Below are 55,417 nucleotides of genomic sequence, written 5' to 3' on the forward strand. Positions count from 1 at the left end.
TTTTCTATGATTTTCAGACAGTCTTTGTGCGTCAGCAATATCTGGAATGGCGGTACGACGAATCACCCTTACATAAAGGTAATTGACAACAAAATTTGTAAACAAATAGTGCAAATTTTTATATTTACAGAACAACCAGCTACACAATATATTTGCAGTGTGTATATAATGACTACGATCTGCTTATCCCTTCAACTGGCTACATGATTTCTCACCGAACGATGGACGACACACGTTATAGGTTGCACGAAAACACATCACGAGTTCGAAGGGTTCGTAAACTGCTTGACCTTTCAGGACTTTTTTTAAGACGCATGTGTGTAATTTATTATAATTACTTTTACATAATAAACACTATTATTATTATTTAGGATGTTGACGCTGCCTACACACATAAAAAGATGTGTTTAATATAATTAGATAACGTTTCAATTAAACATATCATTGTTTCCCATATCCACAAAGAAATGATTAATTTATTTTAAATATATTAAATATTTATGTTAGTATGCTGGATTCAAGCATATTACTCTTGATTTAAGGTAATTTATTTCTTATTTAAAAGAAATGACATCGTTATGGGAAATCCCTGTATATTTAGTTGAAGTGTATTCTTGGTTGTTATAAGAATATTATATTCTTAATTCAAACATACATACTTTTAACGCAAAATCAAAAATAAATTACATTTAACAAATGTAATTTTTGTTTAAGAGAAATGAATTATTTAATTGGATACAAGTAATTGATCAATTTAAAGTAACTTTTAATTTTAATGCAAGTAAATGATCTTATTGGACTGAACGTACATCTAAAAGTAATTGTTAAATTTAAAGTCACTTTTAATTTTGATGCAAGTATATAATTTTTTTAAGCTGAACGTATACGGAATGGTATGCGGTAGAAAATAAAATACTTTATCCCCAAATTAGATGATTTATTTTACATAAAATAAACGTACATTTTTCCATGTGTATCAGTGTGGAGTGCAGACGTATCTACATTCTTTAATTCATTAAAAGTTATTAATTCAAATTTATCTAAAACTTCGACTTCATAAGCCCTAAGATGTTCGTGGAAGCTGCCGGTTTTTAAGCAATTACAGTAAAAAGAAAAGTTATTAAATTCGTCAATTAAAATATGTTTTATTAATCCAAATTGTGGAAAATCTTCATAGCTATCTATCAAAATGACTGAACTTTGTTTGTATGAAATTCCGTTAAATGTCAGCCACGGTACTAAAAAATAGTTTGAATTTACGATAAATTGGCAATCTATGTCATTGTTGGATATTTCCAACAAAGGCCCATAATCTAAATCATCTAGTAAGTTATTTTGTGCCATAATTCTATAGCAAAATTTTAGTTGCAGCCTTAAGCTTAGCGAGTAAGGTAAGTTTTTTTTACATTTTATAATATTTGAAACTGATTTTAGTTCTTTGTGCTTAGCTTCAAATCTCATACAACTCAGATGCACAAGGGGTCCCATTTTTCTAATAAGACCTGGATAATGTGTTAACATGTGAAATTTTGGTTTTAAAGTTTCAGAAAACAGACTCATGTATAAGGAGTGGTGTTCTTTAATTAACAATTCCAACAAAGCAATGCACTCGTCATTAATTTCCGGCAAAAGAAGAATTTCTGTTATTTCTAAAAGCATCAAGTATAACGACCAAATGTCATTATTAACTGGCACCAAATCACCAACAATTAGTCTAAAATGTTTAACCAAGCACAACATTTCAGATGACGAATTGATAATGCAGCCATTCTTCAAATGTTCATCTTTGATAGGGGGCGGAATGTTTTTGTCAGAAGTATCGTAAGTGAAATATCTTATTCTAGAGTTCAGTAGAGTTAAGGTAAAGAAATTTTGAGAAACTAAAGTATTTATAATTTTTGCCATAGTATATCTATGTACACCTTCAAACAAATCGTGCATTATATCACATACACTATGACTATAAACATGAAAATCGTGAACATCGTTAAAAATGCATTTTTCTTTTAGACCAAAATGAAGACCATCCACGTGATTTAAATATTCTATTTTATTTCTCAAAAAATTTTTATCTTCAACCGTTTGGGTTTGTGCCACATTTTTCTTACAATAACAAATTCTGCAATAGTAGTGTGCAGTGAAGCTTTCAACAAAACCAAAAATTGAATTCATGCCTAAATTATTACCTACAACCGCTACCAATTTAAAGAAAACCTTGTATTCTCTATCTTCAAGACTTAAGTTTATACCTTCAGTTGCTAAGTAATTTACTTCGTGTACTAATGTAGTAAATAATGCTTTATTACCATAATGGAATCTGTCTGTACTGTAAAATATCATTGTTAAAAATATGTTTTCTAACCGGCTAGAATACTGTGGAGGTGTAGTAGCAACGGAACAATATATAACTCCCAATTTATGAACACCGGCGTGACTTCCTAAAGGATTTGAGGTCTCAAAGTCATCGTAGTAGAGTATCAAAGGTAAGACTATCTTATTGTCTACATTATTGAAAAAATCTTTGTGCAAAGAACCATTGAGTATATTACAATAAGCACTACGTTTACAAATGTTGCCTTGATATGTAACAATTTCGTCAAAGACTTTGGGGAGTTCCAAAAAAAGTTTAAGTGTTTTTTTTAACGGTATGTAACAAAAACTGCGATCTTTTAAGACCAATGAAACTATATCTTTTTTCGCAGATCGAGTACCGCTGAGCCCAAGTACTTGTTCAAAAGGTTCTATTAAGTAATTACTTTGAAGAAAGTATTTAAATCTTTTGTGTTCTGTGTCTAAATGGAGAAATGGATTTTTTAATAATTTAAACATATTTGAAATTTGTGACGGTAAAGTGTTTCCATTAGCTACCTCACAACATTTTTGTAACAGGTCTAAAACACCCGATGATAAAAACGCATTTACAAATTGAATAATATTTTGAATGCAACTTTTTGTTATTGTTAGTTTGTCATAAAGCTGTGAAATGAATTTTCTTATTTCAGAATCTATTAAACTACAAAATTTTGATACAAGTGTGTCTAGACTATCAGAACTTACTGTGCGTTCATCTTCAATGTTATTAAAGTTATCTTGATGTGCAGCTTGTGCATTCTGAGGTAATACCGATGCAGTAGGTATTGTATGAGTGTCACGAACATGGGGCTTTACTGATGAAGTTGAAGGAAATTTATTAATATGTTTTGATGTTAAATGTTTAACGAATGCATCCCTTCTTGAAAATAATCGCCTACAATTTTTTTCTGGACACATAAAATTAGTCTTTTGGTGAAAGATTTCTAGATGCAATGCAAATTTTTTTGGATTAACAAAAGTACGTCGGCACTCTCCACACTTCATTTTACAATTTTATATATAAACTTTGTATTATGTAAACAAAACGTTAAATTTGAAAAAAAAATTCTGTAAGTAGTAATTGCTAAATAAAAAACAAGTTACAATATTCTTAAACTCAAGTATTTCTCTTGTAGACCTAATTAATAAATAATATGGCACCAAGTAAGTAACAATAGTATTTAAGAGATCTTGTGCTATCGACACAGAGTTAATCTTTTTTTAAAAGTTCCAGTATGTCCATAATATATGGAATGATATTATCTTGACGAGTATTTATATGATAAATGCCCTTCTGAATAATTAGGTAAATATGTTCTGCGGGGGCAGGATATTTCGCGTTTGTTACAAAAAATAATTTGAAAACATTATCAAAGGCTTGTTTCGCAGATTTTGTCTGGTACCTTAATTCGTCCACAACTATATAAAAATTGTTAAGTTGTTTTAATGAAGGCCCTTCCACTATCATGTAAGGTTGGACGGTCTGTTTTTTAATGGCCGCGGTTTCCTTGTTTTTCCTGATAATCTCATCTACGTCACCGGGAATCTGCACATTAAAGCAACATATTAAAGAACGTACTACATAAAATGAGAAATATTTACCTTAGCATGGCATATAATAGAATTGACTGCTTCTGCAGATGAAAATTTCCACAAATTCTTGCTACCCAAATTAATTTTGCCTTTAGGAGGTACTAAATACGCTAATATACTGATTTGTGCGGCAAATGTACTATCTAAAAACCAGAATTATTTGTATTTACACAACAATTCAACTAATTATACTAGTACCTTCCGTAATGCCCTCGCTGTTTAAAAGTGTAATTAGTTCCTCACAAAATTTATCTTTTATTGTAAGACTTTTATATTCAAAAATTTTTTGAAACGCGCTCTCCCAGTCCAAAATGAGCTTCAGAGTTGATTGTGGATACTCTCTTTCAAAATCCAAGTTAATCTGCAATAATCAAACAACTAAGTAAGTGTCACTACATTTAAAAGATATAATAGTATTGTAAACAATTTCATTATTTAATTTGGAAATGCCTTAGGAGGGTGGCTCAAAACAAAACATTTGGAAACTAAATGATTAAATATAAAAAAAATAAGATTTCATATTTAAAAGGGAAGGCCTTTCCAATTATATGTTGGATGCTCAATTAGGCATAATTAACATTTTTGGAGTTGTGCCTCCAGCGCCAAAGGATAGTGAGCGTGTTTTATTGTAAACGTTTTATACGTTAGAATAAAAAAATTGACGTGTCCGAGCGTTTTTCGAAAATTCACGTTAAATTACCGTTTGAAAATCTGCTTGAACTAAAAAAATTGATAAAACCTACCAAAACCTCTGAATTGTCTTTTTTTAAAATTGGCCATTCTTCAAAGAACTCTCTGACAGTCGCTGCAGTCGATAATTTCCGAAGCCCGTACGTATTCTTCCACTTTGTCAGAACTTCATCCCAGGGCTCATGCCTATTTTGCAGCCATATCATATCATTTTTTAGCTCATCTGTAAGTTATATTTTTATAAACATTTTATAAGCAATCGATATTTATTTACTAACCACTTTCTAACACTATTTGCCTTTCTTTAGTGTGACCATAACTGTCATCTTCATCCAAATAACTACTTTTCCTTTTCCTAATAATGACACTCGGTCCACAGTCATGTAAAAGGTTTCGACATTTGTCTACCAATTTACCGCGTGCCAGTATAGGTTTGCGAGTTATAGAGTCTCTCTTGCGAATGGCTGGAACATAGTAAGTACTAGCAGTTTCCTTTGGGAAAAGCGTTATTATTTTTGATGCTAGGACATTGTAATCCTCTGGTGTTAGTCGACTAAAAATTTGGTAGGTATTGGTAAAGGTACGACTTCATATGATGTAAACTCACTATTTTGCAACATAATCAAAAACGTGCTTAATAATTATTTCTGTTAATTTGTTTCTCCGTTTCATATCCAAAAATTTATTTTTATTGTAATATTCCAAAATTTCTGATCCAAATACGCTGGTACATAAAAGAGTTTTTAGATCAAATTCCGGTAGTTGAATTTTTTTAAGCATGTTTTCGAGTCCGATTTCAGCAGCCGGCCGATGTTGTTGGGGTATGATAAAGTATTGCTCGTTTCTCTCCTTTAAATAAGTATTAAAATTCAGATTCAATTAAACTTACGGCATGCATGATGCATTTTACCCTATTTTCTGAGTTTGACTCAAACTCCATGTTCGCCTGGATAAGATTTGATGTTTCGTCGTCAACCGCCTTAAATTTGTACAATTAAGAAAATCTGGAAGGTGTAGTATGTATACAGCATACCTGGACTACTTCGTGGACTACAATACTAGAATTCTCCAGTTCTTTTGCTCTTTTAAATAGAGATAAAAACTTTGCCCTGATCCCAATGCTGGGAATAAGTTCCTTTATTAAAGATTCTTCTAATAAAAAGAAGTTTGAGAGATCTATGTCGTTGTCTAAAAATTATAATAATTTTAGAAATATAGTTACCTAGTGATCTAAATTCTAATTAAAAAAATAAACACAAAATTGTAACTCGGATTGTAAGCAACATGAAATGAGAAATTAGATTACGGAATGAAAAATCTGCTATACACTCAGTTTCTCGCGGATTAACAATAATCTCTATATGTATATAGAGCATAAGTTATGAAGAAATGCTGGTAGGAAATAATTTAATAATGTATTAAATTTCATGTCGGTGACCTACAGAATCACACAAATTGTTGATTTATACCTACACCAAGTAAAACCATTAAGAAATACCATAATCGAAATTTGAAATGCTTGCCATGTATGCGTGCAAATCTCAAAATTCACCCAACTTATTTTTCCAAATAAAGCAAAAAGTAACAGGTGACCTAATCACATAATCCGATGTAATTCAATTACACCAATAATAATTATAATTAAAATAAAAGTAACAAGTACCTACCACTACTTGATTTGACTTTAGGTAGGTACATAAAAGGTAGGTACATAAGTAACTATATACTAAATACTTACTTTTAAAGGTTTCAATTAATTGAGGCAGTCCCCAATCCTCGAGTAAACTTTCAACATCAGCATACATTTTCACTTCATCCAGTAGCACTATTAAAGAAACTAAAAACTGCAAATTCACGGGATATACTGAACTGATACCGCTATACGAACATGACAAGACACTGGACAGTTATGGCGTATTCCTGTATATTCAGTGGGTTTGCAACTGCAATTTGCACGTTTAATATTCTGCTTATAAAGAAGCACGCATTAAATGAAAAATATAAGCATAAGTTCAAATAAAGAAATGCTTGTCTTAAGTATTTAATACATTTAAATGTAGCCAAATAATGAACAAAGAAAACGAGTGTTTCTTTAGTTTTAGACTCTCCCTTTCGGATTAAACATAATGTATCTTTAAAACAAATCCACTATTATTTTTCCACAAATAAAAGCTTCAAGCCGAACATAGGATTATTTTGACGTTATCATTCAAAAAGGTTCTCTTTAAATTTTTCCTACATTTCAACTAACGACATGTATGTTTACTTTTACGATATTGCTTTACATTAAAAAAATTTAACTAAAGAAATAATACTTTACTGTTAAATAAACTAGATCTCTTAAAATAAAAAATAATCTTTGAATTAAATGTTATTATGGTCAAATTAAAGAAACGAAATTAAAGCAATACAAAATTTTATATCAAGAAAAGGTTTTTTACCGTGTAGAACTAATTGGCAAAAAGTTGCCTGCAGGCAGGTAAATCTGCACTAATGCTTTTTTTATGTGTGGAACCGGAATGACCGGAGTCAACAACTTGTATTGCGCACACTACAGAGCAAATGCCTATCTAGTAGGGACAGTGGACACCTACTTTGAATCGGATTTACTAAGTACCACATTTGGGTAATTTAATTGGCAACCTTCAATTTTCATTGCTGCAACAGAAGTTCAAGCGAGAGTCACCGATTGGGATTTTCGGAAATATACGTCTTTTTTCTGACGTCAAGCAAAATTCTCCGAGCGCCCCTAACGGTAAACCAAACTTTGTTTTGTTAAGTTAGTTGTTGGCCTTTGGATGGTGAACTTCGACGCGATTATAAACTAAAACAGCACATAGTGGTGATTTTTTTCGTTTGAAATATAAGGTCAGCAATTACAAATTTAATTACTGTAACAATTTAACCTATCGTAATTTGTGTGTTTACAACGTGTACGCTACGTTTTTAGGATTCTCTGCATTTACCGACATGGGTAAAGATGCACCACCGCCGTACGAACAAGCCGCATCCCCAAACATCGGATTTAATGTCCCCGCGAACCCTCCGGCACCCGCCCACACATTCGTTCAAGGATCAGGACAGCCGATTTATGCGCCCTCGGGTAAGTATGTCGAAAGATATGCAATAAATTGTAATAAATTCGGACGGATAGGTGCATCAATCGTCGTGACCAACACACCCGTGGTACAAGTAGCTTTTGGGCCCCAACCCCAGCCGGTCACTTGCCCTTACTGCCACCAACAAACAACGAGTAAGATTATAACCGAGGCCAGCTCCAGAACCCACATAATCGCGGTAGTTTTGTGCCTGATAGGGTAAATGCAACCCTTGCTTTAATTAAACCGCATAAACTCACGATGTAATTGTAGGTGTATACCTTGCTGCCTCATTCCGTATTGCATGGATAGCTGCCAAAACAGGAATCATTACTGTTCCAGTTGTTCGGCATACCTAGGAATGTACAATGATGGCGGAAATCGCTGGTAACATGGTTCAAACTGAAATGCATTCTCAAACTGGACCATTTTATGCCTTTTATTTTTATATCTTTATTTGCGATGTTGCTTTAACTTTAACGAGTTTTGTTTATTATTTCATGCCTTCATCTTATGATATCACAAGATAAACGATTTAGTTTTACTGTTCGATTATTTTCACAACTGATATCGTTAATTAGTAATGGTAATTAATGATTTAATGAGTAATGGCTATGAGTAATACAGTGCATTACGTTTTTGAAGCAAAGCGCGATTAAGTTCACATTCCAAGACTGTAATCTATCCGGAAGTAATCAACTAGGTAGCTATGACCCAATCTGAGCAAGTAAGAAAAGAATGAAGTGGTGTCCGTGCAACCCATAGAAATTAAACAGCTAAGTATGGGGTGATTCTAAGCTTAATGTAACAAATCGATTTATGTGCTCATAAAAATGTCATTTCAGCCTACTAAAAAGTGCCACTTTTACAGAAAGAGCATCTGTAAACTCAACAAATTTGTGGCATAGTCAATCGTCTACAAAAATGATTGTACAACTTTAGGTGCAACCGTACTTGACATGTTTCAGTGTAAAACATCACTGTTTCACGTGAATCGTACGCGTTAAAAGTACAAGGTTTATCGGTACTATGGGAATAGAGAATTTGAACTTGCAAAATGAGAAGTAGTTCCAATTTTTCTTGCATGTCATAGAGAGCCATCTGGTGGTTACGAAACCAAGTTTTTGACCTCCCACCCCTTTTGCTTCCACCGTATCACCCCTAGAACCTTCGAAATTTGGTTGGTTTTTTAGTTTTTCAATCATATCTTTTTAAAGGTTCACTATCACTTTAGAAAAAAAACATTATTTACAGAAATTGTAGACCACGAAATATTACACAAATTTGATGTACAGGGTGTTCATTTTATTTTGACTACAACCTATTGCTATCTCGGTAACTATACGGCCTACGAGGTCTGTTCAATTAATTTTATTCTGTATCCAGTGATATAATATTTGTATACCCTTAAATAAGAATTTTATGGGAAAAATGCATGTTTAGATTTACATCAGTTTTATTTTGAAAAAGTTAAAATAAGTGCGCCATGGACGACACAAATGAATGTGAAAAACAATTACTTTGAAACAAAAACACGACAAATACATAAATTTACAAATACTGCTCAAATTGTGCTCCATTTTCATTAATACATACTTAACTGTATTCTTCGGAACAAATTACTTCTTACTGATCTTAACATTCGGCCTTCAATATTATTAAAATGCTCCTACTCTAAATGTGGACACACATTACTGTAATCTTTATCCATTAAATAGCCTTATCCAACAAATCTAATGGACTAAATCTGGCCACGAAATAGGGCCGTTAGTACCAATCCACTGATTCGAGAACTTAAATATTGCGTTACTTTTTGCCCATTGTGGGCAGGTGCACCGTCTTGTTGATAATATAAATTCTTACATAATTTAAGGGCAGATCATCTCACATATTTGCGTCTCTTAAAAATTGGAAATACCAATCACCCGTGAGAGTATCTTCATACATATCTTTCAAAATTGCTCATCTAAAGTTAACACTGAATTTTTTTTGGAATCTCACTCACAATATTATAGGGTTTTCCGTGGTCGGTACTCCAATAATGATTATTTCTTGCATTAAACATGCTATTATTTGAAAAATGTCATTCATCTGTCCAGATAATAAATTTTAAAAAGTCTCTTCCTTCACGAGATCACAAAATCATGAGTCAAAATCATGTCATTACACTAAATTTTATATTTCATGGATTTCAACAGATTTCACACAAACTTCAACGGATCTCATACATATTTCTCTGGATTTTACGAGATGTCACGGATTTCAAGCATACTTCTCAGATTTCATGTCAGACTTCAACAATAATGGACTACTATTTTTAATTATAATAAAATTCAACAAACCTAATTAATATTGGAATATTTGTTCATGATTTTATTTTAATAAAATGGCGACAAAAATCAGTTGTTTGGTATGTATCTCCTGTTCGGTTGCTTCCATCCAAAAAACTACCTATTACAAAAATGGTACTGGACTAAATCCTCTACAAGTTTTGTCTGAAACATTTTTTCCATTTTATATACAAATGGTTTCCATGATATTAAAGTGGGTCATATTTCTTAAAATTACAAATACAGCGCTCTTTCCTCAGGAAATTGCACTTATAATTTACGAATTATGTTGCAGATTTCTCCAAAAAGAGTTGGGAAGATGTCTTTTCTATAGATAACGCCTTTTTTCCTACTACTTTAATCTTCATTTTCCGCTTGTTATCGCAAACTGGAATCTTATTAATTCACTGAATGGTCGTAAAAAGCATACAAACATAAAGATTTTTAAGGATGAAGCTATGGTATCTGACTCACAAGCTATTGATATGTTCACCTTTTATTTTTCACGTTTTTATGGCAGTGCTGGCAAATTGACCTGTAATAATAAAAGTATACCTTTCTCTTCCTTTGAGGACGATATTTTAGTGGGATGGTTGAAATCATCCTTATCTTGTGGAAGTGATGAAATAAGTAATAGATTATTAAAATTAGTTAACCGTTTAATTGCCAAACCATTATATTACATAATTAATTTAAGTTATCAAACTTGTGTTTTCCCATGTCGTTTGGAAGTTGATGCGACTGTTGAAACAGGGAGTCCCAAATGACGTTGTCAACTATAGGCCGATTAGCTTGCTTTAAAATTTGTCCAAAGTTTTTGAATCAGTAATTAATAAACAATTAATGAACTATTTAAAAAAGTTCAATATCATTATTACCAATCAGCATGGTTTTGTCTGCATAAATTACAATCGATCGACTGACACTGCTTTATGTGAGTATACAGCTGAAGCTGCTTACAAAAGTTGTACTACACGGCATGTTTAGGAACGAACTCGTTCCATTTTCAAGTGTATAGTAAAAAAGGTTTTTTTCAGATCAATACACATTAATTAAGGCAGTGTATAGTACAGTATTGTATAGTACTTACACATTGGTGTAAGATTAAACCTTTCGGTAGAACAAAAATTGAATTTGACTTTCGGTTTGACAATAAGCCAGGACTCAGATTTATGATAAATGAACAAAATTCAATTAGCATATTGTTATTTTGAGCATTTTCTGAAATATGAACTGTATTATGTTTCACGGTCTATACATATTTCATCTACATTTTTAAGACTAAATAACAGTCTTAAGACTAAATAACATGTCACGTTATTACGGCTGTGGTTATTTTACAATGGTAGCCCGAATACATCGTTTGTCTATTTCAAGACCCATAGGGCGTATGTATTTTATCTGTGCCCATATGGATAGCAAATTTACGTTGATACGGTACTTTTATCTAATACGGTTTCGGATTGTAAAGCGTTGTATTTGTTGGAGTGCCTGCCAATAACCTGAATTTTACTTATTTTTAAGTTCAGAAAATGTTAACTTACAAGTAGCGTTTTAAAGAATCGGTAAAAAACCAAAAAAATTGGGAACCGTGTCAAAAAGCACAATGGCCACATCTGATTCGAGAAAATCGTGTTCAGTTTTCAGGAATGCGAGGGTAAGAGCAGTCCAAAATGGTTGCAAGTTACAATGTTAAGTGAAACGATGTAGAAAAATCACTCAACTGATTTATTGTGCAAATCACAGTCTTAGATTCCACGAAACATTCTTTTACAGTGCAAGGGTTTGCAGCCGTCCGGCAGTTGATTAGTCGCCTTCTACGACACGCAGTGACCCCTGCGGTAGGGGTATTCTTTCCCGCCCCTACACGGGTATAAATTACACATCGACAAGAAAAACCCAATGAAAATGGAGCGATATCCGTATCGAGAAATGCTTGCGAATAAATTATCGAACGTTATCTTCAACGTGTTTGAACTGCAATTTAAATTTAATTGTTGTTGCACATATTACAATGCGATATTGAGGCGAGACGCACGCAACGCAACTCATGGTCACTGCACGCACGCTTTGTGTTCTGTTGAAATTACTAAAAAAGAGAGAAAGAAAGCAAGAGATAGATAGAGGAGAAGGAGTTGAGAGAACAGAAAAAAAGTACAAAAGAAAATGTAAATAATAAGCATTTATTGCCACCAGTGGCATTTTAAGGTGAACATATTACTACATCATAATTTAATATGACAAACTTCAATTTCGAGTCTATCAGAAGGACACCTAGATCTTTCACCGATTCTACTATTACACATATTATTACACATACACAAATCGCGCTTATCAATTAGATCAACAAGACCCTGCAAACTTAAATGAATTTTTAGAAAAACGAGCAAGTAGCATGGCAGCATCAAATTCAGGTGATGTTGCTAATGCGGCCAAGTTTAAAACAATGGTCTCTGTAGCAACCAGCTCTACATAAACAAATATGAAAACTAATAAATTAAACAAATATAGCAAACGAGCTCCTGGGTATGGCTATAGCATGTGCAAAGCCAAATTTTAAACCTGATGTTAGTTTTGATTTTATTTAAAGTGTGTATTAATTGCTTCCATAAATAAGAAAATTGGCACTGCACATCATGCACAAAACCAAATTTGGAAAACGGCGCTACATTTGCTATTATTCCAAGTGGCTATGTATCAAATTTCATTTCTTTCGTTTATGAGTTATCGTGCTAACGGACGGACGGACGGACAGACACCGCAAAATTATAAACTCGCTAGGAGCTTGTTAATAAGCGTGAGATATCGCAATTCGAATGTGAATATTGCAACAGTAAAGGAAGTCATGAAATATATTGTATGAAATAAAAAAATTTCCCGGTACAAAAGAGATTAGAAGTTATTATTTTTTTTTATTATTAAAATTAATGTGTCTCAACATCAAAGGTCATTGACACAGGAACAATCAAGTATTAGCCATACATTTCTAAACTTAACCTAAGAGCTATACGCTAAATTTTGTCATAGATATTGATACTTTGGAGGAACTTGGTCGGTAGAGTTTAGAATTTCATTTAAGCTGTTCTTCAGTGTGTGGAAGCGTCGAGTATTTGCATGATGTTCGCAGTCGATAAGGATGTGTTTTATAGTCAGTGGATTGTTGCAGTGTTCACAGACTGGTGGAGGATCGGAGGTTAAGAGATGCATGTGAGTCAATCTTGTGTGTCCGATTCGCAGTCTTCGAATGATAATTTTACTTTTCCTGGACATGGGGGCAGCTTTAAATGGCTTTACTGTTGGATTGATCTCGTGAAGTTTTGAGTGAACACTGTTCCAGTGCGTCTGCCAGGTTTTGCGTATGTGGCTCTTATAGAACGCTTTTAAGTCTGTGGAAAGTTGGATCGAGTTTTGGAAGTATGCTAAGCGTTGTGTCGATAATAGGAATTGTTTTCCTCCATGGAGGGTCTATTGCAACTGGGTTGGGTAATGTTTTAGAAAGGTCTACATTAGCGAGAAGCGGCGGGGGCATTTCAGGTAGTGGGATTGGGTTGTGAGATGGATGAGAGAGTCNCCACAAGCAGGTTAACTGAGGATCAAAACTTTTTTTACCCATACATTCCTATTACATACTTTTACGCTTACACGCCGATTTAAAAACGAACAATTACTATCAAAACAACACAATATTATATACAGAGACGTGGACGAACATTGAAACCTCTCCTCTTCGATCGAAAAAAATAAGGAATAAAAAATTTTTCTTTATTTTCCTCCCTCATTTACAATAGAACTTACCTAAAATAGAAACATCAACCCTAAAAAGGCAAATGACTGCAGAAAGCAGGATTGTACCACAGATTTTAGTAGATATATTTAAATCTGTGATTGTACGCGTATCATACGCCCATACAGGAATACTACATTCGGAACAACTGAATTAGGAAAAGTCATAAATGGATATTGCCAATTTCGGTGAAGTCTGTATCCTACCTTATCGTTTTGCGTCACTTTACATGCAGAGCTGGGTAGAATACTTTCAAAAAGTATTTGAATACTAAATAGTAAATACTTTACACAAATCAAAGGTATTTGAATACTAAATACTTTTACGTCCCGCACAAGCGAATACTAGATACAGATACATTGAAAAGTATTCAAATACTTAAAAAAATAAGTATTCAAATACTTTAGAATATATTCGAATACTTTCAAAAGTATTCGAATACTTGTCACTCAAATACATTAAAAATTTAAAATAGTATACTAGATAAAAGTCTTGATACTACTTAAAAAATCAAGTTATACTTTGTATGGGGTTAGCTTTTTTTATATTTCTATTGTTATATACAAATTTAAGGGGAGTAAAAGCGTAATATTATTATTATATAGGAGGTACCTACCTACCAGGACCTTTCTTATACCAGTTATATACTTAAGAATACGTGTACCAGTTTTCAAAGCGATCGCACGTCGTGCACATGATACGTACGCCTTTCTGAAATTAATCCTAGCGATTTTGGAACAGATCCTTTATTGACCTTCCGTTTGTCCGTGTGCATGATAGTTTGTTTAGAAACGTGCGATAGCTTTGAAAATTGGTACACATGGTCTTAAGGATATAAGAAATGTCCCTATTGTTTTTAAGTTACGTAGACTATCGAGTTCGGTATTCAGATGTATCGGATTTTTATATTTGATTTTGTGACAATGGAAACTTTCCCTAAACATTTCTAAATTGTTCTCAAATATTTGAATAACTTAAAAGTACTGCCTATTTTTTAGGTCGGAAAAAAAATTGTCTGAGATCGACCGGGAAAACATTTTCTTATAGAATGTGGCCTGTAGAATCCATAATTTCAAACAGTTCCAAGATTGGGCCACTAGTTCAAAAGTTACAGCCCTTTGAATTTTCTTTCGAAATTGGTTTCTAGTCTATAACTTTTGATTGAGAAGTCTGATCGAAAAAGTACGAATTGTTTTGGATTCTACGCACCAAATTTAATAAGAAAGTGTTTTCCCGAGAAATTTTGGTGTAGTCGATTTTTGGTAAAAAAGGAAGGTTATACACTGCCTTTTTTTGAGCCCCGAGAAAAAAATTGTCTCAGATCGACCCGGAAAAAAAATTTTCTTATAGAATGTGGCCTGTAGAATCCATAATTTCAAACAGTTCCAAGATTGGGCTACTGATTCAAAAGTTACAGCCCTTTGAATTTTCTTTCGAAATTGGTTTCTAGTCTATAACTTTTGATTGAGAAGTCTGATCGAAAAAGTACGAAATGTTTTGGATTCTACGCACCAAAATTAATAAGAAAAAGTGTTTTCCCGAGAAATTTTGGTGCAGTCGATTTTTGGTAAAAAAGGAAGGTTAAGTATTCAAATACTATGCGAAGTATTCGAATACTAAATATTTGTGAAAGTATTTGAGTTACAAATACAAATACTGCTTCCATAAAAGTATTTAATTACAAAGCATTTGAATACTTTAAAGCATTTGAATACTAAAAAGTATTTACAAAATCGAATACTGCCCAGCTCTGTCTACATGCTACTTCTACCATTTAAAGCCAATGGTACACCTAACTATCTACATACACTAGTTCCTAACCTACTGAAATGTCGGAATTTGAGCCAAGATATACTTTAAGATCCTTTACGTGCCATTTCCCTTCATCGGATCCATCCAAATTACTTAACTCATACACTAAATTTGGAAATTCTAACCATATTTAATACATACTTGGGCGTTAATATGCTAGAAAATTTTTTACTAGCGTCAGAAAGAACTTTATTCCTGCGCCTTACTTTGTCTCCAGCATTGAACGATATACATATGTCTTTTACGTAAATTATAATAATTTGCATTATTGCGATAGGCCATCTGCTACACTTTCAAAGACATCCTTTTATACCGTTACTATTATAATCGTAACGTTAGGATCAGCAGGATCGAGTGTTAAATCAGCAGTACTTTGTATTTTGCCGTATTAATCTCGACTGGGGCAAACTACCTTTCCATAATTTAAAAAAAAATGGGGTTACCCCGATACTTCATGAGTTGACCAATTTAAAGCGTATTGAATTTTAACAATGTTCTTAGTTTTTGGTTTTCATTGACAAAGCTTCTAATTGCGGTGCCTATTGCGCGATTGGCATTGTACCATATTTATATAAGCATTCACTAAAGCTGTAAACTTTGTGCCAGTGAACAGAGTCTCAGTATCACAGATAATAAAATGCGGCACGGCATATACTAAAAACACTTCCTCTTCAAGGAACATGACAACGCGATCTGCAGTGGCCTCTCTCATAGGGTTTAACTGAATCAATCACTTACAACAAGCAGATACGAATTTCCTTTGGATAACCTAGGCAAGGGACCCATTATATCGACGGTTGTAATTTGCCACTTATGAACTTAGACACGACGATTTTCATTTTTGGCCAATCTTCTTGGCCCTTTTATAAAACCCTAAGTGCAGCTGTAGGTGGATCATGAAGTTCGTTTTTTACTCGTTTTCTTTGTCCACGAGGCACCAGAATTAAATAAAAGGTAATTCTAATGTCAAAAATAAAAACTTATCTTTGAGATGCGATCTGTAGACTGCCCGTAAGCCACCTCGTATCCAAATCCGTAGGTCCTGCCCAATTCACAAAAGAAAAATAATCACAACTAAATAAACACGTCCGCTGTATTCAGCAGTCGCGTAAAGAGTGTTACGCTACTTCTAAATCGGCAAAATATTGTTACCTAGGTAATTTAGCTCGAAACCGGTATAATATTGGTATTTCGTTTACTGAAAAGAAACTGCGATTAATCTTATGATTTCGGCAACATTACAGTGAGGTCGCCCAATCTACCCTTAGGGGTGAAAGGAGATTTCTTGAAAAAGCAGAGTCTAACCAGTATTTTTTAACAAATAATGAATATTATAGAGTTCCATTCAGTTTTAGGTAAGGCGTTCTTAATGATTTTAAACTAGGAGATAGATTTTTACAGGATAATCAGAAAATTAAATAAAAGTCCTGTTCTCATTATTTTTAATAGTGGGAGTTAAATTCCTATACTCTATTGTCTATTTATTTTAAGAAGGTAGCGGGTAGAAAGCATAGGGACCTGCACAGTGATATTTCTCCTATGTATCTTATCTTTAAACACATCGCCATCTACTACCTTCTTATAATGAATGCAGTACAGGGTAGCGTCAAAAATTCCCGACCTAACATAGATCCAGAGATCGCAGCCAGCCAATACTTTCACAATACGATACTTCAAGTCTTATTAGGCTTGGAAAAACAAGCATGTAAATTCGAGTACCGAGCTGTGATCAAATTCCTTACTCAAGAAATTGTTTCTCTTCAACAGTCGGAGGGTGTATAGGGTAAATTCTGTAGATTGAGTAAACCGATTTTGAATCGGGCGGGAAAGGCAGAAAAAAGTCCAGGGTTTGTAACACAACCGTTCGCCGAATCATCCACGACCATTTAAGGACGAATTAAATTAATTAATCCAATCACTAAAACTTCAGATTTTCCTCCTTCTCGCAAATCAAATCTGACGGAAATTAATTGTCAAATACTTTTTCTAGTACCAACTCTTGATTGTCTTTAATTCATGTGGACTGTAAACGTGATGAATTTCTTCGCTATTGTTAATGTACCGTCAACATTCAATCCTGCTCGATTTGGAACAAAATTATGTTAATAAATTGGGAATGAAACCCAGCTAACATTTTTTAATTCTGTTTGTTTATTAAATTAGAAAAGATTCTATCTATCTAAAAAACCAAAGCATACTTTTGCATAATATTTAACAGACTATAAAGTAGGTATAACGTTAAAAAGGTAAATTAAAGATACAATCAAAAACGAACAAAAAATTCAATGTTTTATGTGCGGCCGGAAGATATCAACTGATCTAAACCATTGAATAAAAATGATTCAATGCCTAAATCAAATTAAAATACAATGTTTTAAGAATCTATCTGAAAAGATAAGAATTTGGATTTCAAATATTGTAATAGAAATTGTCTTGATTTATTTTATAACCGTTGTAATGACTACCCTGATAAGGATTCTGATAGCACTAAACTAGGTATAGGGAATTCTTTTGGTGTACTGCATTTAAACATTCAAGGGTTGGCTAACAAAATGCTAGACTTTGAAATTTTTTTGTCTCAGTACACAAATTTGGATGTTTTGTGTGTAAATGAACACTGGCTTGCCCATGATGACCAAATAATTACCTGTCAGCTTAAAAATTTTGTAGTTGGCAGTCATTTTAATCGCAAGTGTTTTCAAAGAGGTGGGGTAATGATCCAAATTAAGCCTAGCCTCAGTTTTTCCAATTTACAGTTTGTCACTGATTTAAGTATAGAAAAAGATTTCGAATGTTGTGGTCTTCAACTGTTATCCAATTTTACATGTGTAATATCAATTTATCGTGCACCGGCAGGCAATATGGGTGTCTTTTTGACGCAGCTTGAACAGTTACTGATAATGCTTTCTACGAAAAAGCGGGTTATCATTTGTGGTGATTTCAAATTTACTACTGGATTCAAAAGATGTAAAGATGTTTGTATCATTACTTAGCTCCTTTAACTTCACAAACTTTGACACCCCGACAAGGGTCACAAGTACATCAGAGACGTGCATTGATAATATTTACACCAACTTTGATACATTTTGTTCAACCAAAAACATTTACATCGATTTTTCGGACCATAATGCCTTAATACTCAACATGACAGGCGCCGTCTCTAAGATACACTACAATAAACACGTGTACAGAAAGGGAAGAAGTAAGATAATTTCTTTAGCAGTGTGCTAACGAATACGGATTGGTCACAAATGTACACAGCTAAACATGGCAAATTTGATATATTTTATAGACAGTTTTTATGTTGTTTTAATAAATCGTTTCCTATAAAAAACCTGCGCTCCAACGTACATAAGAAAGGATGGATTACTAAGGGTATCAAAAAATCGAGTAAAACAAAACGGGAACTGAAGCAAATTGTTAATCATTTTCCCGATCCCACCTTAGTAAATTACTATAAGTTATATTGTAAGAAATTTAAAGACATAGTAAGGGCCGCACGAAGAAATTATATCGCCGCTGAAATTAACAAATCTCCTAATGTTATAAAAACAGTAGGTATGGGAAGTAATTAAAAATGATTTAAATAAAAAAAAACAGAAGCTAGGGAGAACTTAAACTTGGTTGTTAATGATATCAAACATTATGACCCTGCTGTTGTCGCAGATTGTTTCAATAGTTACTTTGCTGATGTAGGTGTCTCCATCCAAAAGAATATAACTCCTATTCCAGGAGGGAAATTATTAATGCCCTCGAATAGAGGTACATCTTTGTTTCTTAGTCCTATTACACACTCCGAAGTGGAATCAATTATAAAATCTCTAAGAAGCACATTATCTACTGGATATGATGATGTCCCACAAAATATTATTAAGGTCGTTGCTAAATTAATTTCGAAGCCACTCGCATGTGCCATTAACGATTGCTTTGAAGCTGGGGTTTTCCCAGATGTCTTAAAAATTGCTAGAATTCGTCCTCTATTTAAATCAAAAGATAAAACGAGGGTAGAAAATTATCGCCCAATTGCCATTCTGTTGATTTTTTCTAAAATAATCGAGAAAGCTTTAAAAAACCGTATTATTGAATATTTTAGACAAAATGATCTTTTTTGCAGCCAACAACACGGGTTCATACCCGGCAGATCTACTAGTACAGCTCTCAATAATTTAATGTTAAATATTTTAACGGGTTTAAAAGGGGAGAAGTGGACAGCTAGTGTTAATTGTGATCTATCTAAAGCATTTGATGTGATTAATCATACTATTCTATTGAATAAATTATTTCATTATGGTATTAGAGGAATAGCTTTACAGTTAATAAAATCATATCTAATTAACAGAGAGCAATTTGTACAAGTTTCACATACCGAATCCGACCGACGGCTTGTATCAAGTGGGGTGCCTCAAGGCTCCGTCTTGGGACCTTTACTTTTTGTCATTTTCCTTAATGATTTGCCATTTAATTTTGGATCACTTGAATCAGTTTGCGGGGTATCTATGTATGCCGACGACACTAGCTTTGTAGTCACTGGCACGTCACAGTCACAACTTTCAAATAATCTGATACATATATTATCTCAAGCACATCGTTGGTTCTCAAATAATCAATTGCAATTAAATGTCGATAAAACCAACATCATTGTATTCGGGAAAGATATTACGCAGTTTGATAATTTTAATTTTGGTAATGTTAAACTTAGTTTTGTTCACACATGTAAAATTCTGGGCCTTGAATTTGATAATAAAATGAAATGGCGCCAGCATAGTTCATCATTAATTTTAAAACTGAATAAAGCGTTATTCTCTCTCCGTCATCTAAGACGCTTATGTCACTATGATACATTAAGGAGTGTATATTTTACATACTTTGAATCTCATTTACGATTCGGTATACTATTTTGGGGAAACTCAAACCTTATGAGCAATATCTTTAAGCTGCAGAAAAGAGCCATCCGCATATTGGTTGGCATAGGTCCGCGGGAGTCATGCCGGTCTCATTTCAAGGAATTAAAAATTGCGACCTTATACAATTTATATATTATTGAATGTGCAGTGTTCGTCCACAACAACATTCACCTGTTTGTTGCTAATGCCAAGGTTCACAATTACAATACAAGACGTGGTAAGTTTATTAGAACCCCGGTTTCAAAATCTAGTATTTTTAACAATTCTTTCATTGTAACAGCTATAAAAATATACAATAGCCTGCCAAATACCTTAAAGGCAAGTAACATTTCTGGTTTTAAAAAAAATTTGAATGCATACTTCAGGGAATTTGTTTTTTATTCTATATGTGAATTTTTTGATTCTTTTAAATAACCATACATATTTTAAATTGTTTGTATGTGTACACCTGTATTGTAATATTTAAAAATTTTTTGTGTGTGTGCACATCTGTATTGTAATAATTGTTGTTTATTGTGCAAGATTATTCAACACCTTACGGTAAATATGAATAAAGTTTATCTATCTATCTATCTATCATGTTACAAACATATATTACATTATGAAAATCTCAAATTCAAACATAAAAAATATTGCAAAAATTAAGTTTTTCTCCAACCACCTGAATAAGACGCTATTTTGTGACAGTGTTCGGTACCTAAAATTGACGTTTTGCGGATTAATCGCTTTCACCATGGCAACTGTACAAAAAGTGGATACTTTTGGTCCTAGTACCAAAAAGAAATTGACCTTGAAAGTTGGCCAATTAAAAAATTACAATCACGGAGATATGTCACATTGACATCGTTTTACATTGCAGGTTGTAAGATATTTCTATACATACAAATCAAATATTTTTTGCACATTCAATGCAAATAATGATGTTACCTATGCGTATGTACATGTATTGAAAATAATTTACGCTCGCTATTTTTATTTAAACCATGTGTAACGTAATTTACATATTCCGTGAACGGAATTTTAATACGTATACAACCCGCCGTAGCGCGTAAAGCCATCTACTTCAGACCCATTGCACTATTATCTGTCATTTTGAATTCAAAATTTGAAAAAGTTAATTGCAATTAATTTTAATTAAAAAACTGTATGGTAAGTTTTTTATTTCAATACAAAATATAACAATATTAATTGTATATACAATAGAAATGACTGAAACTGATAGCGACATGGATTGCACTCCGCCAGAGATTATAGAAACGGCAGAAGATGCTACCTCAAGATTTGCTCCCTACAAAGTCGCGAGAGGTGAGAAGTAAGAAGTAAGAAAGAATAGGTTATAAGTTAACCTAAAAACTAGAGTGGCATGACACGTGAGGACAAGAAAGCAGAAGTTCTTATACTAGTAGTGAAACTGTGACTGAATCTAAATTCGAATATAATTTGAAGTAAAGGGGGTTGGAGAAAAAATTTTATGTTTTATTCGTACAAAAAATGCGTTTTCGGGACTCGGAAGGTTGCTGGACTCCGCTAACGCGTCGTCCAGCAACTATCTTCCTCGTCCCGAAAACTGACATTTTTTGTACTAATGAAACAAATAACTATTTTGTCTAACTTTAGGGCATATGCGCGACCGGAATAGGTATGTTAACCGATTTTGAAAAAAATTTGTTTCTTGTTTTATCCATATATTTCCGTGCTATTACAACTTTGAAATTAAAAAGATAAGTTTTTTGTTCTTTCGGTCCACCACTACAGAGTACTGGCTACCTTCACCTTCAGAAAGGTAGAAGACGCGTTTCTGCCTGCTAAAATATAGACGGGCGTCTAATGATTTGTTTCCGTCCACAGAATACATATATTACCCCAAATATAACCCTCATATTGATTGATATTGATAATTACCAATTTTTTTCCAATATATACAGCACGACTGAGCAACATGTCGTTGTTTTCCTGGGAATACAATTGAATTGCGTGTGTTTCCACGCAATTCAGGTAACAAGAAGTGCTCTAGATGAATGAAAGTGAATTTAATATTGTTCGCAAGCAGCGTTGCTGTGATCTTTGAGTATAGTTCTATACTAAAAAACTAGAACTAATTGGCAAAAAGTTGCCTGCAGGCAGGTAAATCTGCACTAATGCTTTTTTTATGTGTGGAACCGGAATGACCGGAGTCAACAACTTGTATTGCGCACACTACAGAGCAAATGCCTATCTAGTAGGGACAGTGGACACCTACTTTGAATCGGATTTACTAAGTACCACATTTGGGTAATTTAATTGGCAACCTTCAATTTTCATTGCTGCAACAGAAGTTCAAGCGAGAGTCACCGATTGGGATTTTCGGAAATATACGTCTTTTTTCTGACGTCAAGCAAAATTCTCCGAGCGCCCCTAACGGTAAACCAAACTTTGTTTTGTTAAGTTAGTTGTTGGCCTTTGGATGGTGAACTTCGACGCGATTATAAACTAAAACAGCACATAGTGGTGATTTTTTTCGTTTGAAATATAAGGTCAGCAATTACAAATTTAATTACTGTAACAATTTAACCTATCGTAATTTGTGTGTTTACAACGTGTACGCTACGTTTTTAGGATTCTCTGCATTTACCGACATGGGTAAAGATGCACCACCGCCGTACGAACAAGCCGCATCCCCAAACATCGGATTTAATGTCCCCGCGAACCCTCCGGCACCCGCCCACACATTCGTTCAAGGATCAGGACAGCCGATTTATGCGCCCTCGGGTAAGTATGTCGAAAGATATGCAATAAATTGTAATAAATTCGGACGGATAGGTGCATCAATCGTCGTGACCAACACACCCGTGGTACAAGTAGCTTTTGGGCCCCAACCCCAGCCGGTCACTTGCCCTTACTGCCACCAACAAACAACGAGTAAGATTATAACCGAGGCCAGCTCCAGAACCCACATAATCGCGGTAGTTTTGTGCCTGATAGGGTAAATGCAACCCTTGCTTTAATTAAACCGCATAAACTCACGATGTAATTGTAGGTGTATACCTTGCTGCCTCATTCCGTATTGCATGGATAGCTGCCAAAACAGGAATCATTACTGTTCCAGTTGTTCGGCATACCTAGGAATGTACAATGATGGCGGAAATCGCTGGTAACATGGTTCAAACTGAAATGCATTCTCAAACTGGACCATTTTATGCCTTTTATTTTTATATCTTTATTTGCGATGTTGCTTTAACTTTAACGAGTTTTGTTTATTATTTCATGCCTTCATCTTATGATATCACAAGATAAACGATTTAGTTTTACTGTTCGATTATTTTCACAACTGATATCGTTAATTAGTAATGGTAATTAATGATTTAATGAGTAATGGCTATGAGTAATACAGTGCATTACGTTTTTGAAGCAAAGCGCGATTAAGTTCACATTCCAAGACTGTAATCTATCCGGAAGTAATCAACTAGGTAGCTATGACCCAATCTGAGCAAGTAAGAAAAGAATGAAGTGGTGTCCGTGCAACCCATAGAAATTAAACAGCTAAGTATGGGGTGATTCTAAGCTTAATGTAACAAATCGATTTATGTGCTCATAAAAATGTCATTTCAGCCTACTAAAAAGTGCCACTTTTACAGAAAGAGCATCTGTAAACTCAACAAATTTGTGGCATAGTCAATCGTCTACAAAAATGATTGTACAACTTTAGGTGCAACCGTACTTGACATGTTTCAGTGTAAAACATCACTGTTTCACGTGAATCGTACGCGTTAAAAGTACAAGGTTTATCGGTACTATGGGAATAGAGAATTTGAACTTGCAAAATGAGAAGTAGTTCCAATTTTTCTTGCATGTCATAGAGAGCCATCTGGTGGTTACGAAACCAAGTTTTTGACCTCCCACCCCTTTTGCTTCCACCGTATCACCCCTAGAACCTTCGAAATTTGGTTGGTTTTTTAGTTTTTCAATCATATCTTTTTAAAGGTTCACTATCACTTTAGAAAAAAAACATTATTTACAGAAATTGTAGACCACGAAATATTACACAAATTTGATGTACAGGGTGTTCATTTTATTTTGACTACAACCTATTGCTATCTCGGTAACTATACGGCCTACGAGGTCTGTTCAATTAATTTTATTCTGTATCCAGTGATATAATATTTGTATACCCTTAAATAAGAATTTTATGGGAAAAATGCATGTTTAGATTTACATCAGTTTTATTTTGAAAAAGTTAAAATAAGTGCGCCATGGACGACACAAATGAATGTGAAAAACAATTACTTTGAAACAAAAACACGACAAATACATAAATTTACAAATACTGCTCAAATTGTGCTCCATTTTCATTAATACATACTTAACTGTATTCTTCGGAACAAATTACTTCTTACTGATCTTAACATTCGGCCTTCAATATTATTAAAATGCTCCTACTCTAAATGTGGACACACATTACTGTAATCTTTATCCATTAAATAGCCTTATCCAACAAATCTAATGGACTAAATCTGGCCACGAAATAGGGCCGTTAGTACCAATCCACTGATTCGAGAACTTAAATATTGCGTTACTTTTTGCCCATTGTGGGCAGGTGCACCGTCTTGTTGATAATATAAATTCTTACATAATTTAAGGGCAGATCATCTCACATATTTGCGTCTCTTAAAAATTGGAAATACCAATCACCCGTGAGAGTATCTTCATACATATCTTTCAAAATTGCTCATCTAAAGTTAACACTGAATTTTTTTTGGAATCTCACTCACAATATTATAGGGTTTTCCGTGGTCGGTACTCCAATAATGATTATTTCTTGCATTAAACATGCTATTATTTGAAAAATGTCATTCATCTGTCCAGATAATAAATTTTAAAAAGTCTCTTCCTTCACGAGATCACAAAATCATGAGTCAAAATCATGTCATTACACTAAATTTTATATTTCATGGATTTCAACAGATTTCACACAAACTTCAACGGATCTCATACATATTTCTCTGGATTTTACGAGATGTCACGGATTTCAAGCATACTTCTCAGATTTCATGTCAGACTTCAACAATAATGGACTACTATTTTTAATTATAATAAAATTCAACAAACCTAATTAATATTGGAATATTTGTTCATGATTTTATTTTAATAAAATGGCGACAAAAATCAGTTGTTTGGTATGTATCTCCTGTTCGGTTGCTTCCATCCAAAAAACTACCTATTACAAAAATGGTACTGGACTAAATCCTCTACAAGTTTTGTCTGAAACATTTTTTCCATTTTATATACAAATGGTTTCCATGATATTAAAGTGGGTCATATTTCTTAAAATTACAAATACAGCGCTCTTTCCTCAGGAAATTGCACTTATAATTTACGAATTATGTTGCAGATTTCTCCAAAAAGAGTTGGGAAGATGTCTTTTCTATAGATAACGCCTTTTTTCCTACTACTTTAATCTTCATTTTCCGCTTGTTATCGCAAACTGGAATCTTATTAATTCACTGAATGGTCGTAAAAAGCATACAAACATAAAGATTTTTAAGGATGAAGCTATGGTATCTGACTCACAAGCTATTGATATGTTCACCTTTTATTTTTCACGTTTTTATGGCAGTGCTGGCAAATTGACCTGTAATAATAAAAGTATACCTTTCTCTTCCTTTGAGGACGATATTTTAGTGGGATGGTTGAAATCATCCTTATCTTGTGGAAGTGATGAAATAAGTAATAGATTATTAAAATTAGTTAACCGTTTAATTGCCAAACCATTATATTACATAATTAATTTAAGTTATCAAACTTGTGTTTTCCCATGTCGTTTGGAAGTTGATGCGACTGTTGAAACAGGGAGTCCCAAATGACGTTGTCAACTATAGGCCGATTAGCTTGCTTTAAAATTTGTCCAAAGTTTTTGAATCAGTAATTAATAAACAATTAATGAACTATTTAAAAAAGTTCAATATCATTATTACCAATCAGCATGGTTTTGTCTGCATAAATTACAATCGATCGACTGACACTGCTTTATGTGAGTATACAGCTGAAGCTGCTTACAAAAGTTGTACTACACGGCATGTTTAGGAACGAACTCGTTCCATTTTCAAGTGTATAGTAAAAAAGGTTTTTTTCAGATCAATACACATTAATTAAGGCAGTGTATAGTACAGTATTGTATAGTACTTACACATTGGTGTAAGATTAAACCTTTCGGTAGAACAAAAATTGAATTTGACTTTCGGTTTGACAATAAGCCAGGACTCAGATTTATGATAAATGAACAAAATTCAATTAGCATATTGTTATTTTGAGCATTTTCTGAAATATGAACTGTATTATGTTTCACGGTCTATACATATTTCATCTACATTTTTAAGACTAAATAACAGTCTTAAGACTAAATAACATGTCACGTTATTACGGCTGTGGTTATTTTACAATGGTAGCCCGAATACATCGTTTGTCTATTTCAAGACCCATAGGGCGTATGTATTTTATCTGTGCCCATATGGATAGCAAATTTACGTTGATACGGTACTTTTATCTAATACGGTTTCGGATTGTAAAGCGTTGTATTTGTTGGAGTGCCTGCCAATAACCTGAATTTTACTTATTTTTAAGTTCAGAAAATGTTAACTTACAAGTAGCGTTTTAAAGAATCGGTAAAAAACCAAAAAAATTGGGAACCGTGTCAAAAAGCACAATGGCCACATCTGATTCGAGAAAATCGTGTTCAGTTTTCAGGAATGCGAGGGTAAGAGCAGTCCAAAATGGTTGCAAGTTACAATGTTAAGTGAAACGATGTAGAAAAATCACTCAACTGATTTATTGTGCAAATCACAGTCTTAGATTCCACGAAACATTCTTTTACAGTGCAAGGGTTTGCAGCCGTCCGGCAGTTGATTAGTCGCCTTCTACGACACGCAGTGACCCCTGCGGTAGGGGTATTCTTTCCCGCCCCTACACGGGTATAAATTACACATCGACAAGAAAAACCCAATGAAAATGGAGCGATATCCGTATCGAGAAATGCTTGCGAATAAATTATCGAACGTTATCTTCAACGTGTTTGAACTGCAATTTAAATTTAATTGTTGTTGCACATATTACAATGCGATATTGAGGCGAGACGCACGCAACGCAACTCATGGTCACTGCACGCACGCTTTGTGTTCTGTTGAAATTACTAAAAAAGAGAGAAAGAAAGCAAGAGATAGATAGAGGAGAAGGAGTTGAGAGAACAGAAAAAAAGTACAAAAGAAAATGTAAATAATAAGCATTTATTGCCACCAGTGGCATTTTAAGGTGAACATATTACTACATCATAATTTAATATGACAAACTTCAATTTCGAGTCTATCAGAAGGACACCTAGATCTTTCACCGATTCTACTATTACACATATTATTACACATACACAAATCGCGCTTATCAATTAGATCAACAAGACCCTGCAAACTTAAATGAATTTTTAGAAAAACGAGCAAGTAGCATGGCAGCATCAAATTCAGGTGATGTTGCTAATGCGGCCAAGTTTAAAACAATGGTCTCTGTAGCAACCAGCTCTACATAAACAAATATGAAAACTAATAAATTAAACAAATATAGCAAACGAGCTCCTGGGTATGGCTATAGCATGTGCAAAGCCAAATTTTAAACCTGATGTTAGTTTTGATTTTATTTAAAGTGTGTATTAATTGCTTCCATAAATAAGAAAATTGGCACTGCACATCATGCACAAAACCAAATTTGGAAAACGGCGCTACATTTGCTATTATTCCAAGTGGCTATGTATCAAATTTCATTTCTTTCGTTTATGAGTTATCGTGCTAACGGACGGACGGACGGACAGACACCGCAAAATTATAAACTCGCTAGGAGCTTGTTAATAAGCGTGAGATATCGCAATTCGAATGTGAATATTGCAACAGTAAAGGAAGTCATGAAATATATTGTATGAAATAAAAAAATTTCCCGGTACAAAAGAGATTAGAAGTTATTATTTTTTTTTATTATTAAAATTAATGTGTCTCAACATCAAAGGTCATTGACACAGGAACAATCAAGTATTAGCCATACATTTCTAAACTTAACCTAAGAGCTATACGCTAAATTTTGTCATAGATATTGATACTTTGGAGGAACTTGGTCGGTAGAGTTTAGAATTTCATTTAAGCTGTTCTTCAGTGTGTGGAAGCGTCGAGTATTTGCATGATGTTCGCAGTCGATAAGGATGTGTTTTATAGTCAGTGGATTGTTGCAGTGTTCACAGACTGGTGGAGGATCGGAGGTTAAGAGATGCATGTGAGTCAATCTTGTGTGTCCGATTCGCAGTCTTCGAATGATAATTTTACTTTTCCTGGACATGGGGGCAGCTTTAAATGGCTTTACTGTTGGATTGATCTCGTGAAGTTTTGAGTGAACACTGTTCCAGTGCGTCTGCCAGGTTTTGCGTATGTGGCTCTTATAGAACGCTTTTAAGTCTGTGGAAAGTTGGATCGAGTTTTGGAAGTATGCTAAGCGTTGTGTCGATAATAGGAATTGTTTTCCTCCATGGAGGGTCTATTGCAACTGGGTTGGGTAATGTTTTAGAAAGGTCTACATTAGCGAGAAGCGGCGGGAGCATTTCAGGGAGTGGGATNAAATTGTTCATTTTAAGCACCAGTTAACATCAAGACAAAATTTACCATTAGAATTGTCTGAAATTGCAACTCATGTTTGCACAAAAATTAGTAATGATTTGTTTGAAATATTCACAAAATTCTCAAATATAAACAAACTTAAGCGCATAATTGCATATTGTCGCAGATTTGCACGAAATATGAAACGCAATCAGACAAAACTAGTAGGGAACTTAACTGTAGAAGGGCCGAATGAGTCGTTCAAAATCATTTTACGAATTACCCAAGAGGTGAAGTTGGGCGTGGAACTGCATCAATTAAAATTTAAAAAGGAAATAAAGTCTAATGTTAAATCTCTAAATCCATTTATTGATGGGGAAGGTATAATACGGGTGGAAGGAAGCATCCTATCATTTTTCCAAATAAATCACATATTACGACGATAATATAATCGTCTGATTATATTATCGTCATAACATGAGCACGTTAGGTCGCTTCAGTTTGCGGGAAAGATTTTTATTAGTCAACAGTAATAGGGAAATTAAGAACGTATGTACTTCATAAATGCGTCACCGGTTTTAAATTAAAAGCTAAAAGGCTATGGAACAATTAATTGGATCGCTATCAACAGATAGAGTGGCTGAGGCTAGAGTGTTCCAGAAGGTGTGTGTTGATTTTGAAGGACCCTTTTATATAAAACAGATAACAGTCCGCAGATCAATAATAACGAGAGCCTATAATGCTTTATTTGTATGTTTCGTAACACATATCGACATTGTGTCAGATTTGACCACAGAAACTTTTATAGCCGCGGTAAAAAGATTTATAGGAAGAAGAGGTGTTCCATCAGTAATTTATAGCGATAGTGGGACAACATTTAAAGGTGCGAATAATGAATTAAGAGAATTATATCAATTATTTATGTCAAGAGATCATTGAAATAAGGTAGAAAATACCATAGCTAGCTTATAGTCCAGGCTAAATAGCTCTAATAGTATATTAAGTAATAAGGGATTAGAAAGAGTTTTTGTTCCTGAAAGAATGGTTTAATATTCTTGAGGGAACAAAAACTAGTTTAATCCAGTGTTACTTATACTATTTTTTCCAATACCGACCGATCTGAATCCATTTGAAAATTAAACATGCTATAAAAAAATATGAAAAAGTAAGGTAGGTTTTTTAGGATGTCATAGTTACGCTCGCTTGTTTGTAACTGTCAATAAAAATTAAGAATTTTTTATTTTAGTAAAATCATGCCTTAAACCCTTCTACAAATATTGAAGACGAAAGTGACGAAGCATATGAAGGCGCTTCTTTCATCCCCTAAGATGTCACTTGTTGATAAAGGTTAGTTTGTGTAAAACATTGCATGCTCATGCTTCCAAAGTTTGTGGTTGTAGATTGTGACAATTATGGATATTGGAGGAAGTTGCAGTTTGCAGATCAGAGGAATTGTTAAAAATGAACGTAGGCAACATAGAAGATGGAGAATCGATGCTGGTAGTTAGAATTCTAGATACAAAAACTAAAAGTCAAGAGTTTTTACCATTGTTGAGGCGGAGAAGAACTCAGTTATTTGGCATTATATAGGAAGATCTGGATGTACCACTAAGGCCCTTTATAAATTGTGCTTTTCATATTACCTGTTCTCAAAATAAAGAAAATGAATAGGTACTTTCTGAATGTTTTACAAGAAATCTGAGGGATTAAAATTACCTATTACTGCACAAAAATTGGGGATTAAATTCAATAAAAACGCGTCGGCATTGGAAAAAATAATTAATTTTCAAAAAAAATTAGTTACCGGGCGAAACCGGGTTTTTCATGCAGGTGAAATGAATAGAAATTGGGAAAAAATAATTAAAACAGCTGAATTTTTCCGCGGGTGAAATCACGGGGGTTGAAAGGGGTGGAAGTGGTGTTTTGCAAATTGTGGCAAAACTATTAATTTTAGACGAAAATGTTAAATGTAAAAATTATAGAGATTAAAAAAATGAGCAACTTTTGTATCTACACTATTTTCACATAACCTCCAATTTTCCTAGAAAAACCGGAAACATGGTTTTTTTCGTTTTTTATTCTTATTTTTGCGAAAAAATGTCGTAGGGGTTTGAAATTTGGAGGAAACATAGCTTGTTTTATGATAAAGAAGAAGATAATTTTTTGGTCCTGTAAAGTTGAACCGTTTCCAAGATCTCACGATTTCTGAAAAAAACGACCTATTTTTCAAGGGGACGAAAAATCTATTTTTTTCATCGTACAGAGGTGCGTGGGGTAGCAAAATTTTCGTAACGACTTACATTTTAATAATCAAAAATATTATTCCAATAGAAAAAGAAAAGCGGCAAAAACGTGGGGAACAGTTTTAAGGTATATTGTTTTTGACAGTAGGTAAAATAGCTTTTCTTGCAAATAAATTAACGTATTGGATCCGCGCCAATAAAAAGTTTTTGAAATCTGTCTTCTCTCCCCTCTTTAATGTTGCTAAAATATGTTCTTTTATTTCCCAGTGCCCAACTGCCTTAATTAAAACATCTTTATTATTTCTTTTTTCTGCATTTGGACCGCAATAAAAGCAATTCGAAGTAAAATCGCATTCTTTTGCTTCCCGAACAATTTGTTTTTGTTCAATAACTCTTCTTCCTGTCTGTTTTACATCTTATGGGATTAAGCTGGTCCTGTTGATCGTTTTATAGGATTTATGAATAAAACCCTCATAAAGTTTATTCCAGGTTTTACATCTCAAATCATTTGCTTTGGTCAATGGCCGGTAAAACTAACGTCCTTATTTCAGATTTTGCAAGTTTTCAACAGGCCCAACGCAATTGCATCAGCTATAAAACAGGCAGGAAGAAGAGTCAGTGAACAAAAAGAAATTGTTCAGGGATCAGGAAGCAAGATAATCCGATTTTATTTCGAATTGCTTTTATTGCTTTATAAAAGCAAAGCGTGCTGGAAAATTGTAAACAGTTTTCGAAATAATTTTCGCGGCCATTATAAATCTGATCAGATGCATAATGATACCGCAGAACAATTTAATGATTTCTTTATTAACATTGTTACAGAGATTGTAAATAAATCTACCATCAGCAGTAACTTGTTATTTACAAAGTACCTTGGCACAGCTACCGTTGATCAAACCTTTGGATTTGTAGAGGTGAGTCAAAATGCTATAAGAGATGCTCTTAGAAGCATAAAAGTTAAATACACTTCAGATGTCTTTGGTATCACCACTGCAGTAATGAAATCGGTAACAGACATTATTAGGTATAGGCCCATCAACTAAGTTAACAAATGAAATCATACAAACCGGATGTTTTCCTGACATTTTAAAACTGTGAAAAGTTATACCAATTCCAAAATGTGATCAAGCGATAGAACTAAACAAATTTCGACCCGTCTCCATTCTTCCTACTCTCTCGAAAGTGGTGGAAACTGTACTAAAAAATCAGATTTGTATGTATTTTGAAAAAAATTAACTATTCAATACTAACCAATTCGGATTTAGAGCAGGGATGTCTACCTCGTTGACCATCAATAATTTAATTGAAATGATTGTGGAAGGGTTCGAAGCAAATTTAAGCACCGTTTCAATCTTTTGTGATCTTCAAAAAGCTTTTGACTGCGTTACCTACGAAATTCTTGTAAATAGGTAAGCTTATTCACTACGGTGTACGATGAAAAAAAATAGATTTTTCAAACCCCTACGACATTTTTTCGCAAAAATAAGAATAAAAAACGAAAAAAACAGTTTTTCCGGTTTTTCTAAGAAAATTGGAGGTTATGTGAAAATAGTGTAGATACAAAAGTTGCTCATTTTTTTAATCTCTATAACTTTTACATTTAACATTTTCGTCTAAAATTAATAGTTTTGCCACAATATGCAAAACACCACTTTCCACCCCTTTCAACCCCCGTGATTTCACCCGCGGAAAGATTCAGCTGTTTTAATTATTTTTTCCCAAATTTCTATTCATTTCACCTGCCTGAAAACCCCGGTTTCATCCGCTAACTAATTTTTTTTGTCAAAAAATATTATATAGCATGGACTATTAGGGATTCAGTGGATTCATTCCCGCGTAGTCGCCTGTATTTAGGGGGCTATGAGAACCTGGAATAAAGTCAGCTAAACATTATCCATTGTGTCAACTTTCTAATGATATGATGATATAGATAATTTCATACAAAGTACGTGTTATTTTATGGAGTCGCAAATGAATGGGAGGTGTTGGTGACTATCATTTACAATTTAAAGCACTAATTTTAACAATTCGAAGCATCGAGACTGAGCAAGAATTGTGAAACAAAATTGGTACCACGATTTACGCTTCCTCTCTGTTTGCACTTTCGGAAAAATCTGTTTACCGTTACTTTTGTTTAGTTTTCTTCAGGATCGCTCGAACCTGTTCCTCGAAACGGAAACGAAAACTTACAAGCCTGTGGAAAAAAAATGTACCTATTGCGTGTCTACGCGAAGCACAACGGTTGCACATGTGCACAGAAAATAAACAATAAATTAGGGGAAATTACTATGAATGTTAAAAAATACCTCAGTGTTTAATAATTATCTTGCGAAAATAGGGTTTCAAAAACCTAAGAATGGTTATGGTCAATTAAGATAAATTAACTCATTTTTAGAGATAGGATAGCGATTAGACATCGAATAGAAAAGTAGGTATATTAAAATTGAGGAGGTTACTGATAATCCAATTGAACAGAAATTAAAATTGGCCAGTTATAACAGCGATAGTCTAAAATGCCACAAAAAATTGGGATGTGGACCAATTTTAAAAAGAGGCGCACTCTTCATTTTTCCCTGCATCAATTGGGATATCTGCCCAGTTAGTTAGACCGAAAATTCAGAAATTATGTTTCAAATCCGCCCACATTCGCATTATTTATTCCACCTAAAGAGGTATCAATTAATACCCTCCCACATTCCACACAACCTGTAACTGCCCATTTAAAGTTAATGAACGGCATCCACACCTAAGCGGCTTCGGTACTTATCGGCGCTAGTCATTATATGAGAAATAGCTTTTAAGCCTATCAAGTAATTAAGTTAGTAATTGCTTTTAGTGTTGTGAAAACGTCAGTTCTTTTTTCCTAGTAGCGTTTAATTGTGTCTACTCATTAAAAGGTTAAACATGCTAAAGGTTACAAGTAGATATTGTAAATTTTTATATGGTAGATACATAATTTAAGTTTTGTATACCGCTAACATTTACAATACATAATGAGTATATTTTATGTATAAATGTACAACCTCCTCATGCCTCAAATATTCAAAGTCGTGCAACATCCGGATATGGTAGAAAAAAACTAAATAATATAAAAGTATGTAACGTGGTTCCTCTATCCCAAAACAATTTTAACGCTCACACGGGATAGGGGGCCTATTGTAAAAAAAATGCTTGAGGTACAAATAAGAAAAGTTCCAATAGTGTTTCTTAAACTATTATGACGTAGAGGGTTGGAATATTTGATTAATTCGTATAGGCACCCAGGAACGCGTTACAGCTGGGACAGTAGTGATTCTTGTTTTTGCAGGAGTCCATAAAGTAGGGAATACAGCAGCATCTGAAACAAAGACGAATTTAGAAATGATGTGCGTGGTTTAGTAGTAGGTAGTAGTAGTAGAAACAGTGGCGCTTGGCAAGGTAAGTAGTAGAGAAGTGGCCCCATTTTCTGAGGATACCGAAAATAGCACTAGCGTTTGGCACCTGTTGATATAGTACTTTTTTCAATTCGAATGGCGAAAAATTCGTTCAGTAAGAAAATGGGCCAGCATTGACGTGGGCAAACGTTTTTTTTTTTAAATCCAAACTCTAACCTTCTGCTGGTTAGTTGCCAAGAAAGAAACGTGCGCGCAGCAACAATACTTTTTGGTTAAAAGCAGACCATCCATTTCTAAATTTAGATCCTGAAAGACTAAGATTTATAGCAACTTTTCTATTTCTTATAGTTTGATTACGTAACTCAGTTCTATAATTAAAATGAAGCTCCAATATAATGAAATAAGCATTCCGTTGCGACATGGTCTTGTCTATAGTAAACACGGTTAGTTAGCTGATTGTTTCAACATGATTTGGTATAATAATTGCAGCGCTGCTGGAAAGTACTTATCGCAAATTTATTATCGCTTTTAGTAAAGGAAATAGTAATATGGAAAACGTCTGCAAGGCCCGGAAATATTCGCCGAGCCCTAAGAACTAAACCGCTTTCTGGGCCGATACTCATTGAAACTGTACGAGATATTTATGTTCAGCAGGATTTGAAGATCAAATGACGACCCAATCGATAAGAAAAATCAGGGAAGAGAAATTGTCCGGATGAACCAGACGTTCAGACTTTTTGACGCAATACTCGTACTACTACTTAATAAACCCGCGCAAATGCGAGCTTTTGTACTACCCTGTCTCAGAGGATTCACCTACGAAGCCCAGAATTGAATTTTTAAGTTATGGATCGACTGATGGTTTGGTAGCAACCCTTTTCACCTTACTGCCCTGTAACTGCTAAGGAATTAACTTAACCAAACAAAAACCCTAAAAATACTTTCCACTTGCTTGGAATCTTTCAAATACCCGAAACTTTTGGAATCTCTGGAACATTTGGAAACACTTGAATCCTTTGGAATTTTTAGCAATTAGCATCTTTCCCTCTTCCGAATCTTCCGATCAGCTAAAGAATTACTGAATGATGGATTGGAATCTTACGAATTTACTGTACTTCTTAAACAACTCATTCTTCTGATTGTTGAAATCGATCTTCTTAATCTTCCGATTCCTTCGAATTTTGGAATATTCGAAACCATAGGAGTCTTTAGACTTGTTAGAAAGTGTATGAGTGTCTCGTAATTTTTGGCGTTTTCGCATTGTGGGCCATTTAGAACCATTAAAATACGTGAAATATTCTTGAATATTGTTGGATACTTTCGAATTTTGGGGCTTTTTGAAATTTCTGAAGATTGTGTAATCATGAACATCTTCGGAATCTAAGAACCAGTTATAAGTTCTTCTCTGTCTTGAGAATCGTTTGAACCTTTGGAATATTCGAAATTTGGAAAATCCTTAGAAGTGTTGGATCTCCTGTAAAATGAAAAACCTTCGGAATTTTCGAATTGCATGAAATAGTTAGCGATCTAATTAATTTGGAGGTTGAAAATTTCGTATTTTAAGTGAAGAAGTCGGAAAAAATACTTTTCAAATTGCGTCCAATAAAGTATAATATGTAAAGTGACCTCAAATGCCATGATTTTCGGAGTACCAAAAAAACAAACAAAAACAAAACGGAGAGTTTTAAAAACTGTTCTGCTCCAAAATGAACAGCCCTGCAGACTCTAAAAGAAGAATATTGCGTACAATAATATGAAGATGGCTGTCGCTAGAAAAGAATAAAAAAAACTAAGAACAAAATGAGAGAAAAGAAAGAGAAAAAATTAAGAACAAATAACGACAAAGGGAGATGTGAAAAAAGGGAAAGAGAGCACGGAGAATGGTAAAATAGTAGAGGCGAATGTGAAAGAGGCGAGAACATTTGAAGTCAGGGGAAACAAGGTAATAATACCAAAACTAACATACACGGGAAAAGAAGAGGGGGATTATAGGGGGAAAGAAAAAATTAAAAGGGGATATACATAAATGACGATTTGACATATAATGCGAAAGAAGGGTAGAAAGAGAACTTGGAGAGGTTGCGTAGAGGGAAATAAGAAAGGGCAAGAAAGTAAGATGGGGTTATAGAAAACTAATGGTAGAATATGAAGAATACAGATGGGAATACCAAAGAAAAAGAACTAGAGGGAACAGAGGAGAAGAAAAACGAACTAAAAATGGAGAAGAATATAAACAATATACAATGGAGAGAGGAGAAGAAATGAAGGATTTAAAAAATAAAATAGAAAATATGATAGATAAAATGGAGGAGGAGGGGCTAATATTGGGTGGAGATTTTAATGCCGGAACAGGAATTAAAGGAAAGTGAGAGATGCGAAGAGGAACACAAGATAGAAAATCAACAGAAGGTTTGTAGAATTTTAAAGCGAAATATGAACGGAGATCGGGACGGTCAATTCACATACATGGGAGGAAGAGGGAGGCCGGCAATTGTTTACATAATAGTAAATGAAAAATACTGGAGGATATAGATGAATTTAATGTAGGAACAAGGATATAATCGGATCATCAAACGATGGAATCGAGTCTGATTGGGAGGATGAAAAGATCAAAAAAGACGCAAAAACCGTTAAGGGTATAGAGGGAGACTAGAAGAACCAGTAGAAGAAATAGGAGGGAGTATAAAGGAGGAGTGCAAGAATATAAAGGAGAATATTAAAAAAGTAATAACGTGTAAACAAATAACTGAAGTAGAGGGGAGAGAAAAAAGAAAAGGACTGGTAAAGGATTAACATTATTTTAGTGTGTAACAATGGCACCTCAAAAATTCGGTACAGTTATGAGTATGAAATTCGTCAAATAGTATAAGTGGAAAGATTGTTTGTGCAACGAATTCAATTGAGCAATTGAGATGATGCACCGCCTGAATCTCTTCTCATTCCTTTTTCTTTTCAAACTCTTCCTGGAGCACGAGATTCATTGATAAAACCACTGTATTAATGTCCTCACTCATCCATGGTTCCGTGTAGACTGGACATTTTGACTGGTTCCAATCAACTGGATTCGTATAAGCGTTAATTCACTGGACTCAGTTACTGGAATCCAATCACTGGAGTCCAGCACTGCCTACTTACTAGCCTCGTGTAAACACGAGATTACTTAGAAACGTCGAAGCGTTACCTGTATCTGATTTTTAGGGAAACTTTTCGACAGAAAAAATTGCCCTTATGTGATGGGTTAGTCCGTCTGTTCCTCGTCTAATTCGAGAACGAAGAGAGACAAACCTTCGCCAATCGATTTCTATGAGTTCAAGGATCAGTACTATTGAAACTGAGCCGGATTAAAAGTCGGGTTTCCTAATGCGAGATGTTTTAATTATGTTCGACTGGTACAAAAAAATTCCCGTACTGAAAATCGTATCAGCGGCAGTACACGGAAAGCAGGAGCAAGAGGAATCTATGGAAGAGAGGAGGTTGAAGGAGATGAGATACCAAGAGAAGACCCGAGCACTGAAGAAAGGGAAGGTGGCAGGGAGAGACGAGATTAGGAAGTGAGGCTTAGATTTTTGCAACAGATAGGATCAAGGAAATAAATCTCGAATCTTTATAACTTTTTTCAATTTAATTTATTTTTTAATGTTTGGGTTTATGCAAGTTATGCAATGATACTGAATGAAAGATTAGAAACAGAAATGGAAGAAAAAAGGATGTTGGTGAAAACACAAATGGGTTTCAGAAAATAGAGGGAAACAATCGACTGTATTACACAGATTGTGGGAAAAGGTATTGGAAACCAGGTGTCAAATTCTTGACAGAATAGCTTCCTAGCTGAAACCAAAAATTGCCAACATATGTACGCACTTACAGACGGGAAAAATTGATTCTTTCTTTAAAAGTTGCTTAAAATGGTCTAAAACGTCGACATTTGATGAAATTATGAAATGTTAAAAAAACGGCTATCGCAATAGCTACCTAGCACATGCTAGGAAGCTAATGTTCCATAAATAAGAAAATTGCATTTCTGCGCATGCGCAACACGATTTTTGCGCATGAATTTTGTTTGCTTTTATTAAAGGGACTTACCATAGAAATTTCGTTTAAATTGCTTCAGAAACAAGATCGTTGCGTTTTGCACATATGCAACACAATTTTTTGGACTTGACAATTTTTTTCTCCGTTTTTTGATAATATAACCCGGCCCAATTTTTTGTAGGTTGTACACAGGAAAATAAGGTCTTCCAAATAATAGAATAAAAATTTTAGGTTGCTATTTGAAAAAAAAAGTTCGATGCCGTTACGGCGCTCCAAAATTTTTTTTCAAAAATCCGGCCCGTTATTTTTCTGTTCGGTATGCCTAAAACATATATACAAAATTTCAACAAAATCCGTCGAGCCGTTTTCTTAGAAAATTGCCAACAAACGTACGTACGTACGTACGTACATACAGACGGAAAAAAATTTTATTCTTTAAAAGTTGCTTAAAATGGTCTAAAACGTCGACATTTGATGAAATTTTGAAATGTTCAAAAAACGGCTATCGCAATAGCTACCTAGCACATGCTAGGAAGCTAAAAATGTTTTCCTGTTGTTTTGAATTCTTTGTATTTTTATTTCCTAGTGTAATATCGGTTCCGTGTTTGGCGGTACTAAACAAAATTAACATTAACTTATTTTCTTCCTGGATATTTTGACGTTTATGGTTCCTAAATTTTGGCGGACGTGGAAATCTGGTCAAAATTAACATAATGAAAGATGGGAAAATAGATAGATTCATGGAATTACATGGACAAATAAGATTGAGGGTAAATAAAGGGCTAAGACAGGGACGCCCACGTAGCTCAACCTTATTTAATCTCTACATAAACATAAGAGACGTGGAAAAAGTATTAAGACAAGGGACAAGGTGGAGGGATCGTAGTGGGAAGAAGAAAGACACGGTCCCTGGCATACGCGGACGCCGCAGTGACAGTGGCAAGAAAGGTAGAACAAATGACGGACATGGTAGAAAGAATGGAGAGCTATTGGGAAACGAATGGAACTAAATGTAGAAGAGTCGAAGATGATGAGACTTGGGAAGGGTAGTGGCAGGAAAAGGGAGATAGAGTGGAAATGGACGGGGGAAAGAAGAGATTACAGAAATCAAAAGTTTAAGGTACCAAATACTGAAATAAGGGAATTGTGGGAAAATGGCGTGGTTGCGATGAGACAGGTACAACAATACAGGGAGAAGTAATAATTACAAAGATCTAATAAGAGAGTGGTTACCAAAATATGTATGGGAGGAAATGAAAAATATTAATCTAATGGCGAGATTCAGATGTGAAAATAAGGAGAAACAAAAAGAGAATGTAAAATATGTAAAGAGCATGTTATGAAATTGCCTAGAAGTGGAAAAAACTGGGAGAAGTATGAGGTAGGAGAGGCTGGAAGAATGGCAGAGATAAGAGGTAAGAAGTGGACGAAGAAGATATTAAATAAAAGAGAAGAAAAAACCGCATTTTTGTTTTGGTTATACTTTATATTGTAAAAAGTTGCCAACTATTACACTCTTCCATTAAAAGTAGTCCAGGGCATTGGCCAAGGGGAGAGACTTAAAGGTCATACCCGCAAACTTAGGCTGGTTTCCTTCTTCTACCAGGATGTAACGGTTTCTGGGAACAAAATTTGGGAGAAACGCAAATTTTGAGCGAAGCTGCTGTTACCTTTGAGTATAAAATTAGTATATTCAAAGGTTGTTACGTTTGAATATAAATTATTCAAAGGCTGTTACATAATGTTTAGTAGTTTATTGACTGACACAGTAGACGTTTCCGTTTATTTTAAACAAACACACTTTTGTCACACCTCTGTCTTTCAAGTAGCAGAATGAAAAAGGTTTACTTACGAAACGAAACATAAAAGAACCGCAAATAAATGGGTCTTCGATGACGACTCTGCTCTAACGAGCGTAGTAATTCCCTTATGGCAGTATGGGCAGGTAAGCGTTGCGCTGTTCGGTCCGAAGGAAGCTGGCGTAGACATTACTGGAACACAAATTACAATGTAAATAAATTATCAGCGTGCGTGATTCGAAAATGTATTGTAAACGAACGCATGCGGCGTCCTTGTCAAAGTATTACATCATAACCAGTAATGTTAATTATTTTTGCATGGTTAATGTATGTGGCGGAAATGGTACTACGTGAATAGTTGCTGTAAAATATGTCGAGAATTTCTATGTACATCATAATTGAGGGTAATGCGCAGCATCCGGTAGACGAATCAATTCGGATATTTAAAAAATTCCCATGCACTTCGTTCAAAAAATCGCCCCAAATGTTTCATCCAACTTCACAAGATAGACGAAATATTGGCCGAGGTCACAACTCGAACCTTGAAAAGGCGTGGGGGTGTTCGGCTCTAGTACAAAACGTAATTTGGCTATAGAAAAAGTTGTAATTTGCTTGCCAATTTACATTCCTTGGCATCTGTTTAATATATCGGCTCGTTTTTATCTATTACCATACAATTTCTTTACCTGCTTACAAAGTTGAATTAGATCAGGCTCACCAAAATCGCAATTCAATGTGTCCAAGACTAAAAAAACCTAATTTTGATGGTCGCTAATAGCAATGTGTTGGTGTGTTGGTGGTGTTGGTGGAACTGCAGCTGTCTAAGACAAGGACTTAATATTTTCAATTTGTCACGGTACCTACCTGCTACAAATCCACATAGCAGACCTATATGCATTGCATATATCATGTACAGTATGTCGCAAATGTTCGATGTATGTGCATGGGATATAAGTTTGGTAGACTTCACATAATACATAGTATATACGTTTTGGATGTCTTATGTATATGCATGTATATGCATCAGACATGCTATGTATATTGGTATACTGACAACTGGATATAACATGAATATTCCTGTAATATGCAAAAGATATTCAATAGGATATTCTATGTATGTTGTATACATTCAGAATGGATGTTCTATAGAGATTCCTCTAACATTCGGGAAGTTTACTAGCGTCCATACCAGAGCTGGGCAGTATTCGATTTTGTAAATACTTTTTAGTATTCAAGTCCTTTAAAGTATTCAAATACTTTGTAATTAAATACCTTTATGGAAGCAGTATTTGTAACTCAAATACTTTCACAAATATTTAGTCAATTTCGAAAGAAAATTCAAAGGGCTGTAACTTTTGAACTAGTAGCCCAATCTTGGAACTATTTGAAATTATGGATTCTACAGGCCACATTCTATAAGAAAATTTTTTTTCCGCGTCGTTCAGAGACAATTTTTTTTCGGGCCTCAAAAAAGGCAGTGTACCTACAACCTTCCTTTTTTACCAAAAATCGACTACACCAAAATTTCTCGGGAAAACACTTTTTCATATTAATTTTGGTGCGTAGAATCCAAATCAATTCGTACTTTTTCGATCAGACTTCTCAATCAAAAGTTATAGACTAGAAACCAATTTCGAAAGAAAATTCAAAGGGCTGTAACTTTTGAACTAGTAGCCAATCTTGGAACTGTTTGAAATTATTACTTTTACTCCCCTTAAATTTGTATATAACAATAGAAATATAAAAAAAGCTAACCCCAAGTAGTTTACATTTTTAATGTATTTCAGTCACAAGTATTTGAATACTTTTTACTGTATTCGAATACTTTTCAAAGTATGATGATGATGAAACAGTGATAAAACACAAAAACGATATAAGTTAAGTAAAAACTAAGGTTTTTTTAATTTGTAGCGATACTATAATCATATGCAACGTGTAGGTACCAAAATCACGCAAGGAGTTCAAGGATCAGGCGATAAACCTTAATTTTGTTTCTAGGAAAAAATGCGACAAATTTAACTGGAAAATTGTCGCGTTTGTTACAATTTGCCAGTGCACTTAAAAAGAAATTTGGTGACACTTACCCATAATCCAGGGAAAGATAGGAACACTTTATTTATTGGGCTTCGTAAGCACCAAAGATGTTATCATGACCCTGGCCAAAATGAGTTGAGGATGAGTAACGAGTCCAGTTTGGTGCTCTAGGTGTTGTTTAAAGTTAATTTTATGAGATGGGATGTGTTTTTTTCAATTTTGTTTAAAATATTGGATTCGTTAATATCAGTGAAAAAACTTCCAGAATTTTTGTCGCGAGCTTCTTGAGGCTCCCTGAAAACCTGTGTGTATTGTAGTATTTTGGGACTTTCAAACCAAATGCGTTTTGGGCCCCTCAATTATCAAATTTCACATACCATACAAGATCAATTCTGTAACGATTAAAAAAGAGCAGAATTAAAAGCAACAAAAAAGCGGGGCGAAATGCAAAAATTCGGCATTTTAGCTACAAATTTAAGGCAACCTTTTTGAAATCGAAATATACGGGGTGGCGTATTGAAAACAAAACAGAGCTATTTTCAGGTAGTATTGAATTTTCGAAAAAGCAATAAATTTAAAAGTATTACCACAATACAATAATGCTTTCAATTAAATGAGGTCAATTATTTTAAATTTGAGATTATTTCCACCTTGAACCTACATTCGCTGTTTGTGTCAAGGTTTTGAGGCAAAACAGTCTTGAGATCTCACTTTAGATTCTGTAGTTTGTTGAGATTATTCAGACCCCTCCTCTATTTAGGATTTTGTAGATTATTTTAGGTTTTTAGGTTTAGGTTTATGATGGTTTTTTCCGTCTACCCGTCTGTTCCTCTCCTAACTTGAGAACGAAAAGAGACAGCGATATCAACCCAATTGATTTCCATGAGTTCAAGGATCAATGCTATTGAACATGAGTCGGATTAAAAGTCGAATGCGAGGATCAAAAAATTCCCCTATCGTATGCGATCCTTCGTATCTTGTTTCTTATTCGTATTCTTCACTTCCGTTATCCTTTAAAATCTTCAATTCTTCGAATTTTTCAAAATTTTTCACTTCTTTGGATTTTTCCGAAGATTCATCAATCTACAAAACTTCCTACGATTCTAGGATTCTTCCATTTCCTTCTGCGTTAATTTAATTTCAAATCCTATAATTCTTCCTATATTTCAGGTTGTTCAGATTCCTCTGTTGCTTCAAAATTGTTCAATTCTTCGGATCCTTTAAATTCGTTATATTCACAAGATTCTTAAGCTACTTTGAATTTTTTCCATCCTGAAACTCTTATTACTCCGATTTTTGGATTCATGCGACCCTTCAGATGAAGAAGAGTAGGTTTAGAAAGAGCAAGAAAGTGGAATAGAAGGGGAAAGGGGGTGAATTGAGGAGAGAAGAAGAAAAACGTGAAGAAATCTAACATGGGAAAAGAAGTAGGTGGTTATGAGGAGAAAGGGAAAGTTAAAGGGTAGCGGGATATACATAGATGAGGAGTTGACATATGAATAAAGAAGGGTACGAAGGGAAATCAGGGAGGTTTCGGAAAGAGAAACAACAAAGGGCAAAAAAGTAAGATGAAGGTAAACTAATGATAGAAGATGAAGACTACAGATGGAGTACCTACCATACCACAGACAAAGGATTAGTGGGAACACAGAGGAAAAGAACGGGAGAGGAAACGGCGGGGTTTAGAGAAAGGAACTAACAGCAAAAGAGAAGATAGAGAGGGAGGGGGCACAGACACAAACAACAGAAGAAAACAGAAAAACCAAATAAAAATGGAGAAGGGCAGCATGAAAATGATTTCTGGGATATCGCTGGTAAAGGCGCTCAATTCCTGGAGTTTGTAAGAGGATATGATGTCGTGGATAAAACAAAAGAATTGGGAGAAAATAAAGAACAGGATTCCGAACAAAAATATATGGCGAAGAGGGACGAGCAAAAGGAAGGTAACGACAGGGGTTAAAAAGGGAGAAGGGAATGAAACGAAAGAGGAGAAATGAATACAGGTCAGACGAGTGGAGGTGGAGGGAAAGAAAGAATTAAAGGAAAATTGGTAGAGATGGGAAAGGGATCACAAGATAGAAAATTAAGGGACAAAGAGTGCAATAAAGAGGGAGAAGTGCTACTGAAATTATCAGAAAATAGATGTTCAAGAAAATTATGGTGATAAAGATTTACAACAGCGCAGGAATAAAGGACTTAAAAAGTAAAACAGAAAATATGGTAGGACAGAGGAGTAGTGGGACAAAGAGTGTGTAGAAGAGAGAAATAGATATAGAAAGATGATGGAGAAAGAAAAAAGAAAGGAAATAGAGGAGAAAGAGGCGAAGAACAGAAAAAAATACACAAGAAAATGCAAACAAAGATGAAGAAACAGAAAGAATACGAAGACCAAATCAGAAAAATAAAAACAGAAAAGGATTTTTGGAAGGTGATAAACACAGCATAAAAGAAAAATAGAACAAGTTGGAGGGAATGATAATTAGAGGAATGGAAACAGCATTTTGTTAAGTTACTACACAGAAGAAAGAGAAGGCTATGGAAGATGTAGGAAGAGTATACAAATACAGTAATGTAAAGGAGTGGTTACTAAAATATTTGTGGGAGGGAAGGAAAAATATTAAAATAATAGCGAGATTCAGATACGAAAACGATGAAAATGTAGAATATACAGCGAGGAGCTGAAAAGTGGACGACGTGGATTTTATATAAAAGGAGGGAAAAATGCCTCAAGTTTTTCTGATTCGTTACATTTATAACATTCTTTTCTTACTCCCAAAATTCATCAGTCTCTTGAGATTCTTCAGGTCCATTGGAAATTTTTGATTCTCACACAATACAATAATGTTTTCAATTAAATGAAGTCAATTATTTTAAATTTGATATTATTTCCACCTTGAACCTACATTCGCTGTTTGTGTCAAGGTTTTGAGGTAAAACAGTCTTGAGATCTCAGTTTAGATTCTGTAGTTTGTTGAGAGGTTCTTCAGATTCCTCTGTTTCTTCAGAATTTTCTGATTCTTCGGATCCTTTAAATTCGTAATCTTCGCAAGATTCAGATTCGTATGCTACTTTGAATTTTTCCCATCCCGAAATTCTTATTACTCCGATTTTTGAATTCATGCGACCCTTCAGATGAAGAAGAGTGGGTTTAGAAAGAGCAAGAAAGTGGAATAGAAAAATGGGAAGGGAGTGAATTGAGGGGAGAAGAGAAAAACGTGAAGAAATCAATCGATAAATTTACTTACAGAAAGGATAAGTAAACTTGAAGAATAAAATGAGAAAATATAGAGGAAAAAATAAAGAACAACATAACGATAAAGGGAATGAAGATGAAAAAAGGGAAAGAGAGAAGAGGACGGAGGAATGACTAAAAGAAAACCTACAAGTAGAGGCGAGAACATTTGAGATAGGGGGGGGGGGATTCCCATACCATATCAATAAAAGGGGAAGTTACCCTAGTTAGTGCACGTTTCGCCGCCTGTTGCTTTTGTGCCGTAGTTATATGAAACAAACAAAAATTAACAGGGGTTAAAAAGAGATAAGAGAATGGAGGGATGAAACGAAAGAGGAAGAAGGAATACAGGTCAGACGGGTGGAGGTGGAGGGAAAGAAAATTATGGTGATAAAGATATACAACAGAGCAATAAAGGACTTAAAAAAGAAAATAGAAAATATGGTAGATAAACGGGAGGAGGAGGGGCTAATATTGGGGGAGATTCAAATGCCACAGCAGGAATTAAAGGAAAATTGGTAGATGGAAAAGGGACCACAAGATAGAAAATCAAGGGATAAAGAGTGCAACAAAGAGGGAGAAGTGTTGCTGAAATTATCAGAAAAGAGAAGATGGAGAATTATAACGGAAATATCGAGGGAGATAGGGACGCACAATTCACTTACATGGGAGGAATAGGGCGGTCGGTAATTGATTACACAATAGTAAATGAAAAAATACCGGATGAAATAGATGAATTTAAGATAGGAACAAGGATAGAATCGGATCACCAACCGATGGAATTTGAGTGTCAGGGGAAGATAAGAAGATCAAGAAATTAGAGGACGCAAAAACGAAGGGAGATACACTATACAGTTATGAACAAGAGACACGGTGGTACTGTACTGAGGGAGACTAAAAGAACCAGGAGAAAAACTTGAGGGAATACAGAGAAGGAGTGGAATAATATAAAGTGGAATAATATTAAAAAAGCCTTGAGAAAAAATAACTAAAGGGGAGGGAAGAAAAAGTGAGGAGTAGTGGGACAAAGAGTGTACAGAAAATAGAAATAGATATAGAGAAATGATGGAGAAAGAAAGAAGAGAGGAAATAGAGGAGAAAGAGGTGAGAGAGCAGAAAAAAATACACCAGAAAATGCAAAAAAAAAAGATGGAGAAACGGAAAGAATACGAAGACCAAATCAGAAAAATAAAAACAGAAAAGGATTTTTGGAAGGTGATAAACAGCATAAAAGAAAAATAGAACAAGTTGGAGGGAATGATAATTAGAGGAATGGAAAAAGCACGTTGTTAAGTTACTACACAGAAGAAAGAGAAGGCTATGGAAGATGTAGGAAGAGAAGAGGGTCAATGAGATCGGATACTAAGCGAGGAGCAATTAAAAATACTGAAGAAAGAGAAACCGGCAGGGAGAGATCAGATAGGTTGTGGATTTTCACCATGGATAGTCTCAAGGAAAGGATTAGAAATCTAATAACCAAGGTATGAACAGGAAGTTTACCCGAAGAGTGGAAGGCAGGAGAAATTCAGAAAAGGGAGGGTAACGATCGACTGCATATATGTATTACCGTTGACTGATTACACAGATTGGTGGAGAAGGAATTGGAAACAAAAGGGCGGAAAGGTGTTCGGGTTTTTCATGGACTTAAAAGCAGCGTTTGACAAAGTGGAACGGGAAAAAGTATGGAAGGGAAAATTGCCAAGAAGTTAAAAGTCAGAATCAAGGAACTATAGGGAGAGACAAGGTTGAGGGTAAGAATAGACAGGGTTGCCCACTTAGCCCAACCTTATTCATTCTCTACTTAAGAGACATGGGGCAAATAGGGCAGATAAGAGAATTAAGGCAAAGGGAATGATGGTGATCGGATAGGTGTGGGGAATTTGAGAGAGAGAGAGGGCTAAAGATTGATTTCAGACTAAGAAAGTACCTATTCACTGCAATGGTGAAAGGGGTGCTCCTGCTCGTGTACGGAACGGAGTGGGGTTGGAAGGAATGGGAGGAACTGGAAGAAATACAAAGAAGATATTATAAATGGGAGTTAGTGTTAAACGGACGGACATCAAATTGTATATTAGAGGAAGAAACAAAAATGGAAAATACAAGGAAAGCGTCGGGGCGCAAGATTCGAGGAATGGTGCGACAGAAAAAGTGAAATGTGAGAAGAACAAAGAGGAAAATATTACGAAAAAAATGGATACGGACATGCCGCGGTCGAAAGGAGAAGAAAAGTACAGTAACGAAGGCCGCATGTAGTAGTTATAAAGAGCATAAAGGAGTGGTTACTAAAATATTTGTGGGAGGGAAGGAAAAATATTAAAATAATAGCGAGATTCAGATACGAAAACGATAAAAATGTAGAATATACGGAGAGGAGGTGAGAAGTGGACGACGTGGATTTTATATAAAAGGAGGGAAAAATGCATTTTAGTTTTATTTTGTTTTCTGATTCCTTACGTTTATAACATCCTTTTTTTGATTCTCATAATTGTCGAATATCCTCGAATCGTTCCGATCCATTTTGAGATTTCTCAGATCCATAAAATCATCTTCATATTCTTTTATTTCTTTTTTTAAATTCTTCAATCTCTTAAACATTCTTCAGATTGTTAGATTCTGTAGAGTGTAGATGTTTCAACAGACTGAGTAAATTACCTGCCAGTGGACGAATGTTTTTCCAAAAATGGATCGAAAAAATCTGACCACAGTATAGCCAAGGAATCAAAGCGTGATTTTTTGGATATCGAGCTTGCGGTCGTGACCAATAGTTAATCAGATCGGGAGGTCGTCATAAAGATGAGGGGAAGAGTGAGTAGTAGAATTCTGCAGAGCAGTAGATGGAAGGCGAGTATGTGGAAAGACTACTGGAGCGGTCTTCGTTGATCCCCCACCATTTTCCTTTCGGAGAATTTTATGGGTTTTGGTTACGATCTCATAACCCTTTCATGCCTTTGTATGGCGTTTCTCTTCACTAGATAATGGCTGCTAGACGTGTTAGTCGCTAGGTATTTGCCAGTAACCTAAAGAACATCGTGTGGTTGACCTCCAATCTTGATGTAGGTTTACTAGGTTATCTTCAATTTCAGTTATTATCACGTATTCTGCCAAGTTGCTTTGATGCTTGCGTTACAGGTTAAGGGAGATAACTTCCTAGATAATTTTATTCATGATATAGTCTAAAATTGTCACAAAACCTCAGGGTGCCATATTCCGAATGAGGTATTCTGATTTCTACTATTTCTATTGTAAATCTGGGATTGTACGTTTTGCAATGGGAGTAAATATTTAGGGTAGGTACAGCAGATTTGAATTATGGAATGAGGCAAACGCGCAACAAGTAATGAGAGCGAATTGGAAATTCAGAGGAATTTAGGAATCGCCCATGATTGTCGGGCGCAACAAAAAACTGTAATAATGGGAAATACGAAGCGTATAATTTATAAATTCCTCGCTTCTTTACTTAATTATAAATGTAAATTGGCAACAAAACGGCAAAGCCAAGGCGAACGAGTTGGCGTGTATAAGGAATAACTAGTTTTACGCGGGACAACGTTTTACAGGTCGCAAAAAAAATTGCCCAGCCAATTGCATTCCGTCCGCGCGCAAAGTGTAAACTTGAAGAATATCGATTACCTCTAAATTGATTGAATTTAAAGGTTGGTCTGCTCCACCTTAGTTGAACCCTTCTAGGGCCACGACTGTTGTAAATATAGGCCAGTCTAAAAACACATTGGTATCATTTCAGCGTAGGTGGCCTGCTTCCACCCCGAACTCGTGTCAAATCCATTGAAAACAACTAATTAATTCTAAAGGTTATTAATACACATCCCGATGATGACATTTACAGAAAAAAGGCCAGGGTATTAATGGGTTATCAGTTGACGTTAATAGAAAAACGAAAATATCTAGTCTATCTAAGTGCGCGCGTCCCAATTTTTATTACCCTTTAATTAACTAATTGAAAAAGGTTATCGCAAATTTACTTACTGGATATCCCAATGAAAAAACACAAGAAACACGTAAAAGCGATGTGCACTTATGACAATATTAAGCACGACTGCTTTCGGACCGAAAATGTATATTTATAAATGGCGGGCAATATAACATAAAGTTGCGCATGTCACTGAAACTGTGCTTAACAGTCTTTGCCGTTTTCATCGTTTAACTGTTGCATGAATGTTAAATTTCTGGGTTATTCTGGAGCCTCTTAAAAATCCAAAAATTTTTGAAACAAATTTTCGGGCCATTTCGGCGACCATTTGCTTCAAGTCGTCCCGGCGAAGGGCAATCTCGGCAATTTGAACTCGATCGGAGGCAGGGATGGTAAACACATGAATCATGTTTGTTATATTGAAACCGGAAACCGCAATTAATTTTTCTTGTTTGTTATTTTAGAGAGTGAGACTCTTTCTAGAGAAGATACAATCTGAATAGGAATATTATCCAATTGAAAAAATGGGTCCTTTGTACCGATATCAATTGTGTAAACAAGACGAGCTTCCTATATTTCGGTTTCCTATATTTATAAGAATTATTTGCAATGCATCCTCTTTCGCGACCTACCTACCAACGGCTTCTAAAGTACCGAACACTAATCCTTCACCCTAAAGGTAGGTATTCACGTTCAGTTCGCCGGCCGGCCATGGACTGTCAGTCCAGGCCGGCCGACCGTGATCATTGGTCAATACACACGTTCAGTTTTAACATCCGGCCATCGCCGGCAGCCCATAATCGGATACGATATTTGCCGGCCGGCCGTATTAAATTCAATACACACGCACAGTCTATGATCGACAGTTGCTTGATATAGGTATGTTAGAACAAGACGATTGTTGTAATTTTAGAAGAAGAGAAAGGAGAAAACTGTAGAAAATTTGGGTGAAAGACTGCTCAGAAAACGTCATACCTTATCTCACATGGAGATAATACGAGAACTCCGAACATCAAGTGAAATTGATTTAAAGAACTACCTGGGAATGGATGACAATTGCTTCGCGTACTTATTGAATTTAGTATTACCATTGAATATCAGATTTATTATTCAATGGTATTACAAAAAAGACACTGTTATGCGGCAAGCATAGGACAAAATTTTACTCCAGACTAAAATTAATCCGTCCGTCCTATGCCGGCCGGCCAAGCAGTACACACGTTACGATCTTCACCGCTATTATAGACAGGCGACAGGATTTCGCCGGCCGTCTGCCTCTACGTGTGTAGTGAAAAGCGATCGTCCGGCCGTGGACTGACAGTCCATGGCCGGCCGGCGAACTGAACGTGAATACCTACCTTAACATTGAAAAATAAAGGAGGTAGATGAGGTTCAAATTGCTGGGAAAACGATAGTCTCCGGGATAGGTTGTCGCCGGAAGGCCTGATGCCGGGATTGATAAGATGGGTTGTCGCCGGGAAAACGGCACTGGGGTGTAGCATCGGGATTTTCTTATTGCCGCATAACTTCACCAACAGAATTTTCAGTAATTGATTTTCAATGGATTATTATTTTCCAAAACTTTTGGAAATGATAAAAAGTGTTTGAGTGATAATGCCATTAACTGTGGTAATTATGGCCTCTACAGTTATAAATCTAGTGACAACCAGGGTGACAACCTTTTTATAAGTGGTATGAATATGTTTGGAACGCATCAACACCCCTTAAGAGAATGAAGTGATGACTGTTGCTTTTAAAAATAACTTTAAGGGGTTATCAGTTAGCGAATGGTTTGGTAGCCTTTATTTTGTTATAGTTACGTACGAGGGTCGTTTGAGAAGTCTGCTATTGTGAAATAAATAACAGTGATAAAATATGTTAACTCAAGTTCAATCTCCTTTCATTGCCTTAAAGTTGTTGATAATTGTGTAATGCTAAGAGCCATAGCCATAGTCATAACTTAAAAATAAAATGAGTAGTGGACCCGATGGAATTCCGACATTTTTTTCGTGTACAATTAAAAGATGTTATTTTTGATAAACTGACCAACGTTGTTAATCTATCAATTAAAAGTCGTACATTTCCCGCACTTTGGAAGGTGACAAAGATTACCCCAGTCCAGATATCAGGTCCTGAAAATGTAATAAATAACCATCATAGACCTGTATCAATTTTGAATAGTTCTGCAAAAGTATTCGAAAATGTTATGCATATGTCGTTGATGATGGACAGCGTCAGGTGCTGTGTAACGGCCGCTGAGAATGGATTTTATCCTGGTCGATTCACCGAATCTAACTTATTAATTTTTTCTAATTATGTGCTCAAAATTAGTGGTAGAATTGACGTTGTGTATACTGATTTTTCGAAAGCGTTTGACGTTGTCTCTCTAAGCTCTCTAAGCAAGCCCCTATTTTTAATTATTTTTATTAATGATTTGCCAAAGATTTGCCGATGTTTGAAGCTTTACAAGGAAATCACCTCAAGTTTTGATTCATTGGCTTTGCAGAACGATTTGGAAGCACTCATTAACTGGTGTATTAAAAATAGATAATTGTTAAATATTAAGAAATGTTGTGTAATGTCTATATTTCTCAGAAAAAGTCTATGTATTTGCCCGAATACAAAAGTAATAATGAACGTCTTGATTCAGTTTCCACTATGAAAGACAGACAGAAATTTAACATTTGTAAATCATATTTTATTAGTAACTAACTCTTTTAAAAAGAAATACTAGACATTTTAGAAGTATTAAGGCAATAATTGTGTTATATTGTGATTTTGATAGATCTAAGCTTGAATATTGTTCTACTATATGGGCTTCACATACAAGCAAAAACATTAAAAAGATAGAAAAGGTACAAAATCATTTCATTTGATATATATAACATAAAGAATTGAGTAAGGTTTGCCCCTGGGATCTTCCTTCGGTGTTACTTTGTAGTAAAGCTAATATTTGTAGCTTAAAATTGAGAAGGGACGTATCCTGTCTTATGATTTTGTATAAAATTATCCATGACTTAATAGCTTCTTTTGAGCTGCTATCCTACATTAAGATTATATAACACGTACTATATTCCCTGGGCCAAATCGAATTCACTGTTGTATTCTATGAATTTATACAATTTCATTTTGGACAACAATATTAAATATATTACACAACAGACGCGATTTATTAAAAAAAGTAAGTTGTTAATTATTAAATATTTAAGATTTCTAATCTCAAACTTATAATTTAAAAAGAAGTTCAGTTATCTAGACTAGACCGTTTTGGGTGCTAGCCTGTGGTCTAATTGTACTTTTAACCAACTCCTAGAGAAGCATCCGCCTCCTTCAACAGCACCGCTATTCCCATATCAGATCCTCCTGACATTATCTGTTAAAAGCAGGGGTGCAGGTACGTCATGCAACATTAAACTTTCCTTCCGGATCTTCGGCAGACATTGACGGGATAAGACCTCAACATTTAAAAGATCATAATTCACATGCTAATGGGGAAGACTCGTGTAAATTTCTTACAGCCATCACCAAACTCTGTAATCGCATGCTAGTAGGCAAGATCCCCGAACAAATTCTTAATATTTTATATGGCGCCCTAAATAAGAAATGTGGAGAAATACGTTCCATTGCAGTTGGAAACTGCTTCTTATGCGCTGGGATGACTGGCACGGATCAGAGTAAAGTTCAGGGGTCACTTACTTTTTTTACGGGGCATGCATGTAGGATTCTCATGTGCGAACTTACCAGGGGAAATTAAAGTTCAGTGAATATTCCAGGGGTAAAAAAGCCAATGTAAATGATTTCTAGTCAAGTAAATCGCCAAAAATCGAACTTCAGGACCAAATTCCAAAATATAATCATAATTATGAGAAAACATGTGTTCCAAATGTAACCATTTTTAAGTTCTTATTTGTTACCACAGAACCCTTTTCTAGCCGAAATGAATTATTTAAGCTTATAATTCGGGGATTTCCTTGCAAATTCAACGCACTAGACTTGTGTCTACAAATTGGATTCTCATAAGAAAATGCTATCCATGTTAATTCCACCCATCCGCCATCCAGAAAGCTTTAGGAAGGGAACTTTTCTTGTAAGGGAGAGGGAGAATTATGGGAAACAAAAATGAACGGCCATTAAAAGTTACGGCATACAACCTGCATGTACCGAAAAGACAATCGCAGATCTGAAAAGTCGGAAATTCCGCAGAGAGGAAAGAAAATGCGTAGGAAAATGTACACATGTACCGCTTCATAGCGAACGTGCACTGTGTGTGAATTGGTATCAAAATAGTGGGAGATTGGGACTTTATTCCTTTTCATTTTTGCTGTGCATTCATCGCGCGGTCAACTGTAGAAGCGGTCTGTTTTCATATTTCTAAGGGAGCGGCATTTTTCGGAGAAAGATAAGATCAATAGTATAATCTGAAAGGAATTTCATCTACGTCCATTACTGTTATTTGAAATTTTTTGATTTGTATAAAGTAGTGGTTATTAGCTGTTATTTTTAGGACTTTGTTTAAATAATTAATTAATTAAATAATCCTAAAGGGATCGACCCGTGAAAACTATTTGCAGAAACAGAATTTTATTGTACTTATCGATAGGAATCGAATCCAATCAAACGATCATTGTTTGGTATTTTGCATTTCATCTCAGTAGTACTAGTTCTGCGGTTCGATTAAAAATGTGTTTAATATTCAGGGGTGTATGTATGAATTATTGTGGTTAAATATGACGCAGAGGCGGAATCGTCACTCCCTTTGTGTGTACCACTTGTTAATCCCTCGTCTTTTAAAATACCTAAATAGAAAGATCCGAATGTTAATGTTCGTGTTATTATCAATGCCGCTGGCCAAATACAAATCTAAGAAATTTTATCTTAGAACATTTTCACAAAATAATATTGTTGTACTTGTGCCCGAAACTTCTTTCTACCAAACCATTAAAAAAACGAATACGATCACTAATGCTCGATATTTGACATGTTCAAAGAATGTATATCTAACAAAGGTCTGGATATGGGTCGCTTAGTACTTCATATGTCGATACTTGGTGATTAAATACATATTTCTTTCTCATCTCTTATAGTTCCTTTACTCAGATATATTTGAGGTTAAGTGGTAGAGCGGAGAAGAGTAATTGCTATTTACCGAACTTCACCTTTGGGAATTTCAGACTTAGACATGGCGTGCACATGGATTAAGGAGTCACCTGTTCATGAGCAGGTTGGTCCCTAAGTCCTCGGCAGATTCCTTGATGAAAAGCTCGCCTAGAGTAAACCCACAAGCCCGAAAGTTTACTCTAGAACAAAGCTTCTTGCCGGGATGAAAATCCTAATTGCAGCAACATAAAAAAAGAAAAAATCTTAAAAACGATTGCGTAATGATTAGTTCTACCTATTCTTGAAATAACTGCAGTAGAGGCGTGTTTCTCATTGATTGAGGCAATGGTAACTTGAGAAATTGTTCGTAGAATCGTCATTGCCCGAATAAGTCTAATTGCAAAACGGAATATTAAAGTACTTTATGTTTTTTTCTGATAAACAGTATCAAATCTGAATATAATTAATTAGACTCCAGTTACGATATTCAAGCACATGTACATGTAGTGTACCCAAAG

The 55,417-nt window shown here is 34.8% G+C and overlaps 3 protein-coding genes and 1 long non-coding RNA gene across 4 annotated transcripts; 3 read left to right on the forward strand and 1 right to left on the reverse strand.

The window, feature by feature from the left end:
• Positions 1 to 3,525: 3,525 nt before the first annotated feature.
• Positions 3,526 to 6,983, reverse strand: LOC116173311. Its single transcript, XM_031490686.1, has 9 exons — positions 6,374 to 6,983; positions 5,669 to 5,823; positions 5,546 to 5,614; positions 5,243 to 5,484; positions 4,914 to 5,188; positions 4,689 to 4,858; positions 4,144 to 4,306; positions 3,955 to 4,088; positions 3,526 to 3,898 (listed from the first exon to the last, which is right to left on the reverse strand). The coding sequence occupies exons 1-9, from the start codon at positions 6,438 to 6,440 to the stop codon at positions 3,563 to 3,565; spliced, it is 1,611 nt and encodes a 536-aa protein (XP_031346546.1). The 5' UTR covers positions 6,441 to 6,983; the 3' UTR covers positions 3,526 to 3,562.
• A 361-nt stretch (positions 6,984 to 7,344) lies between these two features.
• Positions 7,345 to 8,277, forward strand: LOC116173312 (lipopolysaccharide-induced tumor necrosis factor-alpha factor homolog). The gene is made up of 4 exons (XM_031490688.1): positions 7,345 to 7,503; positions 7,586 to 7,738; positions 7,790 to 7,952; positions 8,007 to 8,277. The coding sequence occupies exons 2-4, from the start codon at positions 7,606 to 7,608 to the stop codon at positions 8,122 to 8,124; spliced, it is 414 nt and encodes a 137-aa protein (XP_031346548.1). The 5' UTR covers positions 7,345 to 7,503; positions 7,586 to 7,605; the 3' UTR covers positions 8,125 to 8,277.
• Positions 8,278 to 22,917: 14,640 nt separating this feature from the next.
• On the forward strand, positions 22,918 to 23,850 carry LOC116173826 (lipopolysaccharide-induced tumor necrosis factor-alpha factor homolog). Its single transcript, XM_031491537.1, has 4 exons — positions 22,918 to 23,076; positions 23,159 to 23,311; positions 23,363 to 23,525; positions 23,580 to 23,850. The coding sequence occupies exons 2-4, from the start codon at positions 23,179 to 23,181 to the stop codon at positions 23,695 to 23,697; spliced, it is 414 nt and encodes a 137-aa protein (XP_031347397.1). The 5' UTR covers positions 22,918 to 23,076; positions 23,159 to 23,178; the 3' UTR covers positions 23,698 to 23,850.
• A 6,570-nt stretch (positions 23,851 to 30,420) lies between these two features.
• On the forward strand, positions 30,421 to 30,834 carry LOC116173035. The gene is made up of 2 exons (XR_004145839.1): positions 30,421 to 30,507; positions 30,561 to 30,834. It is a non-coding gene; the product is annotated as an uncharacterized LOC116173035 (long non-coding RNA).
• The last annotated feature ends 24,583 nt before the right edge of the window (positions 30,835 to 55,417 follow it).

Source organism: Photinus pyralis, unplaced genomic scaffold (genome assembly GCF_008802855.1).
Source record: "Photinus pyralis isolate 1611_PpyrPB1 unplaced genomic scaffold, Ppyr1.3 Ppyr1.4_LG6, whole genome shotgun sequence".
In the NCBI taxonomy this organism is placed as follows: Eukaryota; Metazoa; Arthropoda; class Insecta; order Coleoptera; family Lampyridae; genus Photinus; species Photinus pyralis.

Bases quoted from the DNA above. Each gene is read 5' to 3' on its own strand.
- LOC116173311 (XM_031490686.1), bottom strand. From the start codon at position 6,440: ATGTATGCTGATGTTGAAAGTTTACTCGAGGATTGGGGACTGCCTCAA. The intron at 5,615-5,668 runs GTATGCTGTATA...TACAAATTTAAG, and splicing joins TAGTCCACGAAGTAGTCCAG to GCGGTTGACGACGAAACATC. The intron at 4,089-4,143 runs GTACTAGTATAA...TCTGGTTTTTAG, and splicing joins CAGCGAGGGCATTACGGAAG to ATAGTACATTTGCCGCACAA.
- LOC116173826 (XM_031491537.1), top strand. From the start codon at position 23,179: ATGGGTAAAGATGCACCACCGCCGTACGAACAAGCCGCATCCCCAAAC. The intron at 23,312-23,362 runs GTAAGTATGTCG...TCGGACGGATAG, and splicing joins GCCGATTTATGCGCCCTCGG to GTGCATCAATCGTCGTGACC. The intron at 23,526-23,579 runs GTAAATGCAACC...ATGTAATTGTAG, and splicing joins GTAGTTTTGTGCCTGATAGG to GTGTATACCTTGCTGCCTCA.
- LOC116173312 (XM_031490688.1), top strand. From the start codon at position 7,606: ATGGGTAAAGATGCACCACCGCCGTACGAACAAGCCGCATCCCCAAAC. The intron at 7,739-7,789 runs GTAAGTATGTCG...TCGGACGGATAG, and splicing joins GCCGATTTATGCGCCCTCGG to GTGCATCAATCGTCGTGACC. The intron at 7,953-8,006 runs GTAAATGCAACC...ATGTAATTGTAG, and splicing joins GTAGTTTTGTGCCTGATAGG to GTGTATACCTTGCTGCCTCA.